The 71,334-nt window shown below is 38.1% G+C and overlaps 7 protein-coding genes across 8 annotated transcripts in view; 4 read left to right on the top strand and 3 right to left on the bottom strand.

Annotated features, from left to right (window-relative positions):
* The window catches only part of cers5 (ceramide synthase 5), a 57,785-nt gene extending 55,114 nt beyond the window's left edge, over positions 1-2,671 (top strand). Inside the window, exon 10 of one of the 2 annotated variants that reach the window (XM_067415387.1) lies at positions 1,980-2,671. In XM_067415387.1, coding sequence (XP_067271488.1) covers positions 1,980-2,138 — 159 coding nt within the window. In that variant the 3' untranslated portion in view covers positions 2,139-2,671. The remainder of the gene's footprint in view (positions 1-1,979) is intronic. The other variant, XM_067415388.1, reaches the window with a different exon arrangement.
* A 1,615-nt stretch (positions 2,672-4,286) lies between these two features.
* cox14 (cytochrome c oxidase assembly factor COX14) lies at positions 4,287-7,351 on the bottom strand. The gene is made up of 2 exons (XM_067414715.1): positions 7,248-7,351; positions 4,287-4,684 (listed from the first exon to the last, which is right to left on the bottom strand). Exon 2 carries the CDS (start codon positions 4,675-4,677, stop codon positions 4,495-4,497), a length of 183 nt encoding a protein of 60 aa, XP_067270816.1. The 5' UTR covers positions 4,678-4,684; positions 7,248-7,351; the 3' UTR covers positions 4,287-4,494.
* A 163-nt stretch (positions 7,352-7,514) lies between these two features.
* Positions 7,515-10,441, top strand: bcdin3d (BCDIN3 domain containing). Its single transcript, XM_067415391.1, has 2 exons — positions 7,515-7,786; positions 9,140-10,441. Exons 1-2 carry the CDS (start codon positions 7,583-7,585, stop codon positions 9,698-9,700), a joined length of 765 nt encoding a protein of 254 aa, XP_067271492.1. The 5' UTR covers positions 7,515-7,582; the 3' UTR covers positions 9,701-10,441.
* A 6,598-nt stretch (positions 10,442-17,039) lies between these two features.
* On the bottom strand, positions 17,040-25,975 carry si:dkey-222f2.1 (keratin, type II cytoskeletal 8). Its single transcript, XM_067415386.1, has 10 exons — positions 25,865-25,975; positions 23,002-23,429; positions 21,896-22,104; positions 21,604-21,664; positions 20,890-20,985; positions 19,922-20,086; positions 18,948-19,073; positions 18,646-18,866; positions 17,564-17,610; positions 17,040-17,330 (listed from the first exon to the last, which is right to left on the bottom strand). Exons 2-10 carry the CDS (start codon positions 23,287-23,289, stop codon positions 17,227-17,229), a joined length of 1,317 nt encoding a protein of 438 aa, XP_067271487.1. The 5' UTR covers positions 23,290-23,429; positions 25,865-25,975; the 3' UTR covers positions 17,040-17,226.
* An 86-nt stretch (positions 25,976-26,061) lies between these two features.
* On the top strand, positions 26,062-30,026 carry LOC137039988 (piggyBac transposable element-derived protein 4-like). Its single transcript, XM_067415385.1, has 3 exons — positions 26,062-26,391; positions 28,004-29,281; positions 29,359-30,026. Exons 1-3 carry the CDS (start codon positions 26,189-26,191, stop codon positions 29,801-29,803), a joined length of 1,926 nt encoding a protein of 641 aa, XP_067271486.1. The 5' UTR covers positions 26,062-26,188; the 3' UTR covers positions 29,804-30,026.
* An 8,056-nt stretch (positions 30,027-38,082) lies between these two features.
* Positions 38,083-45,983, top strand: LOC137039394 (piggyBac transposable element-derived protein 4-like). Its single transcript, XM_067414714.1, has 3 exons — positions 38,083-38,355; positions 43,875-45,170; positions 45,248-45,983. Exons 1-3 carry the CDS (start codon positions 38,168-38,170, stop codon positions 45,687-45,689), a joined length of 1,926 nt encoding a protein of 641 aa, XP_067270815.1. The 5' UTR covers positions 38,083-38,167; the 3' UTR covers positions 45,690-45,983.
* Positions 45,984-59,856: 13,873 nt separating this feature from the next.
* dnase1l4.2 (deoxyribonuclease 1 like 4, tandem duplicate 2) lies at positions 59,857-68,658 on the bottom strand. The gene is made up of 9 exons (XM_067415394.1): positions 68,326-68,658; positions 67,738-67,827; positions 67,559-67,657; positions 67,398-67,474; positions 67,137-67,249; positions 62,753-62,865; positions 62,367-62,524; positions 61,621-61,717; positions 59,857-60,124 (listed from the first exon to the last, which is right to left on the bottom strand). Exons 2-9 carry the CDS (start codon positions 67,816-67,818, stop codon positions 60,005-60,007), a joined length of 858 nt encoding a protein of 285 aa, XP_067271495.1. The 5' UTR covers positions 67,819-67,827; positions 68,326-68,658; the 3' UTR covers positions 59,857-60,004.
* Between the last annotated feature and the right edge of the window lie 2,676 nt (positions 68,659-71,334).

Raw genomic sequence — 71,334 nt, 5'->3', positions numbered from 1 at the left:
TCGGGCAAACATTCCTCCTATGATGCAAATATCGTCAATTTGCGTCATAGGAGGAATTTTTCCAGAAATAAAATGCATAAATCTCTTGTCTCAGGGGGATATGAGGGGGGAAAGCACAATCATTTGAATATACTCCAGGGTTTCTACTGATACAAAGCCATATGCTAATCGCTGAAGTAACCCTTTAAACTATGTTATTCCCTTAACTTAAACGAGTTGATACATCCCTCTCTCGTCTCAGTGTGTGCTCTTAATCTCTCTGACGCGCGGTGACGATCTGATAGCATTTAGCTTAGCCCACTAAGCCCAGTTCATTCACTATGGTACCAAACAGAGATCAAGTTAGAAGCGACCAAACACCTCCACGTTTCCCCTATTTAAATACAGTTACACTAATAGTTGAACAGCCTAGTATGGTGACAAAATAAAACGTGGCGCTTTTCTAATCGGATTAAAAAGGAGAACTATAATGTATGGCGGAATAGCACTTCTGAGAGTACTTCGGCTCGGCGCAGTAAAAACTCCCGGCCGAAACATCTTCCCTCACATCTCCCCCTATTGACAGAAATGAGAGAGTGAGGGGGAGGTGTGAGGAAAGATGTTTCGGCCGGGACTTTTTACTGCGCTGAGCCGAAGTACTCTCAGAAGTGCTATTCCGCCATACATTATAGTTCTCCTTTTTAATCCGATTAGAAAAGCGCCACGTTTTATTTTGTCACCATACTAGGCTGTTCAACTATTAGTGTAACTGTATTTAAATAGGGGAAACGTGGAGGTGTTTGGTACTTCTAACTTGATCTCTGTTTGGTACCATAGTGAATGAACTGGGCTTAGTGGGCTAAGCTAAATGCTATCAGATCGTCACCGCGCGTCAGAGAGATTAAGAGCAAGCACTGAGACGAGAGAGGGATGTATCAACTCGTTTTAGTTAAGGGAATAACATAGTTTAATATGAAAAAGTGGTGAAGTAGCCCTTTAAGGCTAACCATGTTTTATGAATAACTTTGTTTTTGCAAGAATATTTGCTGATTCGAAGCATTTTCGAAATATGATTAAGTAAAATCACTGCAAATAATTAATAATGAACTATGCCATTTTCAATTACGTATGACTAACAAATAAGCATCACATTATGTTTATTAGTTTAATGTTTCAATCGTGTAATCCAAAAGGGCGTACTTTTCATATGCAATTCAAATTTGAAATTTAGGCCTAAATGTTTTTGGAGTGAATTTTAGACAAAATGTTTGTTTTTTGGCTTCAGCCGAATGGTAAGAAGTGCATTTTGGGCACTTGCTGTATAACACACTTAAAGGGACAGTACACCTAAAACGTACAATTCTGTCATCCTTTCCTCACCCTCAAGATCAAAACCTCTACGAGTTTTTTTTTCTGTTGACCAGACAGTTGATGGACCCCATTGACTCCCATAGTAGGAAAAAAGTACCATCCAATGGGTGCTTTCAACTGCTGGGCACCAACATTTTTCTAAATATCATGTTTGTTTAGCAGAAAAAAGAAACTCGTACAGAACTTGAGGGTCACTTTTGAGTGAACCATCCCTTTAAAAAAAATCATGGACATCATTATAAAAGGTGAAATGCTCTTGAACAAAATAATTGCACTTGTGATCGTCGCAGTCCCAAAAATGTTGCCGTAGTAAATGAATGGAAAATATGAAATTACCAAACCTGAAAGTACAACCTACAAAAAAACAGTCTTTTATTATATCTTAAGAATACCAAATGGTTAAAGAAATGATTTGGACTCAAGTAGGATAAAAACATTAATATTTGAGTGCAAATTTGGAGGACTTCTAAGGCTTTTAAAGCACCAAAGCGCCCCCTTGAGGAAGGACGCCAAGAGTGTATTGAACCTAAATAACAGTACAGTTATTTAAATCAAACCCGCCCATGATTGGCCACAGTACATCTAAACCCTTAAAAGAGCCACAGCTAACAACCCAAATGTCATTCCAGGTGTCCAAAGACGACCGCAGCGACATCGAGAGCAGCTCGGAGGAAGAATCTGACACAACCTCCAAAGAGCGGCTCAAAACGACTGCTCGCAAAGGAGAAAATGGCACAAACGGCCATTTTGGCTCCAAATCCTGGAGCCAGAACCACAGCGACTGGTGACACTCCCTCCATGTGGCCTTCGCGCGCAAAGAACTCGCGTCCCAGAAATATCACAACGGGACTGTTTCTCGTCCCGGTACCTCACTCCAACACCAAAAACCAAAAAACACCAACAAAACCATCCTGCTGTGGGACTTTATGAGACTGGACGACGAGTTTGGGACGTTATTCCAGTGATGATGGGACCGTAATGACAATATGGCCACTATAAGAAGCTTGTGAAAGAGAAAATGATTAAATTAGTCATATCTGCATTCCCCGGTTTCCTTGTTTCGGGAGCTGGGAAGACGTTTCTTCTCCGCGCTTCGCGTTTTACTGAAGTCAGGGAAGAACGTCGTCTTCAGATTTTAATGGTCAGATGTACTTGAGTTTCTATATTCAGTTGTTTCTCTCTTCTTCTTTTCCGTTGTTTGTGTTGGTTACTGATGTGTTTGTAATTTGTTTCCTGTGCTGCTTTTTCATGTGGCTTTTTTATTTTTGGAAACCAAATAAGGTTATTAAAATGAAAGATTGGGCTTTTTGTCCTGTAATGAGATGCTTTTCACCTTGCATTGATGATCGGGGTAGATTTCATGAAATAAATATTCTAATAAATATAATTTATAATATTATCAGTCAGCCTAGAAATGTAAGCGGATCTTGAAAGGGTGATTTCAAGGCTTGGGTTTTATTTCCTGTAGCGTACGATAGTTCTCAACTGGAGGAAAATGGGTCTCGATCACTAAGGGAATGGGGAAGAAAAACAACGCTGAATGCAAATTATAATTCATAATTACACTGTGCAACTATGTAGGTTATCCGAATTAATATCTATAACCTGAAGCAAAACCAGCTGAGATCTACTGGTACGGTGAATATAACCGTTTGTGTTTCTAGATTTTAATTTTTTAATTTTAGTAATTTTTTGGTGTACTTCCGTAATTTTATTTGTTTTTTTTTTAGATATCTAATATATTATATATCTATTTTTCCAGGCTTCATTTTAGTTTTAGTAATTTTGTTGGGTACTTAAGTCATTTTTAGTAGTTTTCTATATATCTAATGTGTTATATATCTATATTTCCCATTTTTAATTTTAGTAATTTTTGTGTTTTGACTATTTTATTCAATTTTATATATATATATAATTTATACTATACATACTTCCCGTTTTTAATTTAAAAATCCATAATCATTTTGTTGTGAACTTTTTGTGAACAGTCATTTTAATTCTCATTTAAATTATATTTCTGTTTATTATGCTGATTTCCCTTTTAGCGTTACGTTTTTGTAATATGTTGTGTACTTTTATCATTGTTTTCTTTTTCTTTTCTTAAATTATTTTATTTCAGCTTTCATTTTAGATTTTTTAATTCAGTTACTTGTAGATGCAACATTTCAAATGTTTTAAGGTTTTTAAAAAATCTAATATTTTATTTCAGCTTTAATTCAGTTAACGAAAAATACTTTTTAATTGCTTGTATGTTTACACGACAACAATGAGCTAAGGCGACAATATTGTTCACTAGGGATGTAACGATTCGTTTTAACAACCATTCGATTCGGTTGAAATAAAAGTCACACTGATTTACATTTTTGGCTAAAAAGTTACTGAATTGATTTCAAGTCACTGAATCGTTTTGGATCATATCGTTCTAAATGAACCAATATCGTCCTTAAATCGTATCGACAACCTCAAATCGTGATACGAATCGAATCATTGTTAAACGAATCGTTACACCCCTATTGTTCACACACCGATCCGTGAAAACGACTAAAAACGGCATATTCTTCTGCCAGGCCAGTAGATGGCGATGATACTTTGTAAAGAGACGCCGCGCCTATAGACTGAACAGGTAATACTCTTGCGCTTGACGTCACCGGTTTCACCAATTCACGTTTTTGTAGTTTACACGGAGACGATAATATCGTTTTTTAACAATCGCAGTTTGCATTTTCAGGAACCAAAAATGCCACTTTTGTGTAAATGTACGGCCAAAAAGTTTGTCATTGAAAACAGTGTTGTGTATACGGCTCCTTAGTTAACAAAACAACGCTGGAATATAATCATTTCAAAGTTTCAGCTCGAAAATATCATGTGAACCATTTGAAATCATTTTTATAAGTAAAAAAAAAACAATGCAAATTGAATAGGACATGCACAAACACTCATGATAGTAGGAATATTTAATATATTACAACACATAAATCACTGTTTCCACCTCATCCAGAGCCATTGAACTAGACCAACGAACCCTTTGAGGGTCATTAAACGCAGGTGTTTTCTGTTGACACGCCACACACTGCAGGGTCACATCCCGTCCCACCCGTGTGACATTATCAGTGTCCGGTTTAGTGATTATTTTAGCCCGTGTCTTCAGTCTTTAATGGTCTCCGGAGCCGTGCTCTCGCTCTGTTCCGCCAGCTTGAGCTGTTTCTGTTTCTGCATGTAGCGTTGAGCCCGCAGGACACACAGGTATCCGCCGTACACCGTCAGCAGCATCATGGAGCCCGAAAAGAGCTTATAACCTGCATCTGCAATGCGCTTCCCGATGAGCATGACGGATCTGGGAAAACAGGCCACAAACTCAGGTGAGTTCAATTACCAGCAGACGCTGAGCGTTCCTCTCACGCTCCCATATTTTGGTTATTTTAGGAGAATGCTCTGCAAACCTAAACATAACCTATTTATGTAAAGAAATCTTTACTGGGTAACCAAAAAAACAAACCTTAATATGAATGTTTTGTATGGCAAGCCATTTTAACATTCATTCTCTTGAAATTATTTTTGATATCAACTAGTTAAAATGTTAATTCTTGATAACAATGACAATTAAATATGAATTCTTGATATCAGGAATGAAATTTTAACTACAAAAACATTCTGTAATTGTAGAGAACGGCCATTTAAATTCAATTGTTGCTATCAAGAATTTCTTACTAGTCTCACATATCGGAAATACAATTCTTATTTGTAAAAAACAATTTTTAGTTACTTGGTTATATAAATTCCTAGTATCAATAATTCAGTTGTCACTAGTTGTAATAGGGGTGTAACTGTACAAGTATTCGTACCCAACCGTTTCGGTACAGGGCTTTCGGTTCGGTGCTCGTGTCTACTGAACGTTACGAATGCAAACTTTAACAGATAACTGTCGGCTTCACACTTCAATCAGAGATCCCTCATGAACATAACATAGACTGAATACTTAATATCATGAAATTCAAATGATAAATGCCGTTTTTACACTTTAATGTGACGTGACTGATCATTATATGCGCGTCAGTTTAAACGGCGGCACGCAAGTAAACGTGGTCATCTCTTCCTAAAGAATAAACATGAATTAATATCTGTTAAGGTAGGCTATGTTGAGGGTACATTACAACTTACTGAAATGTATCATATGTGGTGTAATCGCTCAATCTGTGTTTCAACCGTGGAAAGACAAAACAGTTTGCAATGTCCCGTAGCATCACATTTACCTCAGGCAAGTCATTTAGTGTGCACATCTGTGTTAGTTCACTAGAGAAACAAACTCTTTCGCTAAATATATGCACTATATATTAGCCTATATATTCATTATATTCTACTTAACCTGTTATTGATATCTTGTTTGTTTAAATAAATCTGTCATGATTTGACAGCCATTTATAAATAATTATATTTCAGCAACGAACTGGAGAAGAAAAAATATTTAATTAGATTTAGAAGTTAATACAAAAACGGCCTTATGTGAAGCTTATGAGTGTTGATTATTATATCTAAAAATAACTAAATTGAGGCATATTTGGGCTCTGTTGTTAAACTTTAATATTACAATGTGTAGCCTAAGTAAGGACTCCCAGCATTATCTTTAAGAAATGTTTATTTATAATTGAATTAATTTAGACATATTTTTTTTCAGTAAACCACTTGAATAAAAATAAATAAAAAGCAATTTTGTTAAACTGTTGTACCAAAATCATACCGACACATGACTTCAAAACCGAGGTACGTACCGAACCGTCAGATTTGTGTACACCCCTATTACCTCTTGATATCTGTAAATGTATGTCCACACATTACATTTGTTATATCTGATATCTGAACATATTCCTTATATCTAATATGACTTTTTACTAGTAACAATCACATTTTACTAGAAGCAATTAAATTCTTGATATCAAGAATATGCATTTGCACTAGTAACCAAATAATTATTGATATTAAAAAAAGGATTTTACTAGTGAAAATTGTATTTCTGATTTGTGAAATTGGAATTTCGACTAGTAAGAAATTATTGATATCAACAACTGAATTTGAAAGAGAGCCTATGGTGAGATTTAACTAGTGAAAATACAATTACAGATATCAAAATTGCCATTGTTATTAGTGGAAATCTAATTCTTGATATCAAATAGAAGCACTTTAACTAGCGAAAGTGTAATTCTTGATCTCACATTAATTTCCTGCGAGTGATTAAAAGTCAACCTGGCTTGCCATAGTTTCGGGAACATGGGAATTGTTAGCTAGGAATATGTCAAAGATAATCATAATATCAGCCCTTATGAAAATATGCCACAGTTTTAATATAGAAGATCTTGTACTATTTATAGTATTGTGTATTTGTGGCAGTAAATTCAACATTTAGGCTTAGATGGTCTATTTTTATCATAACAAACATGAGTTACATCTATCTAAACAACGTGATTCAGATTTCACTTTCCACAACTACTAGAAGACCTACAACTTTCTATCCATCTATCTACATCTATCTAGACATAATAAAGAGGAGTAATTCATAGTTTCACTAGTGTTTACATGGTTTTACTAAACTATGATGCAGCAAGAATGGAAAAAAAATGATTACTATTTTCACATATCATAGTATTTACATGATCTTAGGTATTGTCATGTTACACAGCCAAAAACATGGTAATACCATGAAAAATCAATAACGAATACGAATTGTAGTTCTCTAGTTTTAAAACACATCAGTATGTGTTGCATCTCATCCATCTAAACTATTACGTTACTCGATTCTCTACGCTAAATAGGTCAGCAAACAGTCGTTTAACATTGTCTTCAACATAAATAACAACTTTAATGTTACTGCGGTTACATAAAATATCCTAAATGTAGAGTCTTACCTGATTAATTTCCAATTTTAAGTATAAGGAAATGCAGTTCGTTCTCAATGTCAGAGGCATATGTTTGTGCGCATGCGCAGTTACATTTCGTAACTCTATGGCAAATCAGAAGGGACAATTGTAGAAAATGCGTTTTTCTCTTGAAGTTCTAGTCTGGGTTTTATATAAACGATATATTTTTATATTTTTCAACACATAATAAAATATGCGTGTGTTAATTAACTGCATTCTTGTTTTTAACGTTGTAGATATATGTGTTCACCGAATTCAATCTATGAGGAACTGGTTTCTATGGCACCGCGAGCCTTCAGGAATTATTTTGTAGTTGGACAAAGATGGAGACTCACGTTCCCCACGTGAGCTCAGGGGAAAATGAAGATCCAGGAGCTGCTCCTTATGGAAACTTCATCAACTATTACAGCTTCAATCCACCGGAGAATCGTCTGGGTTTGATACCGGAAGCGCTGCTTGAAAACATCGGATTCGGTTCTGACAGCAGTGAACGTGTTTTAATGCTGGATGTGGGATGTAACTCTGGGGTACGAAAGATGTAGCTCATTTTGTGTTTATATCAACGTATACTCTTTACTATTAGATGTTCAGCATGTTAAATTAATTTTAATGGCTTGTGGTTTACAAAATCCGTCTCTCTAAATCCAAAGGATAAATCTTAAAGAGACAGTTCATCCAAAAAAATTGTCATTCATTTTATTATCATTCGTTCCAAACCATTAACACTGACTTTCATTCATTTTCAGAAAACAAACGAAGATCTTTTTAATGAAATCTGAGAGATTTCTGTCCTTTCATTGACAATCTACGCAATTACCGTTTTCAAGACCCAGAACGCTAGTGAAGACATTACAGTAATGTGACTTAATTTAATGAAGCGACATGAGTGCTTGTTTGCGACATAAAAACATAATTTGTCTTATACTACCTATATAGCAAGGATCAGTTTTCTGTCGATGAATGTCTCCAAAAAGGTGTAATCAAACTTTGATACCAAGGTCCCCAAAATATGAGGGACCCCCTTCCTCAAATCTACATATATATTTTAATGTATGAAAAAACATTAAAAAACACTATAAATACAACATTTGGTTTCCAAACTTAAATAGGCTATACTTAATGTTGGACATTCTTAAATTAATTGAAATGCCTTACAATGCCAGTGAGTGAGATAAAGGGGAGGATAGTGAGAGTGATACAAAACAAACATACAATTCTGGAAAGTATGTATATGGCAAGAAAGGAGAGAAACATTTAGAAATGAAATGGTTAGAATGTTCGGTAGACTTTATCCCTTTTTGCTTTGTCTTTTTATTCCCTGAAATCTTCTGGAGGACACCTGGGGGTCCCCGGATCTCAGTTTTAAACCCCCTGTATTATATTATATATTAAAGTATCTTTGGTGTGTCCATGGTTTCTATTAAATAAAACCAGCAATCGAGGGTAACGCAGGTATGATGTCATTGATAGGCGAGGTACAGACGCGGTCCGTGTCCAGGTTAAAATTAAAATGGACACATTTGGTATAATGCAGGTACACAAGACAACAAAATATATAACACTGTTCTAGTGGTTTTTGGATATTTTAATCCAAAAAAATCTTACATACTGTGCTTTTAAGTGTAAATTCACTACAAATAATAAGGAAATTAGATCATTAATTAAGCAGTATTAGATTTTAATGTAGTTTTTTTGTTGTTGTTGAAGAAGTTTTATTGTGTAGAAGTTGCCAAATTGCTCTTTATTATTTTATAATTTTGATTTTTCACATAGATATGTGTGTTACAGCACATGTTCCCCAGATTGGTTATATTCAACTTATATAAATGTGTGGTTTTAATCACCAGTATGTGTTTTGTATTATTCCCTCTGTTTGTCAGGACTTGTCGGTGGCTCTGTTCAAGCATTTACAGCGTGAGGAGGCGTCTGGAAGTCACTCTCCTAAAAGAGATCTGTATCTGCTTGGATTTGACCTGGACCAAGATTTAATCCTTCGGGCTCAAAACTCCAACCCCTTTCCCCAGAATATCCAGTTCATCCCCCTGGATATCACGGATGATCAAGAGAGCCGGGCAGCGCTAGACTCCTATTTGGGGAGGTTCGGCCGCCCCCGTTTCCACCTGTGCACCTGTTTTGCGGTGACGATGTGGGTGCATCTGAATCACGGAGACGCTGCGTTTCTGTCTCTCCTCTCCAGACTGGCGTCTCTCTGTGAGTATCTGCTGCTGGAGGCTCAGCCGTGGAAGTGTTATCGCTCCGCTGCGCGAAGGCTACGTAAATTGGGGCGCAGCGACTTTGAACACTTCAAGGCTCTTGAGATTCGTGGGGACATGGCTGCGCACGCTAGAGAACATTTGGAAAAGCAGTGCAGCATGGAGCTGGTGCAGAGTTTCGGTAATACAACATGGGACAGAAATCTTCAGCTCTTCAGAAGACGATAATAAAGAGCAACACAGTCAGACAGATATTTTAATTAATCCACAGTCATCTGTGTATATGGACTGACACTTGGTACTCAGAACCATAGACAGTAAAAGAAATGGACGGAGCGTTCCCATTGACTTGAACGGCGGAAAATTAGGCCAATCAGAGGCACTCACTTCCTGATGGCTGAGCGAACTGCGCAGGCTCAGACTGAGCTTGAGGACGTAGATGTGACGTGAGCCTCCTGTCTGACAGCTGTAGGTCTTCTAGTAGATGTGGAAAGTGAAATCTGAATCACGTTGTTTAAATGTTTTCTCCCGTTGCTTTTGGCTCACTATGGGCTTCTCCCCATTCTTCTCCCTTGACTTTATCAGACTTTATGTCTCCACGTCCCCCCGACTGTCTCATAGACAGTTAAAGATTGCTTCTGAGCGTCTCCTCATGTCTATACGGTAATTTCTCAACTGTGCGACAGAGTCGCGTTGGTTATGACGCAATCGCCTGCCTATTTTTATAAAAACAGCTTCTACGGGGCGATAGTGTAAGATACAAGGTAACGGAGCCTTTTATACATTGTCGTGTTTCTTTATAAATAAACAATGGACAAATGGAGTCTTTAAACGTCTCAGATGTAAAGTTATTCACTGTCAAAGTGACTCAAAAATGAATGGGAGTCAATGAGATGCTAACAGCAGGTGATGGCTTGGTTAGCAATGGCCGCCCCTAGGGGTGGAACGCTTTCCGAGCGCTAGATTACCCCCTTGGTCAGAGCCACTACAATTCTTGGTAATTCTAGTTACCAAACACAAGGGGGCAGTAGTGATGTTTGCATTTGCCATGAGTTTGATGGTTTTTGTCTATTTTTTTGGTAACACTTTACAATAAGGTTCATTAGTTAACATGAACTAATAATGAACTGCACTTATAAAGAATTTATCTATCTTCATGTTAATTTCAACATTTACTAATACATTATCAAGTTTTGTTATGCACTGTGAACTAACATGAAACCATGAACAGCTGTATTTGTATTAACTAAAGTTAACAAAGATTAACTAATGCTGAACAGAGGTGTTGTTCATGGTTAGTTCATGTTAACTAATGCATTAACTAATGTTAACTAATACAACCTTATTGTGTTACCATTTTTTATATATATCTGTACACTTTATATTGTTGTTATTATGGAGATGGATGTTTGTCCAATAATCTCTTTAATTTTAAATTGTTGTTGCAGTGCATAAAAGATGATTTTTTTTTTGACAAGTTTGGTATAACTTAGCTTAACCCTCATTGTGGTGTTCAACCCTATAACACCTCAGGTGTTCCCAGTCAAAAATGACCGGCCCATAAAAAATAGCTTATAAATCACTCATTATACCATATTTTCACCCAATCTTGGATTCCACCCTTGTCAAAAAATCCTATTGGAATTTCACTTTGTCCTATAGGATCTTATTGGATTCTTAGAATCCTATAGGACATTCTGATTTATTTTAATGGAATTTCACTTTGTCCTATAGGATCTTATTGGATTCTTAGAATCCTAAAGGACATTCTGATTTATTTTATTGGAATTTCACTTTGTCCTATAGGGTCTTATTAGATTCTTAGAATCCTGTAGGACAATCTGATTTATTTTAATGGAATTTCACTTTGTCCTGTAGGATCTTCTTGGATTGTTAGAATCCTAGGACATTCTGATTTATTTTAATGGAATTTCACTTTGTCCTATTGGATCTTATTGGATTCTTAGAATCCTAAAGGACATTCTGATTTATTTTAATGTAATTTCACTTTTCAATGAAAAAACACAGAGAATGGCTTAATATTGTTATATAACCAAAGCAAAGCGTTTGCATAGAAAAACAATCACACTTTCAAATTAAATAATTAGGTTGAGTGTTCCTATAATAATACAAAATACATTAATATAAAATATATATAAAAGTGCCATTTTGTCTCACTATCTAGTTCAGGGGTGGCATTTTGCACCTATGAATGGCTCATATGACTAAATTAATTTTAAATTCATGATTTAATATCAATGAGATATTTATTTATGTAATGTTTTAAATCTAGATGGTTATTTATCATGTAAATAATGTGTGACTGTGGCGTTTTAATGCGCATGCGCGTTGGATATTCGAATCGCGTTCTTCAAACCACACTGGAGCAGAGTTGCCATGGAAACGGGGACTCGGAGTCAAACGAGCAGCACTTCCTCAGACGCTGTTTTCACTAGTTTCAGGTGAGTTTAGTCCCTAAAACCACACAAATAATACACACAACTGTTCCTGACACCTTTCTTACGTTAACTGACACACTTCTGTTGAATATTTACTTGATAGAAATGGTTTAGTGTCTTCGGGAAAAGTCAGCATCTCAACCGTTTTCACAAGAGGGTAACTTAAGCTAACTCTATCGATTTGATCGATTGAGCCCTTGTTTATGAAAGATTAAGCTTTTAAATAAATCTTTATGTGAAACTTAAATGTTTTGATAGTTTTGTTAAGGTTTTGCTGCTAATTTGTCAATGGTACGTATCAAAAATCTAAAAGTATACACTGTAACATTGCTGTTCATCGATGATGTCAGTTACATGGAGCGCGAAAATTAGCTACAAACTGGCAAACAAATATTGTAAAAATGTTCTGTGATTTCAGGAGGGACAAAATAACCCATCTACAACAGAGGGGAAAATTCCAACATTTCTGGAGAAAGCTGCTGAAAGAACTGTAAGAAACGGGTGAACTGAGGAAGGTAATTTTAATGCATGTATTTCACATAATATTTGACATAATATCAGCATGATTTTAGTTATTTTCTTTAGCAAAATTATACATATTAAGAAGGCTTTGACATTCAAAACATAAGTGACAGTGAGCAATATTAAATTAGCAAGTAAACCTAAAAACACAAACCCTGTTTATATTAAAACAGGTCATAAAACTATTGAGTTTTATTGACTATAGTGGAGATGAGTGTGATGAGGTTCAGGTGTGAGTAATCAGTATTCGGGAGAGGGAGTGCGCTGTGATTGGCTGGTGTGAGAACCTGGCAGATTTATAACAAATAGAAATTGAATTTGAATCTAAAATCGTGTTCTGTATTGTTAAAGAATTAGTTCACCCCAAAATTAAAATCTCCTGATAATTTCCATTGGTCATATTCTAAAAAAAAAAAAAAGCATACCTTTTACCTCAAATGCACGACTTTGATGTTGTTTTCCCACTGCGTATTAAGCCGGAAAGGTCAGTGCTGACCAAGTGCCGAAAAACTCCATCTCATGTTCTCCTCTAACTTTAAAATTGTCAGACATTGTTGTTTTACCTTTTATTTTTGTAAAGGGTGTTTGATTTAGTCTTTGCACTTTTGTTTTAACACTGGGACGGTACTTCCACATACGTCACACGCGTGACCTTTCCAACGTAATGACGCCACAAAGCCTTACATCAAAGTCGAGCATTTGAGGTAAAAAAGTATATAAGTTACATGTTTATTTATTTTCTACTGAAGAATGAAAGACATGAACGTCTTGGATGGCATTGGGGTGAGTAAAAGAATAGGAATTATCATTTTGGGGTGAACTAATCCTTTAATGTACATTCTTTCTGCTTTGCTTTTGGAGCCATAATAATTTATGGGTTGTGAAAACACTGAATGAATAGACATCATGGTACTTGGACATTATTAAATGGCAAGTCGATAGTAAAGTTAAGAATTCCAGCAAGCTGTGTGTTAATGTGGTGTGTATTCTTCTCATTTTAGCTCCTACATCCTTTTGGGCTGAAGGTCAAGACAGAACCAAACCAAAGCTGGCCTGTAACCTGCCGGCCTATACGACAGACTTCACACTGACAGCTGCTGGCATGGATGCTGCATCACATGCTTTTGAACACTTTTCCACCTAGAATGTATTCGTCCCCCACCAGGAGACTTCATGTCTTCATCTATTGTGAGTGGATATCATTTTAAACATTATTTAAAAAAAACACTAATTTCTTCTAATTTTTATTGTGTAGTATATGTATTTTTCCGTAAAAATAAAACAAAATTTTAGTAATGTTTTTAAGTAATAAAGTAATTCATTGTTAAGTAATGTTGTTATAATATAATCCTGTTAATTTATGTACAGTATAAATTGCAAACGTATGCTTGTTTTGGGCACATGTTTACAGCTTATAGACATTTTAGAGGAGGAAGATGCTGTGTATTTAAAGGTGCTTTAAGTCATTTTTATTTGTACAATGTTATTTTTGTATATAAATCATTATTACAGTGGATCAAATTGCTATTTTTTTATTTGTAAATTAGCAACTGAATTTTTTAACCATTGCACAGCACCACTTTATCACCAATAATTTACAACTTTGTAGTTTATTATTTTATGTCACATGAGAACACATGCAAGTTTATATTTTTGTTCAGATTATGTAATTTCTGTAATAAAGTTTGTATCATAGAATGGTAACTTCTTTCTGTTGTTATTTTGTAGATGTTTGTTGTAACTTAATTACTTAAATGTACTTCAAGATAATTTAGTAAAACCGTGGTTACACTGTGGTAATACAACCAATTTATGGTACATAATCCATGTTTTTTAAAACCATGTTTACTGCAAAAAAACATGGTTGCTGCAGTCATAGTTACAATGGTTTTACTGTAGTATTACTACAATATAACTGTAGTAAAACCATGGTATTAAAACCATGGTTGTTAAAAATACCAGTTACTACAGTAATTAAAACTACAGTTTTACTATAGTATTACTACAATATAACTGTAGTAAAACCATGTTTTTTAAGTAATTTTAATATTTTTTAGTTAACCTAACTATAACGACTTCCGCTCTGAGAAACCCGGAAATGTGAAAAGGGTCTAATTCTACTTTTTTTTCATTCTTACAGTGAACCAAGTATCCAGACATAGTAGCCTTGGTACACTTTGCTATCTTTGCTTTGTCCGAATATGCCTTCCCTACCATGTAGAAAGTAAAGATAGCAAAACCGTGTGTGTGCGTGCGTGTGTGTGTGAGAGAGAGAGAGAGAGAGAGAAAGACCCAATTGGATCCAATAAAATCCTGTTAAAATTATCCTAGAATATGTATGTATTGTCTTATAAGACAATTCTCAAAGAATCCTATAGGAATCAAATAAGAATCTTAAAGGACAAGACATAAATTATCCTATAAGATTATTTCTAACGGAATCCTATAGGAATCAGATAACATTTGGAATCTTATTGGAATCCTTTAGGATTTATCCTATGGGATATTTATGTATTATCTTATAAGACAATTCCCAAAGAATCCTATAGGAATCAGATAAGAATCTTAAAGGACAAGACATAAATTATCCTATAAGATTATTTCTAACGGAATCCTATAGGAATGGTTCCAAAATATGATAGAAATTTTTAATGGAATCCTGTACAGATTTCCATTAAAAATCCTTAAGGATTTTTTGACAAGGGCATCTTTTTGTAAAAGGCATCTCCATAGCCTACTGTATTTTTGTCTCGTGTATTTACGTTTTTCTCAGTTCGCTGCATAAAGCTTATACACAATATTTCAACAGCTTTTACAGAATAAAGTTAAAATGTTTATGTGCTTAACCACATTAAATCGCCATACGACGTGAGCAATATTTATAGCGCATTATGCTTAATTGTAATTAATCCTAGGTTCGTTATTAATCCAAAATAAGAAATCGTCTCGCGCTTCCCGCCCTCACGCAACAGTATTCTTCTGCGCTCTCCGAAATTCAAAAACGAACTGACGAACCAGTCGCATTCTTCCTAAATGTGTAAATAGTTTCATTAGCTGGGCACTTTAATTTTAACAAACCACGTGAAAGTACGTGAAACAGAAGTTCTGAACGTCTATGATGCAGAGATGCATCTTCGCGGTAAGTTACAGCTGATATAATTAAGAGAAGTGTAGTGTAAAATGGAGGCCAGCTACTAAGAGTGGAGGTAATCTAATGTTCAAATGTCAACTATGTGGAGCAATTTAGGAAAGAACAGCAGCATCTTTCATAGTGACATTCCTCTTCAAAGGGCATTGTGTGTCTCCAATCCTGCAGCTTTTCATCACCCCAAACTTCAGGATGTAATTTTGAGAAAATCTGAGTTTTTGTTAAACCCATTGACCATAATGAGCTGAAGACATTGTACTGTTCCTCTCTTCCTCTAAAATGACTCATTGTTAGGAGTCTGAGATGGTTTTATTTGATATACTCGAACATAATTTACTCCCAAAGCTATAATTATATGTCAGTTTCGGAAGCCTCAAGCCATTGGCATCAGGGAACATGAAATACCTATCATATGTTTTACTGTCATGGAGTGCACATTGCCTGGAGCAAAATTATTTGAGCAGGTTTTACAGGAAGAAATACTCCAACTGTCCTATTGAGAATATTTGGTGTTATTTTTCAGACCTTCTCCTTTCTTTCCTTTTCACGAAGGGGTTGTTTTCTAATGTATGTTGGTTGATTGATTTTATTTTAGGTCTTTTTTTAGCCTTTGTTTACACTGCACATGATTATGATTTGTTTTTAAATTCATTTTGTAAGACTAATAATATGCGGTAATATGACTAATATTAATATGCAGTGACTGGCTCCATGACCTGTCCATAAACAATCAGTGTTAAGATCTGAGAACATATTTTAACATCATAAATATTTATATTATGTATAGTCTACTTTTGAATAAAATAAAATTTTATGCAAGGCAGAACTTTACATCACGCAAAAAGACCAATGCAACACTTGTGCAGGAGACTCACCTCGTAATATATACAGCACAATTTTGAATTTATAGATAAGATAAAATCTACACAAACCTGTATTTTACTGAAGGCATGCACCAATTAGATGGAGATGTACTGCAATGCGTAACACAACCCGAATACTGTAAAACTAGCCAAACTACCCATACAGTTAAACCATCCAAATACTGAAAAAATAACCCAGATGATCCAAACCTGAATGATCTAAACCTGGCTCAACCTGGGATTTGGGTAGAAATATCTGGGTATTTTTTAGTGTACTGTACATGAAAGCTGATTTTAACCAAAACAATAAGTAAACAGTCAATGTTTGTACCAGTTTGATTCAGGTTTTCTGCTGTTAAACAAATAAACTGAACTGAATCATATATATATATATATATATATATATATATATATATATATATATATATATATATATATATATATATATATATATATATAAACTTGTGTTCGGCTGATTGTATTGCAAGAGGAATTGACAACATGTTCATCCTTTCTCATTGAATAATAAAATCATTTAATTCTTAAGAATAAATCATTACACAATTTCTGTTACATAGTCATTTAATATTTTGTATTTGAATGTTGAATATATTTGTTTATATATAGTATTTAAATCAAGTCTTTATTTAAGAAAAAAATTCATTGCAGATTCCTCCCATTGATTCACAAAAAGATGAAATAAAACTACTTTTATATGGTTAGCTGTCTTAGGTATAGTATTTTTTGATTATGGTCAACACTTCAGTGAGTGCTGAATCTGGTGCTGTTTCTGGTTTCAGTAGTCTTGATCAGGATTTTAGGTGATGGAGAGTTGTTCTGCTGAAAACCATTCACCCCTTTGGAACCTGTGAAACAAAAATAATACTATTGAGCTCTCAGATTGTGTATGAAGGGCACATTTTATGTTTTTTGTGCTGGTAATGAACTGGTAATGATTTTCTTCCTGGATAATTGGTGTAAAGTAGGTGTTTCATTCAAGAATGGGCCGGCAAACACCATTAAGGGGCCTATTGTAGAAGTCAAATGTTTTATGTATATACAGTGGCCATTGTTGTAATGAATGTCCATTTAGACTTACTGTAGTTGGGAACAGCCTGGATGTTCACAATGGACTGCTGCCCAATTCTGTGTGAGGAAAAAATAATGAGACGGTCAATATTTATTTATGTAAACACTCTAGTTTCACTTCTCTTAGGTACAGAACGGCCCCGTCCACACAGAGACGCATTTAGCTGTATACGTATACATTTTGTTTCGTCTAGCCTGACAAGCCAGACTCACATCAAGATGTTTGGTCTGGAAACTCACCATTGACAGCTCAATCCGAGGGGCGGGATAAACGGTTGTCTTTCAAACTCCCTCTGCATGCGATAGGATAGCGCTACACCAACCAGAGCAACGAAGGTGAAGCAGAGCTAGTTGATCGATTAAACTTTCGCCGCATCAGGTTGGCAAAACTCAGAACACATCTTCCCTTTTTAAGAATGACTTCAGTGCCGCTCTTTGTTCTTTTCTCAGAGAACTCCAGGTCTTCCAGAGTCGCGTTTAAAGCTGATTCGAAAGACCGCCGTTCACCAGTTTCTGTGTTTACTAGTAGCATGCAAGGGCAACTTGGCCGCCATTGTTAAGCTCCGCCCATCGACTCTATACATGATGTGATTGGCCTGACCAGAGTTTGGCGTTTACAGCTCAGAAGGGTATTGAGAGGTGCTAGACGATACGCGCGGCAGATTACATTTGCTGCTGCTAGGGTGTGTCTAGATTTCTAGGCTACGTTTCGTCCACACGGATCCGCCGTTTTGGAAGCATGAATCCGATATTTTCTGAGACCGGGTCCCAGAGTGGATAAATCTCAAAACTAAATTTTTAAGTTTTGTGTGTACAATCCGTATATATTTTGTGAAACAGTTATGTCATCACACAACGTCCAGCACTGTGAAAGATACAACTATGGGCACTGGGCATGCGCACATCAATATCGCGTCATTTAATTACAGTATTTGCATTATTGTAAGGGTAGGTGTAGGCGTTAATGAAACACATCTGTTAAGTAGCAAATATTTTATCGTGAGATAAATCGGATTGGGAAAGCTCTGGGGTCGGATTGGGAAAGCTCTGGCTTCGTGTGGACGAGGCCTTACATAGAACTCGACATGTTACCTGTCCTCCTCGCCTTCCAGCAGCTTCCTGTACGTGGCGATCTCGATGTCCAGTGCCAACTTTACATTCATGAGCTCCTGGTACTCGCGGAGCTGGCGGGCCATGTCCTGCTTGGCTCTCTGGAGCGCCTCCTCCAAGTCCTTAATACGACCTTTGGCCTCCTTCACGGTCATCTCGCCACGATCCTCTGCCTCCGCTATTTGGTTCTCCAGGTTCGCACGCTAAAATGATTATAGCCTCAAGAGTTAGCCACCACCATGGGGTTTAGGTTAAAGTAAAGGTTAATGTAGCACATTTCTCACCTGAGATTTAATAACCTCGATCTCGCTCTGCAGACGGCTGATCATGCGGTTGATATCTCCGATCTCTCCTTTAGTGTTTCGCAGTTCATCATTGTACTGGCTGGCCTGAGAGGACATCTGATCGAACTGACCAGAACGAGATGTTAAAACACAAGATGTACACAAGTTACTTTAGCCCTGTCTCAAGCTACTCCGCAAAGAACAAAGAAAACAGTTCTCGCTCCCAGGGCTGCAAGATGTAGGCTAATTTTGTTCTCGCAGGCCTGGTTTGGGATTTCTCACAGCTTGTTCTCGACAAATCTGAGCAGAACTTTTTTCCTGTGGGTGTCGGAGAACTATTGTGTGATTGGTCAGAAATTTAATGTGGGCGTGGTTAATGCTGAGAAACGGATTTGTTCAGCACTTGCTTTTCTCGTGAAGTATGAAATGTCCTGGCCAAAACGAACTTTGTTCTTGTTCTTGCCACCTCGAGGAAAACCAAACACATTTCTTTGTTCTTGCAGAGTATGTACGAAGCTTAAGGGTTGCAAACTTTCTAGGATTTTTGGAAACTTTCCAGTATTTTGGGGGGAAATTTTCTGAAACTTTGAGACGTTTCTACAAATTTACAGTTCAACGTTCAGCCCTTTTGCAATCCTAGTCCTGTCCTATAATAAAAGATGTTTTAACTAAACAATTTTATTCCTAGACGTTTAAGAAGCTCTGTGAAGAAAAACACCTAGAGTCAACATGAAAAGTTTACTTTTCTAATCCATCTTCCTGGTCACATTGTGAATGTAATGACTTGCCTCTGAAACGACTTTCCCCAACCAATCAATTCCCAATGTATAAATTCTATCCCGCCCCAAATATATGTATGACACCGAGTTTACTTTTTCAATCAGAAATGCAAGGTACTTCATGTTGACTTTAAGAGAGAAATCTCTTGGAAGCGAATGCATTTATAAAAGGAAGAAGTCGCCTTTTGTGTCTACCTTGGACTTGTACCAGGATTCAGCTTCTTCACGGCTCTTGGCTGCGATATCCTCATATTGAGCCTTGACTTCGGCCACAATATGATCCATGTTGAGGTTTCGTGAGTTGTCCATCTGCACGACGACGGACGTGTCTTTAATGCTGGCCTGTAGCTCACGCAATTCCTGATCCAAATAGACAAGGCATATGTATGTATTTTGAAAGCCAAATTGGTCTTGCTATTTGATTTGACCAATATTTGCCCATATGACAATGCATACTTCAAGATTTAAAGACAATACATTACAATTACATACTTTGACTTAGTATGTACTGTATGTTTCAGAATCTTCATCTGAAATACGTCAAGCATTGCAAACATGCACACACTTGGATTAATGCTGAATGAATAAGATTCATGACGTTATTTGTATAGCACATTTCCTACACTTGTTTCACAAAAAGGTTTTGGTTTGGCATTTATATCAAAATGTTGCTTTATAATGAATGCCACTATACTTTAAACATTTGTATGTTTTTTTTCTCTGAAAGCAATTTTGACCTGGTGCGACAGAGTCAGGTGTGAGTAGTTTTGTATGTGTGTGTGTGTGTGTGTGTGTGTGTGTGTGTGTGTGTGTGTGTGTGTACAACTGTCTTTGTGAGGACCAATTTGTGTATTAGACCAGCGGAGTGAGGACAAAGACAGTAAAGTGAGGACATTTTGGCTGCTCCTTACTTTCTGAGACACATTTATATTCCTGTTTGAGGGTCAAGACTTGCTTTTAGGGATTAGGTTAAAAATATGTCAAGGGTAGGTTTAGGGAAAGGGTTCAGTTAGGCACTTAATTGTGATGGGTAGGGTTAGGGTGAAGTGCTAGAGAGATTGCATTATGTCAATGAATGTCCTCACAAAGATTGTGTGTGTGTGTGTGTGTGTGTGTGTGTGTGTGTGTGTGTGTGTGTGTGTGTGTGTGTGTGTGTGTGTCACCTCATCATAGATGGTCCTCAGGAAGTTGATCTCATCAGTCAGGGCACCAACTTTATCCTCCAAATCAGCTTTCACCAGATACGCAGAGTCTACATCCTATGGGACACAGTACAGTTTTTCCTCTTCTCAATTGCAACCTTGAATAACTTGTATGTCTTCCTTGGGCATTGAATGCTCATATCGATATTCAATTGAGATACATCTTGTTAGACATTAAGTATGCAACTTTGACTTCTTGCTAGTCTCTGTAGGCCATTGAAAACAGATCTCCTCTGGTGTATAAATAATGACGCATCCCCACCCCGGCTTTTGTCAGTGGTGATTTGATCCCTCCAGTCTTAACTTTAGCAGCTCAGAGCTCTTTACCCCTCCCAAACATCTCATTGTTCTCTCGCCTGGGCTGCTTTTATTAAACGTGTTGTGAAAGTTTAACTTTCACTGGTCCTAAAAGTTCATCTTTTTACCTGGTAACCTCCCCTAACCCCACATCATGAGGTCATACTTCTTGGTTTGTGTTTCATAAAGTTTAATAAAGAAAACTATTTTTGACTCCTGACCTCGAAAGGCAAAAGTGATCAGTTTACCAAACCTATTGCCTTAATTGAAAAAAATTATGTGAACTTGACAATTCCACATAACGTAATTTTTCCAATTACGCTTGTCATCTCTTTACTAAATTAAGTCAACTGATCACTTTTTACAGTGGTAACAAACCTTTTTCAGAATCACAAAGTCGTTCTCCAGGTTGTTCCTTTTGTTGATCTCATCTTCATATCTAAGTCAAAGAAAATACAAAGTGCACATTTAAGTTTCTGATGTCTGTGAATGAAGACCAAGATTAAGTTTAGGAAAGTGTTCAAGATATTAGAAAAACAGTGATATGTTGTTTTTTAATGATAGATAATGAACTGTGTCAGATCAAATCTCTTGCAGGTTGGGCTCCATATTCGGTTTCTCAAAGAAATACAAGAGAGTCTCTCGTCTAGCGTCGATCTGAAGACTTTACTTGTGCTTGAAGTCCTCCACCAGACCCTGCATGTTCCTCAGCTCTCCGTCCAGCTTGGTCCTGTCGTTGTTGACCACGTCCATTTGTCTGCGCAGATTGGCCATGTACGCCTCAAACATGGGCTCAACGTTGGACCGGCCCGGGGCTTGGTTATGCAGCAGCTCCCACTTGGTCTCCAGCATCTTGTTCTGCTGCTCCAGGAAGCGCACCTGTAGAGGTACAATACATATAGTTCGGTATGGATGCACAATCTCAGTATTCAATGTTATACGAAGACAATTTTTATGCAGCACTATTTGTAATCAAAGTAAATATGACCATATCTGATGGTGATGTAGATGTTTTTCAACCTAAATGTAAATCCTCCTTGAGGAGCATGATAAGCTAAGTCAATTAAAGTGTTTGACTGTAGCTCTGTTACCAGTTATTCTCTACACATTTTTCTGTCATGTTTCTTCGAGCGCTGAGAAGTCAACTTCTGTGGAATTTTAGCTTTCTTTTTTTTAAGCAAAAGCTCTTCCTTGAAAGTTCATCAGTTCACTGCACATCCTGAAAGCTTGTCCGCTTTAATAGATGCCCACCCTGCCAGGATGGACTCATTAACAGAGCAACATGACTCCCCATTAGCTGAACTCTAACACTCCGGAGAGTAGTGGCTGACCTAGATGGGTTCTGGGTAAATCCTTAATTTCGAGCACTTTAAAAGCCGACCTGAGTCCCGTGTTGGAAGACCCAGCCCTGCCCCGACCCACAACAGTGACTTGGTTGTACTGCAGTGCGATTGAAGTGTCGATTTCAGTCCGGCAGGCTCCTGGGATTTGGTTGCATTGTACTCAAGCACACAAAAGCCTCCTTCATACTCTCTGGGATAGTGCCGTCTTCAGTGGCTCAGTCAAATATGACCTGCTTTTTATCAGGTTTCAGGCTTCAGAGAAATGGGTCACGCTACAGAACTATCGTTTACCATACCAAATCACCCTTCGCTCGGAGGTTTGCGCTGCAAGAGATGTTGATTGTATAAAAGACTAGCCATCAACACTTGTTTTAACCTCTACTTTTTTGACTGAAACTATACCGTTCTCAGGGAACAAAAGAGCCAACTGTACCTTATCGATGAAAGTTGCGAAGCGGTTGTTCAGCGATTTTATCTGGTCCTTTTCCTTAGTGCGCACCATCTGGATGTTGGGGTCGATCTCCAGGTTTAGGGGTGCCAGCAGGCTCTTGTTAACAGAGACGCTGGTGATTGGAGGACCCAAATAAGCCGAGCTGGTGCTGAAGCTTGGAGCAGATGCGCCCAATGAGACCCCACTCAAACTGCTGTAGCCAAAACCTCCCATCTTCACACTGCTCCTCACGGAGCTACTGGAGCTGATGCGTTTGTTTCTCAGACTCATAGTTGGATAGTAGCGAGAGAAACTGAACTGCAATGGCAGATGTTTCAGATGAGAACAGGTGGGCAGACCTGAGCACAACGGGAGTCTCTCTGTGGAGAGGCTGGGCTTTTAAAGTCCAACCAGGATGGGGTGGAGAGTTCCTATTGTGGGAAAACCTGTTTCAGATTGGACACACGCACACACTATCTGCTTTATCTGAGCTCCTGGGTCGACAGTGAGCACAGGCTCACTCTCTCTCTCAGTCTTCTTACTGTTTCACCATGCTCATATAGCATCTAAATGTTTAATGTGGCCCATGTCAACAACATTCCCGAATTAACTGCATGCCCTAGTAAAAAGCAGTCATACTATAATGTACTTCATCTATGCATTCTATTAAAAAACTTATATTTAATGGCCACATTAACCATGAATTATGTGTGCATCAGTTACACCAAGATGACAAACATTAAGAAAACAATGTGATTTTATGATTTGCTTTAACAAAATATATTAATATAGAGTAAAATCAACCTTTTGTGCGTTTTAAATAAAAGCAATGTATTTCTATGGGAGCAAAACCAAGTTATTCTTTCATCAATCGTCGGCTATAGTTAAACTAAGATATATTGAGAGCTTACTCTACATGGTAAGACCTTTTTTGCCTGCTTTGTTGTCCATGTAAATTATCTGAAAACTAGGATAGATCTTTTGCTCTCTTTATAGATCTCAATTGTTAAAACAACGTTGCTATGGCTTTAAATGTTGTAAATGGTCATATTAACATTTAACTGTCTAAATGTGCTAGTTATCAGATGCTATTGCATTTTGTTTCATTTTGCTAAGAAATACATTTTCCACCTAAAATACATTTTCTTTTTTTATAGAAAGACATTTGGTAATATTGCATTTAATAACTGTTGCCATTTTATATTTATGTATATTATGTAACTTATTTCTATGCAAACAAAACCATGCTATTCTTCCCTCAAACAGTAGTAGTGTAGTTGAAGACATGTTGAGTGCTCCACCTACTGGTAAACTGGTAAGCTCTTTTGCTTGCTTTGTATTATAATTAAGGCTATCAGAGAAATCGTTTTTACGAGGTGGGAAGTGTTTTTGCGGATGGATGGATGGATGGATGGATGGATGGATGGATGGATGGATGGATGGATGGATGGATGGATGGATGGATAGATAGATAGATAGATAGATAGATAGATAGATAGATAGATAGATAGATAGATAGATAGATAGATAGATAGATAGATAGATAGATAGATAGATAGATAGATAGATGTGTGTTTAAGTCACATTCGTCGGACCTAATTCATGAAAATACAGAAAGATTTTAAACTCTACTTCCAGCAATTGAAGAACAAAGAATGTGCATCAGGTTCTTCTTTTTAATGTTTTTAATTATTTTATGAAGCCACTGTAGATATACTTTATCGTTTATCATATATTGAACAATATAAAGGCTATTACCTATTACACTGTCGTTATTATGCGCATGGGAATTATCTAATTTTCTTGCTTTATGCTTTTTATGCTTATGCCTTCACGTGCTAAGGTAAAAAATTGCACATGAACGCCCTCTGATGTCGTGTTTGCCACTGGGAAGTTCAGAAATATTTTTGATACCCAAATTCCAAAGAAGGGCGTGCCATAGGCTACACTTTAACACGGTGAGATCTGCCTGCTGTGGCAGATGTGATTTTATTTGTTTCCCCCCAAAACAGCGAGGTCGTCTTGTCTTGTCATTAATGTATTTACGAGTGCTAATTATTTAAAGCATGCGTTTACATATAACAATGTACACATATCAGTGTGCGGGACAGGTTTGGTTTTAATATGATTTATCCAATAAATAGGAAAGATTAACCATATGGTGCACTCCATGATTCCTGTTCATTCCGACAACAAAGCAATGGAATGCAACAAGTTTGTAATCACGATTTCTAAAACAGACTTCCGATAGGTGAAGGCATAGTCACAATAAATTCCCTACAAATAAATATTTGTGCATGCTCCCATCTCGCAAAGATCGGGGCTAATCCAGAGTTTATTCCCTCTCGTCCATCTTGTATACGATATTTTCGACATGACATCATTAGCATCACCTAGCTATTAGCAAGCCAGTTAGAATCAGCTAGCAATATTTTTCAAGAAGGTTGATTTTTGTTTTGATTGATATGGTTTATTAATAAATATTCATATATAGGATACTGTTATTTTGGCTTGTCTTTTTAATTTTAAGCAAAAACATGCTTGTACTGATTTGTCTGTATATTGCTTTGTCGGAGTGGGGGCATTTTACCTCACTCTGGGGGGCATTTTACCCATACGGTGGAGTAAACGCCCCATTTGGTACAAATTTGATTTGTGTTAAAAATGTAGTAACATGAAAACTGTACATTTTTCACACTTGATTACCAATGTCATTTTCACTGAAAACTAGGATAATTATTCTAGACATTATAACCTTTGTTCCACAGAAAAAGTTACACAGCCCTAAGGGGGGGCGTTTCCCCCCACTCTGCAAACATTCCTTGCTTTGCCGTGCCTGCCGCTCAAATTACACCTTTAATAATACCAATTGTTAGTTATATGCACCCCACCGCCGCTCCTATGCATGCGAAGACCGCCCGCTGACTTGTTCTTAGTTTGATTTAGCTAATTATAATTAACAGATAAGAGATGACCCGCACATGTAGCGTCCACCTTGAGGGAGGGACACCGTTTGCCTCTTTAGTTCCCGCTGTCTGTCGTTTAACCAATGATACACCAGCATATCATGACGGACAAGAAAAGTAGCCAATGAGAGTGCGGCTACTTTCAGCCAGCGGGAACGCCCTCTTTCTGCACGAGATTTGTTTTTCTGCAGCCAAGAATTGCGTTTTGCGGTGAGTGCCTGCTTATGACAATGGAGATAACAGGTAAAGACGAGTGTGTAAACGGCATCAGAGATGAATGCGACGATACCGCCGAAAATGAGAAATCGTCCGGCATCAATGAGGAACTCAACGAGACGATTGATTTGGGAGAATTGTCCGACGAGAGTGAGGCTTCCAGCGTGGACTCCAAAGAGGATCTCGATGATCTGGATTACGTTTTGGACCAGTGAGTTTACACACGTTTTAATATGCTGTTTATGTTTATATAAAGAGGAGATGTGTGTGTGTGTGACATTAATCACATTTTAGGCAAAATTCTAATTATTTGGAGCTAAATAATATGGCTTGAGGGCAGATTATACATTTAAATCTATATAATGGCCACCTTTAAATGTTTCGATTATTACAAACCATGTGCTATATGCCTGAAGTAGTAAAGGAAAACATGAATGATCGGTGTGTTTTTAATTTTTATGCAGTGACAAAATATTGTAATGCCCCCAGACTGCAGTGCATTTTTTTATATTGCACATACAATGCATTTTTTCCCCATCTTGCGCTATTAATGTAATAACTTTAAGAATTACAGGTAGGCCTACGTACATGTTTTACGTTTCTCCACAAATATAATAATTTTAGATGTGCGTGTAACTATATTACAGCTATTTATTTTGTATTTCTTTAGGGATTAGAATATGGACATAAATACACATCATGCATGTGCGCCACAAGCAACAACAAAAAATGTGGATGGGTCCCTCCAAAATTTTTACTGGAGTAAATGCAATTTACATTAAGTGCAAATTGTTTGCATTGTTAACCAAATGTCTGGCTGGGGCCACCAGACATTTTGAGAAACCTAATTTGTAGGAGTAAGGCACACGGCAGAAACTTTTGGCACAAATAAGTGAAAAGTTTTTAATAATAAAGTGTTTATTGATTAGGTTTTAGGTGAACAGAATTATAGATGGTAAAAGTGAGTGGGTCCAATATCATTGGTTTTGACGCCCATGTACAATTGTAAAGACTGCCTTTAGCTGTATAGGTATAAAAATTAATACAAAAAAATCTGGAGTTTCATAGTATTAGGTAATTTTTCTTTTCTAAATCTTGGATTTTTGTCTTGGAAGGTTTTATCTGCATTCTGAGCTGTTTTAAGATTTTGAACTTTAAAGATTTTGCATTTCACATGGAAACAATGATGAGGGGAACAAGTCTTTTTCATACAAGAAAATGACAGAGCCCCTAAATGTATTTCAAATGAACAATATCAATATCATTAACTTTATAAACAGGTTTTTTTGCTTTATTTTTTGGAACAGGTCAAATGCATAGAACTTTTTCTTTTTCTAAAAAAACAAAACCAATAATAATAATCACTTTCTTCTTGGAATTATAAGGTTCTACCTGGGAAAACATCAATTGAAGTAATATTTTTCAAGAAACACAAACAGTTTCCTTATTGGTTTCTGGTTCAAGTTAAGCATAAAAGGCAGTGCAAAATATTTTGTTCGGTGCAGATGCTAATTAGGTAGGGAATATGTTGGGTAGTTTAACACATTATGTCAGGAAGCACTAGTTATGTGTTTTTTGTTTTTATGAGGGGGGTTGGTTTGGTTTGGTTTGATTTGATTTAGACAGAAAGCAGTACTGTAATACATCTGACCATGAAAGTGGGACAGGTAAAATGGCTTCCTTTCTTGAAGTTGGCTTGAGAAAACCTAACCCGGAAGTTTTAAGTAGTTTTAACAGCTTTGATAGATAGATGGATAGACATATATGGATGGATCAATAAATGTGGCACCTTTAATGCTGTTTTGTATTGCCTCATGCAACAGGTTTTCAGAACCTTCTGATGATGTTTCTGATGGTGATGGTGACTGGAATCCTGAAGTTACTCCAAGAAAGAGGAAAAGATCTGGTCTGTCTTCCATATCACCATCTCCAGCAAAGCCTGCTTCGCCTGCCTCTGCACAAAGGGGTAAACGAAAAGTTAAAAAAAGCAGTGCAAGTCGATCCCTACCTTTTTCCATCTTAGAAAACAAGTGGAAAAGTGTAGATGAGCCTGATATTGAGCCGACTCGGCCAATCTTCAGACCTAGAAACACGCCCGGCCCACAGTTGATGTCCAATTCATCATGTAGTCCTCTACAGTATTTTGACTTGTTCTTTTCAAAATCAGTGATGAAAACAATTGTATCAAACTCAAATGCATATGGGGCCAAACGTCAGGAAGGAAAGAAGGAGGAGGAATGGCGGGACATTTCTGTGAAAGACTTCAAGTCGTTTCTAGCACTGGTGATTTACATGGGCTTGCTGAAATGCTTCAAACTGACGGACTACTGGAGGAAGTCAGAGATCTACAGTCTGCCGTTTCCTGCTCAAATCATGTCAGGTAGAAAATTTCTTTGGATATGTGCGGCTCTCCATCTTAGTGACCCCAAAGTAGATGCAGAGAATGACGAGAAGAAGGGAACGCCTGAATATGACCGCCTGTGTAGGATCAAACCGCTGTACCAGGACATTAGGGACGCCTGCAGAGCCTCTTTCCATCCCTTTCAGAACATCTCCATTGATGAACGAATGGTTGCATCAAAGGCAAGACATGGACTCAAACAGTACATGAAAAACAAACCTACAAAATGGGGGTACAAACTCTTTGTACTGGCAGATTCCCTCTGTGGCTACACATGGGACTTCTTCATTTATGAGGGAAAGGTGAATGCAGTGGAGAGCAAAGGCATTAGCTATGATTCTGTCATGCATCTGGCAGATGAAAGGTTGTTGGGTTATGGCTACAAGCTGTTTGTTGACAACTTTTACACCAGTCCCAAGCTCTTCAGAGACTTGCTCGCTAAGAAGATCTGGGCCTGTGGCACTGTTCGAGCAAACCGCATTGGTCACTCAAAGAAACAGGCTCCTCGTGGCAATATTCGCTGGTTCCGGGAAGACAACCTGCTGTTTGTTGAGTGGAAGGACAAGAGGGACGTGCTGATGTGCTCCACCATTCATAAAGCCTTTAATGGTGAAACCATAAAGAGGAATGTGAAAGGAGCCGATGGAGTTTGGGCCATTCAGGATTTCCCCGTTCCATCTGCAGTGTTGGACTACAACAAGTTAGTAGACTTTATTCAATGGCATAAAGTTTGTGATTGTGCCTTTTTAACTAAAAATCTTGTTCTTTTCATTCCAGGAACATGGGAGGCGTGGATCTGTCTGATGCTCTGATTGGATATTACACAGTTCTACATAAAACAAAAAAGTGGTATCGGTCCTTTTTTTACCACTTTGTGGACATTGCTATAGTAAACGCCTTTATTTTGCACAAGCAGACGGCCCAGATGAACAACCAGAAGCCTTTGACCCAGAAGGCATTCCGAGAGGTTCTTGTTAGAGAGCTTGCAGGACTAGGCCCTGAAAAGGTCTCTAGACGAGCACCAGTTCGTTCTACTGACCCCCACCTGCCCAAGTACATCAAAGGACACAGCACATATGGCAGGCGGAACTGCAAATTATGTTCAAACAAAACTCCAGTCATGTGTGAAACTTGTCAGGTGAATTTGTGCTTTCTTCCGAAGCGTGACTGCTTCGGTAAATGGCATGGACAAGGTCAGGGTGATGAGTCTGCCACAGAGTAAAACTTAAAGTTCAGTTCATCTGTAGACCAAACTGCCAACCAAAACCAATCAAGGTGTTTGGCTGGAAGCTTACGCTGCTATAGTACCTATATTGTACATTAGGATACTTTAATATCTCTATTAAGTTCTCCCCCATTCAGATCAGTTTATAAGGTGTCAGATGACACCAAACACGACATAGTTACATGAACATAGAACACATTAGTGGATAAATAGTATATATATATATATATATATATATATATATATATATATATATATATATATATATATTAGGGATGGGACGAAATATCGTTTGACAAAATATCGCGATACAAAACGTGACGAAACGCATCGAGGTCGAAAAAAATGTATCGCGAAATAAAGATAGATGGCACTGCTGCATGATTTGCGTAGAATGAGGTTGGGGTGCAGCAGCAAACATTAATAGGGAAAGAAAAGGGTTGACATTAGCATTAATATTCTAAACCAAAAATGCAGTTATTGCCTACATAAACTACCACATTTTCTGTTTAACTTTTATTAGACTCCAGAAAGAAAAGGGCATTTTTTCACTGAGCCCATTCTCTGCAGTCTGAGCGCGATGCACTGAATCTCACTCTCGCTCATGTCTGAGGTAAATCATTAACACCAGCACCGCTTACCGTACACCTGTTTTATTGAACTAAATACATTACAATCGGCTAAAACGAATGCACAGGTTACTTTCCTGAACAAGCGCGCTCCCGAGTCCGTGTTCTTCACACTGTCCACGTGAATCGCGGCCCAGTTCGGCGCGCACGCGCAAAATACCGGCAGTTCAACAGGAAATGCGGATCTCTTAAAGGGGCCGCACTATATTCCTACTCGTGTAATATGGACCTCCTCCAGGTATGGTGTGGTTCTGGTTCGCTCACTGGTACACATTAACAATTTTTCATACGAACTTTGCCCTGTTCTGAATTAAACTGCCAGTGTAAAAACTCCCTTTATATTCTTAAATTGAGAGAAATCACTAACAGTTACTTACTCATTATTTTTAAGTTTAGGCTTAAGAGAACAATTTCTTAGATAAACATATCTATGACCTTTGATATGTCTAGTCTTCATACTGTATTGATTATTATTGAATAAGTATGGTTTCACTAATAATAAATGTACATTTGCATAAAGCATGCATATTTGTCCATACCTATGTTGATTAGAGTATTAAAAACTTAATTTAAACTTAATTTAAGATACATTTACAATTGCTAAAAAGGTGCGATTTAAAATCGAGTTAACTCATGACAATCATGCAGTTAATCGCGATTCAATATTTTAATCGATTGACAGCCCTACAGTGCCCTCCACAATTATTGGCACCCCTGTTTAAGATGTGGTCGCGGACTTCTAAAAATTCTCCTTTTTTTTTAAACAACATAGAACCAAAATGCAAAAAAAGAGAAAAATCCTACCTTTCGTTTAAGTACATTACTTTGGTGGTAAAAAAAAAAAAAAAAATCACAGATTTGAAAAAAATAAACATAAAATTTGATATCGTATCGTGACGTATCGTATCGTAACCCTGGCATATCGAGGTGCATCGTATCGTGAGTTTAAGTGTATCGTCCCATCCCTAATATATATATATATATATTTGAAAGCATGTCCTGTAAAGCAAAGGTTACAGATGTGTCTTTGAGATGCAAACGACTGCCCCCCAGACAGAACCATCCTATTGTCTGAAATGTCCCAACAGTGCTCAATCAGCATATTGATGAATCGCTGACTCTAGATACGCATTAGCATACTAATGTGATGATAAAGACAATTGTACCTTGTTTAATTCACATGTATTCCTTTTAAAGGGATTTCTGAAGTTCTAGAGCAGTAAAGAGTTCGCTCAGCCCTACAAAGGTAAGAGCGTTATCAAACCCCAGGAATACAAAGACATGCAACGTGAAAGTATCAAGCCGTTGACAATGACTTGAGGCATTTGAGGCTTATAAATACTGATGAACTGTAAATATCATATAAAAGAAAATTAACTTTTAGTAGTAGGTTTATGAGTTTTTTCATTGCAAGTAGTTGAAGTAGTGAAAACTGACACTTTCTTTTTCTCCAAGTGTTATTTTTAGGGCTTTTTCGATGTTTTAACACTGCTGAATTGTGCCATTTACTACTGATCCGGGATTATTGACAGTTATTGTGTGTTTGTTCATTGTGGTGCTGCAAAATCAGTATTACAATATATGTGGCCAATTGTGAGACATGTATAATATTCTAAAGTAGTCTGATTGGAGTGAACTGTTTGTAAGCTGTTGCATGTCATTAAAAATGTTCATTATTAATTGCCATTTCAGAATCATTTTTGGATGTGTGAAAATATATTGGTAAGTAAGTTAGAAATCGGTGGTATCAGCCATGAAAATAAGCCTTTTTTCATAATTGCATATTTTATATATTTTTCATGACTGAATTGGTTAAAGCTGGGACAGAAATTTCAGCTGTCCCAACTATGGGAAAAAGATTCAGTAAAAAATACATACACTGCAAATGTGCGTAATTATTATTTTCTTTAATGCATTTATCCATAATTGCCACTAGAGGTATTGTTTGATTTTGCTTTTCTTCTTTGGACTTAAAAATTATCTGATACAAATGGCAACAAAAAATGCCTTTGGGATATAAAACAAGTGTTTTTTTTTTTTATGGCCAATCAGGACAATCAATCCCAGTGATGTCCAGGTACGGGATACCTATAGCCAATAGAAGAGCGATCTTGGTGGTTATTGAATTAATTCTGCGAGAAATCAGCGCATGGTGTTTTTGCTTAATTCGCTAGAGCGACCTGGTGTACAATCCGCAACTTTATTTGTCTCTGCATTTTGTGTTGGACGCGTCCAATGAGGAGAAGGTCGACAACGTTCTGGACAGCTCAGAGGAATGTGTCAACAGGAATGATTCGCCCACAGGGCTCGCAAAATGTCTTTATCAAACAACTATCATCCACCCGCAATTAATTGGAAGGATATTTTTTAGCTAAAAATTGTTTTAATTCTAATTAATTGCGGGTGGATGATAGTTGTTTGATAAAGACATTTTGCGAGCCCTGTGGGCGAATCATTCCGGTTGCCATTTCTCTATATTGGAAGTTTTCAGAACAATTGTGTAAGGGAGCTGAAGCTCATTATAATAATGTTATCTAGTCATAGCCTTGGGCATTTACTACAAAGTCTTCATTGCGCAACACCCATAAAAACCAAGTGTTCCAGGAGCTAGGCTCGTAACCAGGGAAGAAAATGTTTTCGAATGTAAAAACCACGCAAATGTTGACCTCATATAACAGTATGTATGTATACACTTTAAAAACTAATACTATGATTTACTCAATTTTTTTGGTGAAACATTTTTACACAAAAAAAATTGAGTAAATTTTAAAGCAGTGAAATCAATTATAGACACTATAAGAACAGAGTAAATGTAAGTAAAAAAATTAAGTAGATCTGAGTAACTGCATTTGTTACATTAACAAATTCAATTGAGTAGAAAAAATTGGGTAAAAAGCATTTAAAAACCAATATTTATGACTAATATGAACTGTTTTTATTTATGAGTATTACTAACTTGTATAGTATAACTTTAATTTCCTCTAAACCTTTGTAAAATACTCCACAGTCCACACAAACACACTTATACATGACATGGCCTTTATTGTCGATGAGTACAGCAATAACGTTACAGCATATATTACTGTTTTGACATGTAAAGAATAACAGTTATTTTACAACATTTAAACTCATGTAACAAACATTTTAGAAATAAAAATTAAACATTTAAAAGTAATTCAAGTGTAATCAACCGGTCTGTTATGCCATTTCCACCGTATCAGCGCTGTTTCCCGAGCCTGAGATGGACTAACTCGGTCTGCGGGTGGACTTTGAACTTGAGACCGCTGTCCTGCATTTCATTTTTAGGCGCCAGACTCCATAACCTGACAATAAACAAACAGTGGCCAGTTTTAATAAGATTTTATCATCCAAATTCATTATCTTTCCGAATAAAGTTGTGTTTTGAGCAACACAGCAGGCGTTTCAAAGACCAACGCCACACGTTAACTTAAGGTGACTCACACTGTCCCTGTATGTTGTTTTGAATTAAATAAAATGCCTTTTAGCACAGTAATGATTATATAGATTTAAAAAAAAAAAAAACATACAAACCTGAATTTAACAGAGGAAATGCCCCAATTCTGCGACGCTGAGAAGAAGAAACTGCTCTGGTGACTGAGGAGAATTCAAATATCCGCACTCACTCAACCGTCGAGCTGTAGTCACGGCAGAGGGTGGGGGAGGGGTGCATTGTTTTAATCGAGTAAACTTACTCAATTTCCTCAGTGTGTGTTAAATATTAATAATCTTGATTTTAATTAAGTAATATTTGTGGTTCTTGAAACAGATCGGTTTAATTCTCCATTCTCAAATATTTTGAAATAAATTTCACAAATGTATTAAGTATATTTAAAATAAATAATTGGTTATTTGAATACTAAATTATTTTAGTGAAAAAAACTTAAATATAACTATACATTTTAGACAAAATTAACTGTTGGATTTTTAGTCAATTATTTTGGTATCTTTAACTAAAACCATCAAGTAAATGATATTGAGAGATTTTATTAAGTTAATAAAGTTAATTATTACTGTGATATTTACTAAGCCACTGAATTATTTTTTAGAGTGTATATATATTTGTTTTTAAACAGTTTGACCCCTTTAAATACATTATCTGTTACATAAAAATACTGTGTGTTTGTTCAAATTTACTACCATTGTTTTAAACAAGTTAAACTGCGCAGCATAACGACGACAAAATAGTGTGATCAAACGTATAGGTAATTCCAAAACGAATGAATTACCTCATCTGTGAACATGATTTGAGAATTTGTGATGAAATGGCATCTCCCATCGTTCCACTCTCCTTCATAGCATAACTAAGCTTCACCTTTGTTGTTGTTTTGTAAAAATGTGAACTCTGGTGACGAAACCTTGCAGCATTTATAACATTATCGGTACAATTCAGATGAATTACCAAACAGCATTCAAGAAAAGACAATGGACAGTGTTGGGAAAAGTTACTTTTAAAAGTAATGTGTTACTCTACAAAAAAAGTAACTAATCGTGTTACTAAAAAATTATATATATGTTTTATTATTAAGTGCCTTTCAGAATCACTTTATGGATGTGTGATTAGGCGTAGTTTGTTGAAAAATATTGTTTGTAAGTCAGAAATGATCTTTTTTTAAAGGGGGGGTGAAATGCTGTTTCATGCATACTGATCTTTTTTCACTGTTAAAGACTTGGATTCCCATCCTAAACATAGACAAAGTTTCAAAAACTAATGTTGGACGTTTGATGGAGTATTTCTGTGTCAAAAATACTACTTCCGGTTAGTCATAAGTTTCGGCCAGTTTTTTGAGATCATGCGTCCCCTTTGACGTTAATGGGGGCGGAATTTCCTTGTATGGGCCTGAGAGAGAGAGAGAGAGAGAGAGCGAAAGTAACAGCCTACCCCCATCAAAGCGCTGGCTTGTAGGATGCGCTGAACAGGTGATGTGCACATAACAATGTCACCAAAAAAGTGCGTTTTTGGTTGCCAGACCAAGACAGTCCTGCACAGATTCCCCAAAACCCCGCGTTAAGGCAACAGTGGATGGAATTTGCTAAGTCTTGTAAGTCAGAAATGATCTTTTTTTAAATAATTCATGACTGAATTTGTTAAAGGTGGAACTGCAATTAAACTTAATTTTAATATTGATATAATATTTAGGGGAGAGTGGGGTAAGATAAGATAGTGGATAAGTTGACCCGCCCCCTTTATCTTGGGGGGTACACTTTGTCATGTGACCATACATTTTGGAACAACCCATTATTTCTGCCAGACTGAAAATGAGAAGCACATGGGAGGAGTGGAAGGCACCCTTTTACTTTAAAAACTGTTTTTGGCTGGTCAAAGTAAAATGTTAGCATAATAGATGTAATTGGCTGTTATATCAAAGCAACATTTTCCATGTCTAAAAATATTATTGGTCCATATTGGTGATTTAGCAATGCGTAAAACCATGCAAATCATTTAGCCAAATATTAGCCTGAAATGATAAGCTAGCTAGTTGTGTCCAAAATGGTAGCTACGGGACAAATTGAGCCAAATGCTATGGGGTAAATTGAGCCAGCATTACAGTAACCATCATAGGGCACTGTAGTTAAGTTAAAACGCCTCTGGTTTAGTGTAACCTTTTTTTTATACTCAAGTTTACACCAAATTGACAGGGTGGCCAGGTTTTCACAACAAAACCTGTCCAATTGCAACTGAAAACTGTGTTAAAGTAGCCCAATTCTGCATGAAAACCGCAGACTTTGCAACACTGGCCCTTGATCGCAGTTTGTGTCCACCTGAGTTGATGTCATTCGCCTCCGTCCTTTTTTCAATGACGTACGACTCGCATTTACTTAATTGTAAATTGTTATTTAATTGTCTGCGCGTGCTTCTCCCGAAATTAGTTTGCGAAACTTCAATTTTTGTTCTCGGGTTACTACCCGAAACCCAAAGTTTAAAAGTACGATTAACAACGATACAGACCCCGTCAGGCTATGGCAGACGTGTTATTCAACCTATTGTAAGTCGATTTATCATCACAAGAGTCTTGAAAATATATTATGAAGGTTGAAGTTACCTAGTGCTGCTTTAATAAATCTGCAAAAATGTCAACAATTCTGTTTTTTTCCTGTCAATATAGGGTGCTGTTAGCCTGACAAGCCAGACCCACATCAAGATGTTTGGTCTGGAGACTCACCATTGACAGCTCAATCAGAGGGGCGGGATAAACGGTTGTCTTTCAAACTCCCTCTGCACGCGATAGGATAGCGCTACACCAACCGGAGCAACGACGGTGAATTTTATTCACCGTCGTGTGTAAATATAAGAGCGAAATATATACCGTGAATCGTGAATATAAGAAACCGTGAATATAAGAGCGAAAAATTTAAGAGGGTATGAATACTTTATGTACCCACTGTATGTGGCCAGTCGTGAAGTGAATAAAGCCAATTGACCATTGTGGTTCTCCTGTTCTGAGCACTTTAACTGTGCTGTAAAATGTGTGTGTGGAACCTTTTTTAACCAAAACAAGCTCTCATAGAAATGCCATTGGTCATCACCTGCTGTAGGCTGAACGATTTGATCTAATTGTATTACAGATGTAAACGCATCCAAAACATGTTTTATATCATTGTGTATAATATTCTAAAGTAGTCTGATTTGAGTGATATTTGAACTGTTTGTACGTTTTTGCATGTTATTATATGTTTACTATTAATTGCCATTTCAGAATCATTTTTGGATGTGTGAAAATATTGGTAGAAAAATAAGCCACTTTTTTTTAAATGATTTTTTCATGATCTAATTAAAAGCGGGAGAAAAAAATATACATGCACATCAAATGTGCGATGTGCACAGCGAAGTAGCTTTATAAGTATATCAGTAAACATATATAACAATTATTTTTAAAGGGCTATTTCAACCAAAAAATGAAAATTGTTGTACCATTTCATTAAAAATATCTTCATTAATGCTTAGAAGATAAACGGGAATCTGATGGACAGTGAAGGTGAGTGATGACTTTCTGAGGGAGTGATCCTAATAGAAATGAACCATGATTTTACTACAGAAAACAACAACATGGGTATTGTAATCAAACCATGGTAACCACAAATTAACCGTGGTTTTGCTACTCTAACCATAGTTTAATCATGGTATTTGTGGTAAAACTGGTTAAATAAACGATAATCAATTAGCAAAAAAAAAAAAAAAAAACATGGTTAATACACTTCTACTATAATTAAAACATGCTAATTTTTCATAAAGGGAACTTAAAATATTTTATTGTTTACACGTGTGTGTGTGTGTGTGTGTGTGTGTGTGTGTGTGTGTGTGTGTGTGTGTGTGTGTGTGTGTGTGTGTGTGTGTGTGTGTGTGTGTGTGTGTGTGTGTGTGTGTGTGTGTGTGTAGGCTATATAAAAATTATTATTACTATTTTCTTAGTCTTAGTTCTTAGTACTGAGACCAATACCCCACTAGAAATATTTGCAGATTTTGCTTTTCTCCCGTAGACAAAAAAAAAAAAAAATGCCTTCGGGCTATAAAATAAGCGCTTTTTTCAAAATAGCCAATCAGGACGACCAATCTCAGTGACGTCCAGGTACGGGATACCTATAGCGAATAGAAGAGCGATCTCGGTGGTTAAAGGGTTCATCCTAAAAAGAAATCACCGCATGGTGTTTTTGCTCCATTCGGTGGAGCGACTTTCCGTGCAATCTGTGACTTTATTCGGCTCTGCATTTAGCGATGGACGCGTGCCGTGAGGAGAAGCTCGACAGCCTCCTGGACCGTTTGGAGGAATGTATCAACGGCGATAAAGAACACGACGAGACGGAGGAATGGGATTCCTCATCGGATAAAGAGAGTGTCGCTTCTTGCGTGGACTCTGCGGTGGAGGAGATGTCCGACGATTGTCTGGACACAGTCCTGGACGAGTAAGTCCATGCATGTTGCCCTGCATATGTAAATACCACAAATGCATGCAAAATATAAGCCCTTTTTTTGAAAATATTTCTTTACAATCTCCTTGCGTGCAACACAATTCTCCCGTGCATACTGAACAGATACCTATCTATACTTGTTTTGTTTCCGTAAAAAAGATTTTTTTAAGGGACTGGGTTGTTAGCCCAGTGCCCAACCCCCAACCTGGGGCCACTGGCATAATAAAAACCCCTAAAGAAAAGTAATGACCCATTATTAGAGGACTGAGATAAGTTGCATAGCTCCACAATAAAATTGGCTTAGTTTGACATTATAAAGGTTCTGTATGTATTTTTTTTTACTACTAAAACATAAAAATACCATAGTATGTATGGCCATGTTTTGAAATGTGCGTTCCGTGCCGGAATGTCTGTTTTTGTTTTCGTCTGTGTGTTAACCATGCTGCCAGTTTACCTGAATCATATTTTGATACCCGGGATTGCCAGTTAGAGGAAAAAACACCGCCACCAAAGCAAACAAACAGAATCCGCTTGATCAAAACGCTGAATGAATTTTAGTTTGTTTTACGTTTAGATAAATCTTCTCATTATCTACAAATCCTCTCATTATAATAAACAAAGCAGAGACACAATTTAAATAAATATTTATTTGTTAAGGGTTTTATTTTTATGAGATTTTGTGATGTTGTTTCCTTGCAATTAGCCTATGTAACACTTCAGTACAAATAAAGTGACCAAAATGTTTTAATAGTACTTTGATAATCTATAAAAAATTAATTTAACTGCAAAACATGAAAAAAAATGTTAGGGAGTGGAAATGGCTAATGAGCCAATAAATGTTCCTCATCTGCTATCTACTTGTTATAATGGTAATTTATCATTTTAATGTTGTTAGCGTCCTAATGTTGTTTTATGATACTTACATAAGCGCAACTGAATACATGAATGATGCAGGGCAACCAATTTAATTTAACTCTTTATATCCAGGCGCTAGACGATATTCCTTGAATGGGCATAGAAACTCATACGACATAAAGATCTCAGCAAGACTAAAAACTTTTGAAATATAACAGATAGCGAAACACGTGTTTGTGTGAAATATATTAGTATTCAGCTTCCTATCCTGGTGATGGATAACAGAGACAGAGACTCCGAGACCTGAAATGGGTGTGTTGGACTCGGAATATCCAAAAGTACTAGACACAAGGTCCAGGTTTTTATACTTACAGTGTCACCCTATTGCTTTAAAGTATGCGTAGGCAGCCTTTTATGTGTAATTAAATCACTACATTGTATCATTTATATTTTAATGCACATGGCCGTAAAGTATAGAAACTTGTTTCTGCGACTTAATAAAAATAATAAAGGTAAATACTAAAATGCCTAACTTTACACCAGAAAAACCTGTTTACAGCCTGGTACAAAAAGTCGTTTTGGTCTATACAGCTAATTTTGCCGTTGTGACAACTGTTAAAGGGGGGGGGGGGACGTTTTAATAAGTAATTTGTTTAAATTATATTAAGCCTTAAGGCCTGTTCACACGGGACGATTTTCGCATACATTTATCGCCGGACGTTTAATGCCTTGTGACTAAACAAAGGGCGCCAATGTGCACACCAACCAAGCGGCAACCTCCACCATCGACTGGCCACTAGAGACAGGCTCCAGAAGCAGAATCTCATTGAGCTCATGTTAAAATGCCCAACTTTACAGCAGAAAAAAACATCTTTACAGCCCGGTACAAATTGTGGTTTAGGTCTATACAGCTAAATTTTCCCTTCATGACATCTGACGGGGGTGATTTATTTATTTATTTTTATAACTCATTCATTTACATCATATTAAGCCTTAAAGTTTTGCATAATTAAGAGTGCGATGACTTACAGACAGCAGATGAATGGCTATCCACCTGTCACTCCAAGTGGCCACGCCCTTAATTATGTTGTACTGTAAGTCTTTATAACAGGTGCTGGTCATAAGTAGAATATCATCAAAAAGTTGATTTATTTCACTATTTCCAATCAAAAAGTGAAACTTGTATATTATATTTATTCTTTACACACAAATTGATACATTTCAAATGTTTATTTATTTTAATTTTGAGGATTATAATTATAATCAGATAATTAACTCAAAACACCTGCAAAGGCCTTTAAATGGTCTCAGTGTAGTTCTGTAGGCTACACACTCATGGGGAAGACTGATGACTTGACAGTTGTCCAAAAGACGACCATTGACACCTTGCACAAGGAGGGCAAGACACAAAAGGTCATCGCAAAAGAGGCTGGCTGTTCCCAGAGCTCTGTGTCCAATAGGGCTGTCAAAATTGCTCAAAAATGACATGCACGTTTTGTCAATTGCATTACATCAATTACTGGACAAATGAATACAAAGAGACATACCTACTTGTATAGGTAGTCTATTTAAGTTTAAACATATTTGAAAATGTATTACTTACACAAAAACAAGTAAATCAACTAGATGAAGCTGTTATCTGCGGGTACATGAGCGATGAACACCGCAGACAGTCTGGACGCTCACATCATAATGGCCAACACCGCAGACCTCACTCTCTCTCGCCCTCACGCTCACCCTCACCCTCTCTGCGCATAACGGTTTAAATGAACAAACTTTGAGTGCTGATCAAGAGTTTTGTGCAAGCAATTTAAGGTCGTGACTCAGGCTATATCACTGAATATAGCAGGCTTCATTCAGTGATTGAAACAAATATTATTAATGTTAATTGAAGTTTTACAGCATTCTAGCTTTGCTAAACATGGAACTTTTCCTTGACATGAAACGGTAAATAATCAAACCAGTGCATTTATCCTTTATTCTTGCAATATCTTAGCCTAGAAATCTAGACACACCCTAGTGGCAGCAAATTTAATCTGCCCGCGAGTGTCGTCTAGTAACTCTCAATACCCTTCTGAGCTGTATTCCCCTAACTCTTGCTGGGCCAATCACATCGTGTATAGAGTCGGTGGGCGGGGCCATAATGACGACGGCCGAGTTGCGTTTGCGTGCTTCTAGTAAACACAGACACTGGTGAATGGCTGTCTTTCGAATCAGCTTTGACCGCGACTCTGGAAGACTTGGAGTTAAGCTTTTCTCTGAGAAAAGAACAAAGAGCGGCACTGAAGTCATTCTTAAAAAGGGAAGATGTGTTCGGAGTTTAGCTGACCAGATACGGCGAATGTTTAATCTATCAACAAGCTCTGTTTCACCTTCGTTGCTCTGGTTGGTTGTAGCGCTATCCTATCGCGTGCAGAGGGAGTTTGAAAGACATCCGTTTATCCGACCCCTCGGATTGAGCTGTCAATCGTGAGTTTCCAGACCAAACATCTTAATGTGGGTCTGGCTTGTCAGGCTAGCAATATCTATAAAGTCAATACAGTAGCCTACACTTTAGTAATGCTTCTGTTTAACATTAAATAAAATGAGGCATGGTATGCTAACTGTATCTTACATGACCTTAGCTTGCATTCAACTTTATCTCGCGGCTCAACAATTTTACCTCCTACCGACCAAAATCCGAAGTACTTCCAGACACACCTTCGAAATTAGTTTTTTAAAAACTATTCAAATATATATTCGAAATTAGAATATTCGTTGACAGCCCTAGTGTCCAAGCACATTAACAGAGAGGTGAAGGGAAGGAAAAGATGTGGTAGAAAAAAAAGTGTACATGCAGTAGGGATAACCTCACCCTGGAGAGGATTGTGAAACAAAACCCATTCAAAAATGAGGGGGAAATTCACAAAGAGTGGACTGCAGCTGGAGTCAGCGCTTTAAGAACCACTACGCACAGACATATGCAAGACATGGGCTTCAGCTGTCGCATCCCTTGTGTCAAGCTACTCTTGAACAACAGACAGCGTCAGAAGCGTCTCGCCTTGGCTAAAGAAAAAAAGGACAGGATTGCTGCTGAGTTGTCCAAAGTTATGTTCTCTGATGAAAGTTAATTTTGCATTTCCTTTGGAAATCAGGGTCCCAGAGTCTGGAGGAAGAGAGGAGATGCACACAATCCTTATTGCTTGAGAGTAAAGTTTCCACAGTCAGTAATGGTTTGGGGTGCCATGTCATCTGCTGGTGTTAGTCCACTGTGTTTTCTGAGGTCCAAGGTCAGTGCAGCCCTATACCAGGAAGTTTTAGAGCACTTCATAATTCCTGCTGCTGACCAACTTTATGGAGTTGCTGATTTCATTTTCCAACAGGACTTGGTACCTGCACACAGTGCCAAAGCAACCAGTACCTGGTTTAAGGACCATGGTATCCCTGTTCTTAATTGGCCAGTAAACTCACCTGACTCACCAGAAAATCTATGGGGTATTGTGAAGGGAAGGATGCAATATACCAGACCCAACAATGCAGAAGAGCTGAAGGCCACTATCAGATCAACCTAGGCTCTCAAAACACCTGAGCAGAGCCACAGACTGATCGACTCCATGCCACGCCGCATTGCTGCAGTAATTCAGGCAAAAGGAGCCCCAACTAAGTATTGAGTGCTGTATATGCTCATACTTTTCATGTTCGTACTTTTCAGTTGGCCAAGATTTCTAGAAATCCTTTCTTTGTATTGGTCCTAAGTAATATTCTAATTTTCTAAAATGCTTAATTTGGGATTTTCCTTAGTTGTCAGTTATAATCATCAAAATTAAAAGAAATAAACATTTGAAATATATCAGACTGTGTGTAATGAATGAATATAATATAAAAGTTACACTTTTTGAATGGAATTAGTGACATAAATCAGGTTTTTGATGATATTCTAATTATACATGACCAGTACCTGTAATGTAAACTAATGAGTTCACCCCCCTCGCAGTTGCCATGAAGGTCAAAATTAGCCGTATAGACCAAAACCACAATTTGTACCAGGCTTTAAACATGTTTTTTTTCTGCTGCAAAGTTGGGCATTTTAACATGGGACTCAATTAAATTCTGCTCCCTTGTGGAGCCTGTCCCTAGTGGCCAGTCAAGGAATTGCAGTTTAAGTGACTTCCATATTGGCCTCAGCAAAAACTAGGGGAGGTTGCCGCTTGGTCAGAAGCTTAAAGTGCCGCAGCACCACCATGTTTACTGGGAGCGCTGTCTAATGAATTTGCACATTCACTCGGTGCATCGCAAGTGAAAATTGCTTGGGTGTGAACACTCAAGACGGTATTCGTCCCAGGGTGTCGAGGCCTTTAAAATGTTGCAAATTGCTGCTGGTTTCTGCAACCAGGCACCTCAGCCCAACCCACGTCCTACATATAAGCCTATTTTCTGTTATCTGGCAGTGGCATGCTGCCAAGATGGTACTGTCCGGCTCTGCCCACTTTTGAGCTTAAAAAATGCTCCTCAGAAATTTAAAGGTGACATGAACACTATGTCCATATTCCTTTTAAATATAAACTATGTTTTCCTCCCATCTAATATTTTTTCAATAACTGTGTTTCTTTCAGGTCTCTCTTTAGTAATGAAGCTCATTTGTAATGATTTTTTTCTTTTTTTCTTGTCTCATGCAACAGGTTTTCTGATTATGATCCTGCTGATGATGCTTCTGATGGTGGGGATGATGATGACTGGTATCCTGAGGTTACTCCAAAAAAGAAGAAGAGATCCAGTCTGTCTTCCATTTCTCCATCTCCAGCAAAGTCTCACATATCTGCTTCACCTGGCTCTGTACAAAGTAGGAAAGGGAAAGTTAGGAAAAGCAGTGTGAGTCGATCCCTACCTTTTTCCATTACAGAAAACAAGTGGAAAAGTGTAGATGAGCCTGATATTGAGCCGACTCAGCCAAAGTTCAGACCTAAACACACGCCCGGCCCACAGTTAGTCTCCAATACATCATGCAGTCCTCTACAGTATTTCGAGTTGTTCTTTTCTAAATCTGTCATGCGGACAATTTTATCAAACACAAATGAATACGGGGCCAAGCGTCAGGAAGGAAAGAAGGAGGAATGGCAGGAAATTTCTGTGAAAGAATTCAAGTCCTTTCTAGCACTGGTGATTTACATGGGTTTGCTGAAATGCTTCTCACTGACGGACTACTGGAGGAAGTCTCACATCTACAGTCTGCCATATCCTGCTCAAATCATGACTGGTAAAAAATTTCGCCGAATATGTGCGGCTCTCCATCTTAGTGACCCCAAATTAGATGCAGAGAATGACAAGAAGAAGGGAACGCCTGAATATGACCGCCTGTGTAGGATCAAACCGCTGTACCAGGACATTAGGGACGCCTGCAGAGCCTCTTTCCATCCCTTTCAGAACATCTCCATTGATGAACGAATGGTTGCATCAAAGGCAAGACATGGACTCAAACAGTACATGAAAAACAAACCTACAAGATGGGGGTACAAACTCTTTGTACTGGCAGATTCCCTCTGTGGCTACACATGGGACTTCTTCATTTATGAGGGAAAGGTGAATGCAGTGGAGAGCAAAGGCATTAGCTATGATTCTGTCATGCATCTGGCAGATGAAAGGTTGTTGGGTTATGGCTACAAGCTGTTTGTTGACAACTTTTACACCAGTCCCAAGCTCTTCAGAGACTTGCTCGCTAAGAAGATCTGGGCCTGTGGCACTGTTCGAGCAAACCGCATTGGTCACTCAAAGAAACAGGCTCCTCGTGGCAATATTCGCTGGTTTCGGGAAGACAACCTGCTGTTTGTTGAGTGGAAGGACAAGAGGGACGTGCTGATGTGCTCCACCATTCATAAAGCCTTTAATGGTGAAACCATAAAGAGGAATGTGAAAGGAGCCGATGGAGTTTGGGCCATTCAGGATTTCCCCGTTCCAGCTGCAGTGTTGGACTACAACAAGTTAGTAGACTTTATTCAATGGTGTAAAGTTTGTGATTGTGCCTCTTAAATGACAAATCTTGTTCTTTTCATTCCAGGAACATGGGAGGCGTGGATCTGTCTGATGCTCTGATTGGATATTACACAGTTCTACATAAAACGCAAAAGTGGTATCGGTCCTTTTTTTACCACTTTGTGGACATTGCTATAGTAAACGCCTTCATTTTGCACAAGCAGACGGCCCAGATGAACAACCAGAAGCCTTTGACCCAGAAGGCATTCCGAGAGGCTCTTGTTGCAGAGCTTGCAGGAACCGGCCCTGTATCTGCTCCTGCAAAAATACGCCCGATTTCTTCTACCAAACCCCACCTTCCCAAGTACATCAGCGGAGACGGCACACTGGGACGGCGGAGATGCAAAATTTGTAGCGCTAAAACTCCAATGATTTGTGTAACTTGTGACGTGGCATTGTGCCTTGTTGCAAACCGTAACTGTTACATTACATGGCATGATTCAGACCGCAAAGATGATGCGGAGTAAACCTCTGAGTCTCTAAATGTTAAGGTGGCCCAAGGCAGTGTTATTTGGAATTACAAAAATTCCTAGGGAATGCACAAAAATGTGAATTAACATTTTTTTTAACAATAATAATCCTGGCCCATGGTTATTCATTGATGCAAAACTGCCAAACAAAACTCAAATACCAAGAAACAGAAAAAAAAGAAATCAACATAAAACTAGCTGACAATTACTAATGGTGCTTTCACACCAGACGCAAATGAATTATTAAGCGTGAGTGATTTACAGTCTTGTTCAAAATAATAGCAGTACAATGTGACTAACCAGAATAATCAAGGTTTTTAGTATATTTTTTATTGCTACGTGGCAAACAAGTTACCAGTAGGTTCAGTAGATTCTCAGAAAACAAATGAGACCCAGCATTCATGATATGCACGCTCTTAAGGCTGTGCAATTGGGCAATTAGTTGAAAGGGGTGTGTTCAAAAAAATAGCAGTGTCTACCTTTGACTGTACAAACTCAAAACTATTTTGTACAAAATTTTTTTTTTCCTGGGATTTAGCAATCCTGTGAATCACTAAACTAATATTTAGTTGTATGACCACAGTTTTTTAAAACTGCTTGACATCTGTGTGGCATGGAGTCAACCAACTTGTGGCACCTCTCAGCTGTTATTCCACTCCATGATTCTTTAACAACATTCCACAATTCATTCACATTTCTTGGTTTTGCTTCAGAAACAGCATTTTTGATATCACCCCACAAGTTCTCAATTAGATTAAGGTCTGGAGATTGTGCTGGCCACTCCATAACATTAATTTTGTTGGTTTGGAACCAAGACTTTGCCCGTTTACTAGTGTGTTTTGGGTCATTGTCTTGTTGAAACACCCGTTTCAAGGGCATGTCCTCTTCAGCATAGGGCAACATGACCTCTTCAAGTATTTTAACATATGCAAACTGATCCATGATCCCTGGTATGCGATAAATAGGCCCAACACCATAGTAGGAGAAACATGCCCATATCATGATGCTTGCACCTCCATGCTTCACTGTCTTCACTGTGTACTGTGGCTTGAATTCAGAGTTTGGGGGTCGTCTCACAAACTGCCTGTGGCCCTTGGACCCAAAAAGAACAATTTTACTCTCATCAGTCCACAAAATGTTCCTCCATTTCTCTTTAGGCCAGTTGATGTTCTTTGGCAAATTGTAACCTCTTCTGCACATGCCTTTTTTTTAACAGAGGGACTTTGCGGGGGATTCTTGAAAATAGATTAGCTTCACACAGACGTCTTCTAACTGTCACAGTACTTACAGGTAACTCCAGACTGTCTTTGATCATCCTGGAGGTGATCATTGGCTGAGCCTTTGCCATTCTGGTTATTCTTCTATCCATTTTGATGGTTGTCTTCCGTTTTCTTCCACGTCTCTCTGGTTTTGCTCTCCATTTTAAGGCATTGGAGATCATTTTAGCTGAACAGCCTATCATTTTTTGCACCTCTTTATAGGTTTTCCCCTCTCTAATCAACTTTTTAATCAAAGTACGCTGTTCTTCTGAACAATGTCTTGAACGACCCATTTTCCTCAGCTTTCAAATGCATGTTCAACAAGTGTTGGCTTCATCCTTAAATAGGGGCCACCTGATTCACACCTGTTTCTTCACAAAATTGATGACCTCAGTGATTGAATGCCACACTGCTATTTTTTTGAACACACCCCTTTCAACTAATTCAACTAATTGCCCAATTGCACAGCCTTAAGAGCGTGCATATCATGAATGCTGGGTCTCATTTGTTTTCTGAGAATCTACTGAACCTACTGGTAACTTGTTTGCCACGTAGCAATAAAAAAATATACGAAAAACCTTGATTATTCTGGTTAGTCACATTGTACTGCTATTATTTTGAACAAGACTGTACATGTTACGTCAATGCAAAGATACAAATAGACATTCTGCGGCGCGAATTGAGCGCTTGACGTGTGTGAGTTGAAAAATCTGAACTTTGAGGATATGCGCTCCGCGGTAACCAATCAGGAGCTTGCACTAGTAGTGACAATATTGAGGACAAAATCATATGTTGATACCCGGAGCTATATAAATCTTCGTATTTTATAGAAACCGGAATTAAAAGGGTCTTGCTTGGAAGAAAGTGAGTGAGGAGGTCGGACAGTCTGGTAAGTTGTAAAAAAATTCTCTTTACTCAGTTTGTGCTATACATATTGAGACTACAAGCTAGCTAAAGCTGGCAAATTGAGCTTATTCGCCATATTTTTAAACAATTCCATGTCAGCCATTTCACAACGAGACGAGCCGCCTGGCAGAAGCCCCTTCCATGACGCGAATTTGCGTCTGTTTGTGTAGTAAACGTCACGCGCGAAGGATGCGAGTAAACTCAAAATGTTCAAGTGTTCAACTACAGCCAAAAACGCAATTTATTTGCGCAAGTCGCTTCAGGTGTAAATGCAGAGTAAATGGCATTTGAAGCCTATTATAAAACTGATTAAATGGAAGGTTAAAGTTCTGGTGGTAGGTTTATAAGTACTAACACTGTAAGTAATTGCGAAAAAAAATATTTTATTCTGATGCACCCTAACCACACTGGAACTAAACATTTACGGTAATGCTTTTTTAACATGTTCTGTAACAGTTCTTTTGATGATTATGTTTTTTATTTTATTTTTTTACTATTGTGGTGCTGTGAAATCAAGAATTGAATGTATGTTTTTCTTAATGTGTTTTGCTATATTGTATTCTGACAAAAATAAAAAGAGGTGCGCAAAAAAACCTGATTCAGCTTCTGATTCACTAAAGTTTTTTTTTTTTTTTTGCTGAAGAACTTTGATTCTTCATTGTACAGCTTTATTCTCATAACATTAATTGTAATATTATTCTCAGTCTTAGATTAATTTATGGTAACATGGCACTAACAGTTGAAGGATATTTTCATTTATTTCAAGGATATGTTCATTATTTTCATGTAGTCGCATATTAGGATATGAAGTATTAGTCATATGGCATATTATGATTCACAGTATTAAGTATTGGGTATACAGTATTAATTGTGTTTTTCACCACAAAGTATTAATGATTGAGTGATGTTCATTATGAATTGAGTTGTTCTTCAATTTGCTTATGATGATTTAACTTGCAAATGTACAGAAGATTTGGGGAAGGTGCTGAGATTTTTGCAGGACGCTATAAAGAGTGTGAAACGAAACTAAGGATAAGGATAGGTGGTAGTACGACGTGGTACGAGGTCAAGCAAGGGTTAGACAGAGGGGGTAGGGGATCTCTAAGATGGAAAAATACCAGAGCTGTACTTTCTTTGTGTGTGTGTGTATGTGTGTGTGTGAGTGTGTGTTAACCTATAGAAATACTGCCAGGAGACTGATGACGCAGGACACCCCAATTGGAGGAGACTGTACAGAAGGAGAAGGGGATGAAGAACAAGAATATAAAATATGCATGATAGAGTTGTGAAATTCATTCAAGAGCAGCCATAGAAGTCATCAGGATTTTCCTGATGCGGGTCTTTGCTGGTCTGGATCCTGAGCTCAGAAACCTTTTTTACTCGCTGTTACTTTAATAAATGTATACTTTTGATTGATAACTCGACTCCTGGCCGATCATTGAACTTGGGGAGGACTTTGGGGGAAAAAAGTCCAACACAGTCTGTTTTCAACGCCATTCACCTCAACATTTTATACTATAGTACGTTAAACATAATTAAAACATAAGGGAAACGTGTTTACAATAAGGATGTTTGGATACAATTCAGATGAATTAGCAAACACCATTTATGAGAAGACAGTGTTGGGGTAAGTTATTTAATTAACTTAGTTAATTTTGTTACTTTTCATAGAAGTAATGTTGAGTTACATTTTTTTAACCTGGGGTTGGCTTACTTGCTTTTTTTTTTATTAATAAAATAAATTTTATTTTTGGCAAATTTTTATGCTCTTTAACACCAAAATTAAACTGAATAATACATGCAAATTCATACCTGTACAGTAGAGGACGCAGCTTAAACTTTTCAGCTGTGCTGCCATTCTGGCTTGCAGAAGAAGAGGATGAAGAAGAAATAAACACAAATGAGAAGTTTATCTAAAATAATGTTTTGCTTATTCCAATGGTCGAATTCACATTTCCCGGGTAGTTTGATTGACAGATGGTCGACCTTGTACGCTTTCCGCCATTTTGTCCCACGAAGCAGTCAGGAAAGTTACGTCGGTGGACCTGAACATGATAATGGCGTGTTTTCGCGGTTGTAAAAACATTCCTTCTGATGTTCATTCATGTTTATGTGGCTATAAATTAACTAGAAGAGATGAACGACCAGCTTTACCTGAGGCTCACATCGACCTGTCATGACACAAAATGGTATTGTTTACATTTCTTTTTAAAATGACTATTAGGAAGTTGAGACTGTCTGTGGTCAGACCGTTTAAACATAGCGAGAGACCATTTGCTTGTCGTAACATAGCAACAGTAATTAAGGGGGCGGGTCTTTGCGAACGGTCAAATTTGCCTCTCAACAGCAAGACTTTGGTTAATACAGCCATATTAAATATCAATCAACTTTATTTGTATAGCTCTTTTACAATGACGATTATTTCAAAGCAGATTCACAGTGTTAAACAGGACAATATTGCAACAAAATTGGATTCGGATCGGCTGTGTTCTGGAGAAAACATGCAACTTATTTCAATTTACCATATAGCAACAATGTTGGCAGATCAGTATTATAGTTTATATAATTAAACAAGACCTAATAAAATAATTGTATTTGTATATTTGGTTGAATAACTTAGATCATTGTTTTAGTGTCCCCAAAGTAGGCTATATTTGTGTAATTTAATTGCATTCCACTGTTTTTATTCATTTTTGAGGGTTATTGAATGCTTTTGTGTCAGTGAGATAAGTAAATTCATGCTCACATTTAGTTTATAATTACAATTATAACATGTTTACTCTGGATTTCTCTCATCATGACGACAGGAGAGCTGTCAGTCAATGTATGGGAAAACAAGTAACTTTCGTTACTTATTTGAAGGTATTTTGTTGTATATTTAATGTTACTTTACTAGTTAGTAATCTGATTACTTAACTCATATTACTACATTACCCCCAGCATTGACAATCGGCTTTATTGTAAGAAAAAAAAAATGTTTGCTGTTTTTTTTATTCTTTTGCACTGGAACTATATATTTTTAGGGCCTTTAAATGATCCGTCCTAATATTTAGTTTTGCAAAATTGTATCATTCAGTAAGGATCCAGGCTCATTGAGTCTTTCTTCATTGTGGTGCTGCAAAATCAGGATTAGAATAGATGTGGCCAACCATGAGTGAATAAAGCCAATTGACCATTGTGGTTCTCCTGTCCTGAGCACGGTTAACTAACTTTGCAAACTAAGTTTACCAAAACGAGCTGTCATGGAAATGCTACTGGTACACTACCTAGACTGAACTATTATTAAACGGTATTACAACTACATTCAAAACAGTCTTTATATCATTGTGTGTAATATTCTTAAGTAGTCTGATTTGAGTGATTTCTTTACTGTTTTGCAAATCGTTGAATGTCATTAACCTCCTGGGTGCCACAGTTTTCATTATATTTTAGTGAATTTCTCTGAGACCGTAGATGTCACAGGATGTCCTGTTTTAAGTCAGGATGTCCTTTAAAGAGCACAATCAGGGCTTTCCAGAGATAACATTTGTTTTGTTGTTTCACCAGGTCAACAACTTCTCCTTGGTTTTTTATGAATGATTGAATAATGTAATGTAGCATTCTTATGAAAAAGTATTTTGTAATTATCATTTAAATCTAATTTTCAAATGGTTAGTTATAAATCAACATCTCAGGGAAATGTAATAGGGTTTTTAATCAAAATGTGTCTTTCTGTACACAAAATAGATGACAACGGGACAAAACAAGTGAATAGGGAAAGAAATTACACATCAATGTTCCTATAAAATATTAGACATTATTATGAAAATGTTGCCAACTATTACTCTCAATTATTAAAATGAATTTTTTATTACATGTTGTTCCAAGAACACATTAATATACAAATTAGAGACAATTTATAGATGCATTGCATTGAATGGGAAAACCCCATTTTACCTGTATATTGCATAAAGTAAAATGCTATATCAAATCATACTGTTATATCTTTCATAAAGTTGATAATCATCTTTAAACAAAGTTTGTTTATTTAAAAAAAATTGGTGAATGAAAAGGGGAAAAAAACATTGTTTTTGCCTATTCATGTAATTTCATCTCTCTTTTTTTTAAATAAACAATGTCCACTACAGAGGGCATAGCATTACATATGATTATATATATATATATATATATATATATATATATATATATATATATATATATATATATATATATATATATATATATATATATATATATATATATATATATAAACAAATATTATGCTATAAACAATTAATGACATGAAAATTACTAAATTGAAAGACTGTTTTTCTGGGTCTTATGAGGTTAAATGTTAATTATTAAACTGCCTTTGAGAATCACTTTTGGATATGTAATAATTTTATATTGATGTATTTGCTGTAGCCCAATTTATAAGATACAAAGTACAAACTTTTTTTCTTTTTTTTCTTCTTCATTGTTGATCTTCCCCCCGAGGTATTGGCAGATTCTTTCCTTCAGTAGGTAGGCATGTTCATTTCACAAAGTCCTCACATGAATCGTAAAACATGCCTTCGGGATATAAAACATAGCGCTTAATTTCAAAATATCCAATCAGGATGAATAATCAAATTGACGTCCAGTCAAGGTATACCTGTTGTTTTATCTGGAGGCAGCTGTCCAATAACATGATGATAAAATCATGATAGACAAGAACAATAGCGAATCGAAGAGCGCTCTCGGTGGTTAAAGAGTTAACTGCATTCTGCGAGAAATCTCCGCAGGGTGCATTTGCTCCATCCGCTGAAGCGACTTTCCGTGCAATCTGCGACTTTATTCGGCTCTGCATTTAGAGATGGACGCGTGCAGTGAGGAGAAGGTGGACAGCGTCCTGGACAGCTCGGAGGAATGTGCCAACAGCGATAAAGAACACGACGAGACGGCCGAATGGGATTCCTCATCGGATAAAGAGAGTGTCGCTTCTTGCGTGGACTCTGCGGTGGAGGAGATGCCCGACGATTGTCTGGACACAGTCCTGGACGAGTAAGTCCATGCATATTTTCATAAGATCATCATAATACGAAAATAAGCCATGCTTGTCATCACAGGTGTACCAATTAACAAATCAATGCGAAATAAATTAAACCCTACTTTGATTTATTTTAAAGTAGCCTTTTACACTAGTTTGCACTAGGCTACTAACAGATTTGACCCAATATCCACAGTTGTCTTTGAACATTTATATTCAATTGGTGTGTCAGTGTACAATTTTGTTTAATAAAATGTTTCAGTAGCCTACTGAAATTGTTTAGTGCATGTTGTTATTAGGCCTATTTTATATTGTCACGCAGCGTTGTTGCTATGCAACCCGTGATTTTATACACAGAAATTAGCTAAGCTGGATGTTTTTATATATAAACACCCAATTTAGTTAATTTCTGTGAAAAAAATCGCGGGTTGCAACGCTGCGTGACAATATAAAATAATAATATTGTCAGTTAAACATTGTGCAAGTCTAATGTAAGAGAATTGACAACAGTTCTTAACGGGACCTAAGGCCTTTGGTCCGGTTATGAACTGATGTAAAAATCTTCTTACATTAGACTTGCACAAACATGTTTAAAACTGTGAATGTTCTTGCTAACAGGGAAACGTGTAGTTTTTACCACTTCAAAAAATCCAAAGGAAAAAGAAAAGAAAACCGTGTAAACGTTCTCCCTATCCCTTGTGCTGGACCTTTAACACATCAAATCAATAGATCTCATTCACAGCAGCACCATCTTTAAATTTCCAAGCGGAATGAAAAAAAGTCGAGGCTTTGAGATAGACATCTCTTCAGTGGGTTGTACCAAGTCCCTTTCAAGGAAACATCTATTCAGTGGGTTGTACTAAGTCCCTTTCAAGGAAACATCTGGGATGTACCAAGCCCCATTCAAGGAAAGTGTTCACTTGGAGGCCATATATGCAACGCCTCCGGGCAGCTATCCAAGACTAAGCCCTATATATATGAATGGGGGAAAACTTGAAATCTCAAACTGCTTGTTGAACTCACAATTGAATAAAAAAAAAAATAAGAAGAAAAATATGACATGATCTGTCCCATAAAGTATGTTTCTTATATCCAAAAGTGTATTTTTCAGGGTAGACCTGGGCTCCTAAGCTCGAGTCTCAGTTTTCCAGTGACACAATGACTTTAATGATCAGCAATTGGCTTTTTAATTTGGAAGGTGTGATGTATTCGGCCATTTTGCACATTGCAGAGAGTCTTTCTAGATAGCATTTGGTTGTACTGTTATTTAAAGGTGCTGTATGTTAGTTTTTTACTTTATTAAAAGCCTAAAAAATACCACAATATGCTTGCAGATATGTAGGAAACATGCTAAGTTCACATACTTGTTTGTCTGAAGACCAATGTTATTCACAGTTATTCTACTTTGAAATGTGCGTTCCATGTAGGAATGTCTGTTTTTGTTTTGGTCTGTGTGATCCCGCACGCCGCCAGTTTACCCAATTGTATTTCGACACCACAGGTTGTCAGTTGGGGAAAAACAAGGTGTATTGCAGCACCACAATCCTACATACCGCAACTCCTGTTGGATTGTTCTGCTGACAAAGCACTGCAAAAACATTTTCCCAACAAGTTTTACTAAACAAAAAGACAACATAGACTGTGTTAAATTATATGAAAATCTTCAAAAGAAATTGAGACTCATCAGACCAGGCAACATTTTTCCAGTCTTCAACTGTACAATTTTGGTGAACTTGTGCAGATTGTAGCCTCTTTTTCCTAATTGTAGTGGAGATGAGTGGTACCCGGTGGGGTCTTCTGCTGTTGTAACCCATCCGCCTCAAGGTTGTGTGTCTTGTGGCTTCACTAATGCTTTTCTGCATACCTCGGTTGTAATGAGTGGTTATTTCAGTCAAAGTTGCTCTTCTATCAGCTTGAATCAGTCGGCCCATTCTCCTCTGACCTCGAGCATCAACAAGGCATTTTCGCTTACAGGACTGCTGCATACTGGGTGTTTTTCCCTTTTCACACCATTCTGTGTAAACCCTAGAAATGGTTGTGTGTGAAAATCCCAGTAACTGAGCAGATTGTGAAATACTGAGACTGACCCGGTTGGCACCAACAACCATTCCATAGTCTGACATTCAGTTTGGAGTTCAGGAGATTGTCTTGACCAGGACCACACCCCTAAATGCATTGAAGCAACTGCCATGTGATTGGTTGATAATTGCATTAATGAGAAATTAAACCGGTGTTCCTAATAATCCTTTAGGTGACTGTAAACTTTCGCTGTATCCGGTCGGCACAACTCCGAACACATCTTCCCTTCTTAAGAATGATTTCAGTTACGTTCTTTGTTCTTTTCTCAAATAAAAGCTTAACTCCAAGTCTTCCAGAGTCGATTCGAAAGACCGCCGTTCGCCAGCTTCTTTGTTAATAAGTAGCACGCAACTCTGCCGTCATTATGTTAAGCCTGCCACTGACTCTGCACACGATGTGATTGGCCTGACCAGAGTTTGGTTTTTCCAGCTCACAAATCTATGGAAAGTTGCTAGACTACACTCAAGGCTAATTAGATTTGCTGCCGCTAGGGTGCGTCTAGATTTCTAGGCTGTAAAGCCTGTAGTCCAAATTGTACTAGTCAATATTACTTTGTATTAGTATTCATAATCAGTTATCATTTTGTATTATTATTATTTTTTACATTCATTTATAACCATTGTATGCTTGAATATATGTATGTTAGAGAAGGCATGAGAGAGCTAGACACTGTGTGTACATGTGTGTTCGGTTCCATGTGTGAGAGTGGTGGCCGGGTGCATGTACACAGGGGAGTTATGGATGTGTGTGTGTAAGTTTCAGTGCATATGTTAACATAACATTTCGCTATACATTCCATATAATGGAAACCATATGTTCTTTGGGGTTGCACAAAGGCTTTTTGTATGAAGAGCAGAAATTTTTAAATATGTATAGGTGGTATTTTTATTTGTAATTAAATCTCTCTTATACTAAAAAAAGATCTTGTGTAAAAAAACATACAAAAGTTACATTTATTCATTTAGCAGACGCTTTTATCTAAAGTGACTTACATCTGATGCGACAATTTAAGTGGTAGAAAATAAAATATGAATTCAGCTAGACTATTTTTTTGATTGTTGGACATTTGTTCCTGCATGTGAAGTATGTTGTAATGTTTTTCTCTCCTTCTTGCCTCATGCAACAGGTTTTCTGATTATGATCCCTCTAATGATGCTTCTGAGGGTGACTGGAATCCAGAAAAAACTCCACAAAAGAGGAAAAGATCTGGTCTGTCTTCCATATCACCATCCCCAGCAAAGTCTTGCAGATCTGCTTCACCTGCCTCTGTACAAAGTAAAAAAGGGAAAGATAGGAAAAGCAGTGTGAGTCGATCCCTACCTTTTTCCATCTTAGAAAACAAGTGGAAGAGTGTAGATGAGCCTGATATTGAGCCGACTCAGCCAATGTTCAGACCTAGACAAAGGCCCGGCCCACAGTTGGTCTCCAATACATCATGCAGTCCTCTACAGTATTTCGAGTTGTTCTTTTCGAAATCAGTCATGCGAACAATTCTAGCAAACTCAAATGCATATGGGGCCATGCGTCAGGATGGAACAAAGAAGCCTTGGCAGGACATTTCTATGAAAGACTTCAAGACATTCCTGGCACTGGTGATTTACATGGGTTTGCTGAAATGCTTCAGACTGACAGACTATTGGAGGAAGTCTCATATGTACAGTCTGCCGTTTCCTGCTCAAATCATGTCAGGTAGAACATTTATGACCATCTCTAAAGCTCTCCATCTTAGTGACCCCAAAGTGGATGCAGAGAATGACAAGAAGAAGGGAACGCCTGAATATGACCGCCTGTGTAGGATCAAACCGCTGTACCAGGACATTAGGGACGCCTGCAGAGCCTCTTTCCATCCCTTTCAGAACATCTCCATTGATGAACGAATGGTTGCATCAAAGGCAAGACATGGACTCAAACAGTACATGAAAAACAAACCTACAAGATGGGGGTACAAACTCTTTGTACTGGCAGATTCCCTCTGTGGCTACACATGGGACTTCTTCATTTATGAGGGAAAGGTGAATTCAGAGGAGAGCAAAGGCATTAGCTATGATTCTGTCATGATTCTAGCCGATGAAAGGTTGTTGGGTAATGGCTACAAGCTGTTTGTTGACAACTTTTACACCAGTCCCAAGCTCTTCAGAGACTTGCTCGCTAAGAAGATCTGGGCCTGTGGCACTGTTCGAGCAAACCGCATTGGTCACTCAAAGAAACAGGCTCCTCGTGGCAATATTCGCTGGTTCCGGGAAGACAACCTGCTGTTTGTAGAGTGGAAGGACAAGAGGGACGTGCTGATGTGCTCCACTTTTCATAAAGCCTTTAATGGTGAAACCATAAAGAGAAATGTGAAAGGAGCCGATGGAGTTTGGGCCATTCAGGATTTCCCCGTTCCAGCTGCAGTGTTGGACTACAACAAGTTAGTTGACTTTATTCAATGGTGTAAAGTTTGTGATTGTGCCTTTTAAATGACAAATCTTGTTCTTTTCATTTTAGGCACATGGGAGGAGTGGATCTGTCTGATGCACTTATTTCATTTTACACAGTTCTACATAAAACAAGAAGATGGTACCGGTCCTTTTTTTACCACTTTGTGGACATCGCCGTAGTAAACGCCTTTATTCTGCACCAGCAGATGGCTAAGATGAAGAACCAGAAGCCTTTGACCCAGAAGGCCTTCCGAGAGGCTCTTGTTGCAGAGCTCGCAGGAACAGGACCTCCATCTGCTCCTGCACAAATACGCCCGATTCCTTCTACCGACTCCCACCTGCCCAAGTACATGAGTGGAGACCGCAGTATCGGAAGGCGAAAATGCAAAATGTGTACCTTTAAAACTCCAATCAAGTGTGCGACCTGCGACGTGCCATTGTGCTTCGTCCCCAAACGCGATTGTTTCGCTAGCTGGCATGAACAAGGTAGTTGTAGCGAGAGTGAGGAAGAGTAAAGCTCTGTGTAGTTTAGAATAGGGTCAATATGCTAAGTCCAAGTCACTTTCCAAAACTGATAGACGAGAACAAAATCAAACAATACTCAGTGCAGTAGTGAATGAAGTGTGATGAGAGAGAAAAATGAGAGGAATAATTCACAGTCGATCATTCATTGCATTGCACGCAGCACCAAACATACAGTATCATGGCCAATAAATTGGGAACTGTTACTGATTTATCTATACTGAGACTTACATCAGTTTAGTGACTAACTCTTAGTTTTACATGGCAATTTGCTAGAAAAGTCCAAATATTTGATCAAATGTACTAAAAAAATTGTATTACTTTTTGGTAAGTAGTTAGGATTAATCTTTATCCAAGTAATAGAAGAATCGGTTCTAGGCTAGCAATCCAGGACCGTTAAATAGGTCCTTAAATTTTTTACGATTGAATTTGCTATACTAATTTTCTAAATGTTTTGAAATAGAAGCAACATTTAAAAGGATAGTCGACTCAAAAATGAGTCAACTATTCATTTGACTCAAAAATGAAAACTACCCCATGATTTACTCATCCTCAGGTCATCCTAGGTGTATATGACATTCTTCTTCCGATGAATACAATCAGAGTTAAAGTAAAAATGTCCTGACTCTTCCAAGCTTTATAAATGCAGTGAATGGGGTCTGAGATTTTGAAGCCCAAAGGAGTGCATCTATCCATCATATAACTGCTCCACACGGCTCCAGGGGTTTAATACAGGCCTTATGAAGTGAATCGATTGTGTTCGTCTTAAAGAAGAATATCATATACACCAAGGATGACTTGAGGATGAGTAAATCATGGGCTAATTTAAATTTTTGGGTGAACTGTCCCTTTAAGCCCCCCTTTTTTTAATCATGCCTTTTCTTGTAGCAGCTCTTTTTTCACCCATAACGTTTCTGTTTGACTCGCGCAACTTTAATCTCCTTAATCTTCTTGTTACATTAATCTTATGTTATTCTCAATCTTAGCTGTAGTAAATAGTAGTGACTCCTGCTTAAATTTCTCCATCAGTAAATTAAACATACAAATGTATGTATTATTGATAGAAATGAAGGATAGGGAAAATTAGTGACAATTCAGAAGAGCTTGTAAGCAGCACTGATGAAGAAACAGATGTTCATCGATGGACTTGATCCCCTCCTAGATCAGTGAGTTTATATACATTTTACTATCCTTCATTAATACAAAGAGAGGATCAATTTGCATGCCAAATTAATGTTCATTTTCTCTTTTGTGTTTCATCTCTCAGGCATCTTCCTGATACTAAGACAACTTCAGACCCGGCCTCCGCTGCATCATGAAGTTCCCTGCAGTTTTTTTAATTCCTGCATCCAAAATCAATTTAATAAACAACTGTAGCATGTTAACATGGGGCCAGTTGTCCGGATGGAAAGAAGAAGACATGTCAGTTTTTTGAAAGACTTGAAGCCTTTCCTGTCGCTGGTGATGAACAATTGGAGGATGTCACACATTTACACACTTTACTTTTTGACCACCTATAGTGCGGTCTACAAAATGATTCCTGGTTACTAAATTAATGCTTTCTTGCCCATTTGTTCTCATTTGTGAATGCTTAGGTTGCTTGATTTCTTGCTTGAGGGTAAGTGGATTTAGTAATTGAACTTAATTTGGTAATGCAGACATTGTGCTGAAGCTGATATCACTAACTGATGTTGCCACAAGCCTTGTTAAACATATTTAACATATATGTTAAACATATTTCCCTAGAGGCACACAAGGCATAATTATTACACAATAGATATGGTCTGGTATTTGCTATCGCATGTCTGCTTGCCAAGTCATTGCTTGAGCATGAGTTGTCGCTTAAAAGTTTTGTTGACCTTCATCTGCTTTTTAATAGTTTTACAGCTGTGCAAACATGTTTACTAACACATTTATTTACGCTTTAGACATGAAATTATAAGCTTTTGTGTGAAAAAAATGTCATTAAATAAAAAAGTGAAAAGTTTATTTCGAAAAGCATTAATTATTGTGAACTACAAAAAAACGTGTTGTTTTGACATGTGTTATTTTTAGCACTGGTTTTCTTAATGACGTTTCAGATCCCATAGGCTGTGTAGAGGCATCCCATCATGCTTTTCATTTCTTTGTTTTGGCTTTGCTTGTTTGTTTCTTTGCTTTGGTTGTGCTGCCAGCCTTTGCCGCAGACTTCTTCTTCAGACTCACTTCCACTGGATAATGATCGCTGATCTCCAGGGCCTGACATGGAGCAATCATATTATCAACATATTATTAGTGTTCACATGATACTAGGATTTCTAAATCCGATATGATACCTTGAAAAATATCGATTTTCAATTAGGGATGTCAACCGATGACCATTTGACCGATGGTTGACCGTATCAACGTTAACCGATCAAAGTTGTTGATTAAAAAAAGAAGTGATCTCTATAGGCTATTACAGACAGTGGACTAAACGCTACTACAGTTAGCCGTCTCATTACAAAATCTTTTTGTGTGAAGTGAACATATCCCTCACACTCAATTTTTCATAACTTGCCTGTTTGTACTTAATAAACCAATAAAAGAATTGGCACGAGGTCACGGCGCTTGGGTTTGCGCGCTCACAAGGTTTGCAAACCAGCTAAAACACTCGAGGTTAGAGCCGGGGCAGACGACAGTATGAAGCGTGCATTTCGCTTAAGATGGGCTTACATTTGGAAATATATTACATCTACATTTAATAGAACTAAAGCGGCGTCTCTTCGGAGCTGTCATTTTCTTAAATGAGCCGCGGCAATGTTTCAAATGAGCTTCTAACGCTGGACAAATGGCTTTATTTTCAACGCGATCCCCTTGCCTAAACCATTTCGAAACTAAGGAGCCATTTGTCCTCCGATTAGTCCTCCATCCGCGTTTGTGGGACTAGAAATCTATACGCACCCTAGTGGCAGCAAATCTAATCTGCCACGAGTGTCGTCTAGTAACTCTCAATACCCTTCTGAGCTGAATTCCCCAAACTCTTGCCGGGCCAATCACATCGTGTATAGAGTCGGCAGATGGGGCCATAATGACGACGGCCGAGTTGCTTTTGCGTGCTTCTAGTAAACACAGAAACTGGCGAACGGTGGTCTTTCGAATCAGCTTTGACTGCGACTCTGGAAGACTTGGAGTTCAGCTTTTCTCTGAGAAAAGAACAAAGAACGGCACTAAAGTCATTCTTAAAAAGGGAAGATGTGTTCGGAGTTTAGCCGACCGATACGGCGAATGTTTAACTGTCAACTAGCTCTGCTTCACCTTCGTTGCTCTGGTTGGTTGTAGCGCTATCCTATCGCGTGCAGAGGGAGTTTGAAAGACGGTGAGTTTCCAGACCAAACATCTTGATGTGGGTCTGGCTTGTCTGGCTAGTTTCGCGCTGTAGAGGATTTTAAAAAAGTGACGTGAGTGGAAGGGCGGCGGCGCCAGGACAATGTGTGTGTGAGAGTGGGAGCGCGGCTTGCGGCTGTTATTTTAAATAGCGCAGCATATTTTAAACTAATCGGTTAACCGGTTTTAACCGGCTAATGAGGCTCGGTAGTCGGTCAAGAAAATGTTTCGTTTTCGCCATCCCTATTTTCAAAACCATCTTGCAATATATTACAGCACCGGGTTGGTTTATTTAAAACTGGAATCGATTCAGATATTTCAGTATAAGACAACATTACTTTATACCTAGTTTAAATAAATCAGACATGCATTGTGATGAATATACTCACCATTTCCTCTGAAAGTTTGTAGGCTTCCTGGAAGTTAAAAGGCTTCGCAGATTTCGGCACAACAGCTTGTAACATGTCCTCTTTATACACCACAATTCTAGAAGAAAACATGCCATCAATACTTTCCAAAGCTTGACATTGCCTGTCCTTTTATGCATTTAGTCTTCTAGTTGGAACCAAGCTATGATTTGCTCATATTTTAATTAATAGTAATAATTTAACATTCATACTCTAAAGGTGTGTGCACATTGTTCAGTGAGTTTTTGCAGGCAAAATCCAGTCATTTTAAATGGAGTCCATTGGGAATTTGGAGCGAGGGCGATGTGTTTTCACCACACAGGTTTCTCTCATGTTCATGTCTGCCATACAAATTCACCGCGCTGACCAAATGAAAGTTGCTTGGTTTGAAAGTGATTTCTGTGTGAGCTGTGCTTTAACTATACTACTGACATTATACAACAGTACCTTCACACCATGTCTAAACTGGGAGCGACCGTTGACTTGCTGCAAGTAAAAAAATGCACGTTCTGAATCTGTTTGTACTTGTCATGAGTAAGCTCAAGCATGTGGAGTACATCAGAAATTGAGTGGGCTATCTGTTATAATTGGCTCTATTTGCTTTAGTCGCATTGTGATGCCCCACTAGCGTCCAGTGTAGACGAGGTGCACTGAGGTTAAGATTTCTTTATTTTTAAACAGGATTGCAGATGAAAGATGAGTAAATTATTGCTGTTTCTCCGCCTCACCTGTCGTAGGTGTGGTCGTTGGACGTTATGACTGTGGTGTCAACATCATCTCCGATCAGCCAATGGAAATCAGGATCGCTGCGGATTCTGATGGCCTTCATCTTCTTCTTGGAGACGTAGGCACCGTCTGCATTGAAGTCTCCAAGGATCATTACGTTCTGTAGGATAACATGTGAGTTCCCTCTCAAACTCGAATCAATAGTTAAACTAGAGTTCACTTGTGTGTGTTATTTAGTCAAGGATTGATCAGATACATTTCTTTGAAATGTGTACATTAAAGCATTTGGCGTTTATCCAAAAACAACTTGCAGGACAGTCAGCTATACATTTTATCAGTACATGCATTACTTTTGGAATTTGTTATGGGTCTATAGTGCTAAACTCACGTCAGTTTTCCATTTATCTTTGACGTGCTGAAACACGTCATAAAGTTCATCCAGTTCCTTCTGTGAGTCTTTGGGCTTTGTGTGAACAGGAATCAGCACCAAATCTTCCAGCACTAAAAAACACAAACAAAATTGACTAGCAATGGCAGTGCAGGTTGTTCATACGATCCTACTTATGAAACATTTGCAGTCATGTAGGAATATGCAATTATAATGAAGGGATGAATAACTTGAATTTTGGTCTGTTTCTCAAATGAGTTGCATGGACCACTTTTACAATGGTTTTACGTTTGATGTTGTAGTTTAAAAGCGCCAGTTCCCATTCATTTCCACATGAGTGTATATGAGTAAATGATGGCAGAAATTCTATTTTGGATGAATTATTAATTCAAATCTCACTATCAGTGAAAATGCATGCAATTTTAGATTCTCGCTGAATCTCAAACGTGCTGCGTAACACGAGAATGAACCTCATTGGTTCTCACTGAAGCTCAAACGTGCTGCGTAACACAAGAATGAACCTCATTGGTTCTCGCTGAAGCGCAAACGTGCTGTGTAACACGAGAATGAACCTCATTGGTTCCTGCTGAAGCTCAAACGTGCTGCGTAACACGAGAATGAACCTCATTGGTTCTCGCTGAAGCTCAAACGTGCTGAGTAACACGAGAATGAACCTCATTGGTTCTCGCTGAAGCTCAAACGTGCTGCGTAACATGAGAATAAACATCATTGGTTCTCGCTGAAGCTCAAACGTGCTGAGTAACACGAGAATGAACCTCATTGGTTCTCGCTGAAGCTCAAACGTGCTGAGTAACACGAGAATGAACCTCATTGGTTCTCGCTAAAACTCAAACGTGCTGCGTAACATGAGAATAAACATCATTGGTTCCTGCTGAAGCTCAAACGTGCTGCGTAACACGAGAATGACCCTCATTGGTTCTCGCTGAAGCTCAAACGTGCTGAGTAACACGAGAATGAACCTCATTGGTTCTCGCTGAAGCTCAAACGTGCTGCGTAACACGAGAATGAACCTCATTGGTTCTCGCTGAAGCTCAAACGTGCTGCGTAACACGAGAATGAACCTCATTGGTTCTCGCTGAAGCTCAAACGTGCTGCGTAACACAAGAATGAACCTCATTGGTTCTCGCTGAAGCTCAAACGTGCTGCGTAACACGAGAATGACCCTCATTGGTTCTCGCTGAAGCTCAAACGTGCTGAGTAACACAAGAATGAACCTCATTGGTTCTCGCTGAAGCTCAAACGTGCTGCGTAACACGAGAATGAACCTCATTGGTTCTCGCTGAAGCTCAAACGTGCTGCGTAACACGAGAATGAACCTCATTGGTTCTCACTGAAGCTCAAACGTGCTGCGTAACACGAGAATGAACCTCATTGGTTCTCGCTGAAGCTCAAACGTGCTGCGTAACACAAGAATGAACCTCATTGGTTCTCGCTGAAGCTCAAACGTGCTGCGTAACACGAGAATGACCCTCATTGGTTCTTGCTGAAGCTCAAACGAGCTGCGTATCACGAGAATGAACCTCATTGGTTCTCGCTGAAGCTCAAACGTGCTGCGTAACACAAGAATGAACCTCATTGGTTCTCGCTGAAGCTCAAACGTGCTGCGTAACACAAGAATGAACCTCTTTGGTTCTCGCTGAAGCTCAAACGTGCTGCGTAACACGAGAATGACCCTCATTGGTTCTTGCTGAAGCTCAAACGAGCTGCGTATCACGAGAATGACCCTCATTGGTTCTTGCTGAAGCTCAAACGAGCTGCGTAACACGAGAATGAACCTCATTGGTTCTCGCTGAAGCTCAAACGTGCTGCGTAACACAAGAATGAACCTCATTGGTTCTCGCTGAAGCTCAAACGTGCTGCGTAACACGAGAATGACCCTCATTGGTTTTTGCTGAAGCTCAAACGAGCTGCGTATCACGAGAATGAACCTCATTGGTTCCTGCTGAAGCTCAAACGTGCTGCGTAACACGAGAATGAACCTCATTGGTTCTTGCTGAAGCTCAAACGTGCTGCGTAACACGAGAATGAACCTCATTGGTTCTCGCTGAAGCTCAAACGTGCTGCGTAACACGAGAATGAACCTCATTGGTTCTCGCTGAAGCTCAAACGTGCTGCGTAACACGAGAATGAACCTCATTGGTTCTCGCTGAAGCTCAAACGTGCTGCGTAACACGAGAATAAACATCATTGGTTCCTGCTGAAGCTCAAACGTGCTGCGTAACACGAGAATGAACCTCATTGGTTCTCGCTGAAGCTCAAACGTGCTGCGTAACACAAGAATGAACCTCATTGGTTCTCGCTGAAGCTCAAACGTGCTGCGTAACACGAGAATGACCCTCATTGGTTCTCGCTGAAGCTCAAACGAGCTGCGTATCACAAGAATGAACCTCATTGGTTCTCGCTGAAGCTCAAACGTGCTGAGTAACACGAGAACGAACCTCATTGGTTCTCGCTGAAGCTCAAACGTGCTGCGTAACACGAGAACGAACCTCATTGGTTCTCGCTGAAGCTCAAACGTGCTGCGTAACACGAGAACGAACCTCATTGGTTCTCGCTGAAGCTCAAACGTGCTGCGTAACACGAGAACGAACCTCATTGGTTCTCGCTGAAGCTCAAACGTGCAGCATAACATGAGAATAAACCTCATTGGTTCTTGCTGAAGCTCAAACGAGCTGCGTATCACGAGAATGAACCTCATTGGTTCTCGCTGAAGCTCAAACGTGCTGCGTAACACAAGAATGAACCTCATTGGTTCTCGCTGAAGCTCAAACGTGCTGCGTAACACAAGAATGAACCTCTTTGGTTCTCGCTGAAGCTCAAACGTGCTGCGTAACACGAGAATGACCCTCATTGGTTCTTGCTGAAGCTCAAACGAGCTGCGTATCACGAGAATGACCCTCATTGGTTCTTGCTGAAGCTCAAACGAGCTGCGTAACACGAGAATGAACCTCATTGGTTCTCGCTGAAGCTCAAACGTGCTGCGTAACACAAGAATGAACCTCATTGGTTCTCGCTGAAGCTCAAACGTGCTGCGTAACACGAGAATGACCCTCATTGGTTTTTGCTGAAGCTCAAACGAGCTGCGTAACATGAGAATGAACCTCATTGGTTCTCGCTGAAGCTCAAACGTGCTGCGTAACACGAGAATGAACCTCATTGGTTCTCGCTGAAGCTCAAACGTGCTGCGTAACACAAGAATGAACCTCATTGGTTCCTGCTGAAGCTCAAACGTGCTGCGTAACACGAGAATGAACCTCATTGGTTCTTGCTGAAGCTCAAACGTGCTGCGTAACACGAGAATGAACCTCATTGGTTCTCGCTGAAGCTCAAACGTGCTGCGTAACATGAGAATAAACATCATTGGTTCCTGCTGAAGCTCAAACGTGCTGCGTAACACGAGAATGAACCTCATTGGTTCTCGCTGAAGCTCAAACGTGCTGCGTAACACAAGAATGAACCTCATTGGTTCTCGCTGAAGCTCAAACGTGCTGCGTAACACGAGAATGACCCTCATTGGTTCTCGCTGAAGCTCAAACGAGCTGCGTATCACAAGAATGAACCTCATTGGTTCTCGCTGAAGCTCAAACGTGCTGCGTAACACGAGAATGACCCTCATTGGTTCTCGCTGAAGCTCAAACGAGCTGCGTATCACAAGAATGAACCTCATTGGTTCTCGCTGAAGCTCAAACGTGCTGAGTAACACGAGAACGAACCTCATTGGTTCTCGCTGAAGCTCAAACGTGCTGCGTAACACGAGAACGAACCTCATTGGTTCTCGCTGAAGCTCAAACGTGCTGCGTAACACGAGAACGAACCTCATTGGTTCTCGCTGAAGCTCAAACGTGCTGAGTAACACGAGAACGAACCTCATTGGTTCTCGCTGAAGCTCAAACGTGCTGCGTAACACGAGAACGAACCTCATTGGTTCTCGCTGAAGCTCAAACGTGCTGCGTAACACGAGAACGAACCTCATTGGTTCTCGCTGAAGCTCAAACGTGCTGCATAACATGAGAATAAACCTCATTGGTTCTCGCACATCAAGCGAACATGCTTGAGCTTCTGTTTATCCTCACTGTTGTGTGCATTGATGAATGTGAATAAAAGGCTAAATTCAATCTGTTCATTGTATAATGTGATAGTGTCTCTTCAGAAAATTTTGATTAAACCGCTTAATTCACATGGATTAGTTTTACGATCTCTATGAATAAAGTGGTAGTTGCGCAGCTATCAATGGAGAAATCTCACAGATTTCATTAAATATCTTAATTTGTGTCCTTAAGATGAACGAAAGTCGTACGGGTTTGGAACAAACATGAGATTGAGAAGTTTTGGATGAACTAACCCTCTCACAGAATCTGATTACCTGTGTGTTTACACCTGAAGCGCAGAATGAAAGGCTCTCGGGAGAAAGCGTCCTCATCACCCTCTTGATTGTCTTCATATTGGTACGTGTCGACCAGTTCAGCCTCATCTTTTCTAATTGATATGAACAAAATAGTTTACTTAACGATTGTTCATAGTTAAACATCTCATTTCAAAGGCGAGACGCTGCAAAATTCTAATTCAATTTAGCTTTTTACCCGCCCCATAATGTTTTATTCTGATAATTTCCCATACACCATACCTGTAGAAACAGACAAACTGCTCCTTATAAAGAGTCCGTCCCAGCCTGGAGCTTCCTACCATAGTGAAGGGACGTTTCTTATTGGCGCTGTGGGAGAAACGGAGAGTTTAATTCAGGCTTTTGAGTTTGTGATGATGACGAGAATCTCTGAAGGTTCACACAGACCCAGTGCTGTTGAGCTCCTCCAGAAATGTGGCTATAGCTTTGCCTGATTTATCCACCACCTCCAGCACAATGATGACACTGTATCGAGAGAAGATCTACAGGGAAAGAGTTAAGGCCTGTTTGATTAAAAACATCTGAGGTTTGATCTCATCGAACAGTCGGATTATAAACTCACCTTAATGAGATATTTTACAATGTTCTTGTCTGAGAGTTTGCTTGGGCCCATCCGTCTGATGTTAAAAGATGCGATCTTCATGGTGCAAACCTACAGAAGACCAGCAAAACAACTTACGGGGAAGTTGAGCTTCACAAATGAGTTTTATGACCACAAACACTTCGCGCCGGTTTTCAAGTCTGTTCGGTCCTTTGTGCAAGCTCTTAATCAGAAGAATTTCTATATGGTTTTCCTGTTGTAAATCGCCAAAGGAAGCTTAAAAGACAATTCAAGGATGCGTTGCTGGCACACAGGAAAGACTTCTGGTTTGTAAAGAGCTGACATGTCAGAGCCGAAACATACAGACAGGAAAACCACAGCGAGTTTCATTTTAAAGAGTTTGAAAACAAAACGCTCTCCAAACAACTCAAAGTTTCATAGTTTCCAATGAATGTGAAATTAAAAATACCATATTAACATAATATTTTATATTCTTCAGCTCAACTCGTTTATTTCTTTAAATCTGTTAGATATCTATTATTAAATACAAGTAAAGTTTGCTATATATTGACATTTATTTTAATTTATAAACTGATAATAAGCTCTTACCAAAGCTGCTTTGTTTACTATGACGCCTCGACTTGTGTTGACTTCCCGTGTTGTCCGTTAGACAGCTAGTGAATAATAAATGACTGCTCTGATCATTTAAAAACAGACCCTGCCTACTTCCTGTTTTAAATCAGATAGAGTTTCTGTCGCACAGATGTCTCGTAAAATGGAGAATTTAGACAGGCCTCACTAATTGTTTCCAGCACTTTCATTACGTCTATAATGATTTATAGCAGGCTTGCCTGGAGGTAACGGATAGGCTCTTGTTTCTGACAGTCAAGTCGAGCGCCCTTTGAACATAATTTACATATCTGAAACCTCCCCCCATCAAGATAATAATGCAGTCCTGACTCAAACTGGCTTATCTACCACTTCTTGAGAATATGTGGTTCACAACTTTGATGCATTTTTTGGTAACACTTCATGGTTGCTCTTTATTTTAAGGAGTCTTATTATATATTTATATAATTAACTACATGTACTTTGGTTTGGTTGCTTGTAATTATACATAATTCATAGTTATTACTATAGTAAACACATGTCGCATATGTAACAATGACACTGTAAAATAGTGTTACCAACTTTAATTCGGTGTCCTTGTTACCCGTTACATTACTGTAGTTATTCTGTATATTTACATGCAACTAACCCCAAAATCAAGCCCCAATCCTGACCCTAACTCTATAGTAAGAACATGTAGATCATTATTATTACTCAATACTTAAATGTATAATTACACTGTAACATGGACTCCTTAAAATAGAGTGTATATGAATAAAATGTTTTTTAAGGCAGCGGGTTTTAGATTTGCACTGAGTTTTAATAGCAACTAGATTCTATTTACACTCAGTGAGCGATAGATGATATTTACACTAAGTGAGCGATAGATGATATTTACACTAAGTGAGCGATAGATGATATTTACACTCAGTGAGCGATAGAGGATATTTACACTCAGTGAGCGATAGATGATATTTACACTCAGTGAGCGATAGATGATATTTACACTCAGTGAGCGATAGATGATATTTACACTCAGTGAGCGATAGATGATATTTACACTCAGTGAGCGATAGATGATATTTACACTCAGTGAGCGATAGATGATATTTACACTCAGTGAGCGATAGATGATATTTACACTCAGTGAGCGATAGATGATATTTACACTCAGTGAGCGATAGATGATATTTACACTCAGTGAGCGATAGATGATATTTACACTCAGTGAGCGATAGATGATATTTACACTAAGTGAGCGATAGATGATATTTACACTCAGTGAGCGATAGAGGATATTTACACTAAGTGAGCGATAGATGATATTTACACTCAGTGAGCGATAGAGGATATTTACACTAAGTGAGCGATAGAGGATATTTACACTAAGTGAGCGATAGAGGATATTTACACTAAGTGAGCGATAGAGGATATTTACACTAAGTGAGCGATAGAGGATATTTACACTAAGTGCAAATGCTGTAGTTTCTATTTACTAAGTGGAAATAGTGATATATTCTATTTACACCACAAAAAAGTTGCAGTTCTTTGCAATATAAACAGTAATTACATGTAATTTATACTTTAATTTGACAGATACATACTATTTGCACCTCAGTAGTGTTGTACATTAACAGGATGCAATAATAACAGTGTGAATTATTATTTTAATTTAAATTATTAAATGGATGCCGCCTTAAAGGGACAATAAAAGCCCTCCTTACAACTACTCCTAACCCTACACAATAAATGCTTTTATTATTATTTTAAAAAATCTAGGAAATGTTTTCCACATTTAGAACATTTTCTTAATTGTTATTGAAAATAAAAGCCTTTCCGATGTGATTTGTGATGAGAAAAGAGAGAAGAGAAACTCTGCAAAAGGCAGATTCGAAACTATTTATCTCAGCAAAACAGTGATCTATTAGCCATACGCTTTACTGATAACTGAAGGCGTTGAATTATGGGTATTTTTTAACTTGTTTGGCACAGGCAGGCATAGTTAGGTGGAGCTAGTGCGAATAGCACTTGGACTTGGTGTGAATACACTCCGTTTTTAGCAACATGATGTAAAATGTCACTGGCTCTGTCCTCAGAACCATTTGATTTCCCTACATGCTTTGCAAATAACATTTTCCCACTTCACGATTAATTAAACCTTGATTTGCTAGAATGCAACATTTTGGTGGCATTGGATTTAAGGAATAAAATGTTAAATTATTTCATGTGAAAAATCTATCTATCTATCTATCTATCTATCTATCTATCTGTCTATCTGTCTATCTGTCTGTCTGTCTGTCTGTCTGTCTATCTATCTATCTATCTATCTATCTATCTATCTATCTATCTATCTATCTATCTACACTGTGTAAAAAAATGGTTTCCGTTAACCCTTAAACCATAAACTAATGCAATGTGTAATTCAAAATACAGGTAAAATACACTCTACACTCTTCTGAGTAAAAAACAACCCAATGCTGGGTCAAATATGGACTAACCCAGCAGTTGGGTTGTCTTAAGCAAATATTTACCCCAACCACATGATTAAAACAACCCAATTGCTGGGTTAGTCCATATTTGACCCAACATTGGGTTAAAACAACCCAGCATTTTTAGAGTGTACCTGTAAAAAACCAACATGGAAAATTCCTTCATATTTATACAGTAGGCCTACATTTTGCCCTATTTTTACGGACTTTTTTTAAAATACAATGTATCTATCAGTCAACAAATCTGAATAAACAACATTTCCCGCCATTTTCCAGGCATCATTCTTTAACAGTAAACCGACATTTTGAAAACCTGTTGTAGTGTAAATATTGTTTTTGGCTCACTGATCTTTATGGTAGTCATATTTCACTTCGCTATGGAGACACTGACTGCTTCTCAACCGTAGAAGAGAGCACAGTGCCTGGATTGTCTAGACATGAACTCCTCCCGACCACCGTTATAAACACAAAGAACCCGTCAAGTTGAAAGTAACATCTACGGTATGTAGAGAAATGTTTA

The sequence above is a fragment of the Pseudorasbora parva genome, chromosome 14 (assembly GCF_024679245.1).
Source record: "Pseudorasbora parva isolate DD20220531a chromosome 14, ASM2467924v1, whole genome shotgun sequence".
NCBI classification, from domain to species: Eukaryota; Metazoa; Chordata; class Actinopteri; order Cypriniformes; family Gobionidae; genus Pseudorasbora; species Pseudorasbora parva.
The sequence above is the reverse complement of the archived record's forward strand: the minus strand, read 5'-3'. Positions and strand labels throughout refer to the sequence as shown.

Bases quoted from the DNA above. Each gene is read 5' to 3' on its own strand.
- cox14 (XM_067414715.1), bottom strand. From the start codon at position 4,677: ATGCTCATCGGGAAGCGCATTGCAGATGCAGGTTATAAGCTCTTTTCG.
- bcdin3d (XM_067415391.1), top strand. From the start codon at position 7,583: ATGGAGACTCACGTTCCCCACGTGAGCTCAGGGGAAAATGAAGATCCA. The intron at 7,787-9,139 runs GTACGAAAGATG...TCTGTTTGTCAG, and splicing joins ATGTGGGATGTAACTCTGGG to GACTTGTCGGTGGCTCTGTT.
- si:dkey-222f2.1 (XM_067415386.1), bottom strand. From the start codon at position 23,289: ATGAGTCTGAGAAACAAACGCATCAGCTCCAGTAGCTCCGTGAGGAGC. The intron at 18,867-18,947 runs GTGAGAAATGTG...TAATCATTTTAG, and splicing joins TCGAGGTTATTAAATCTCAG to CGTGCGAACCTGGAGAACCA. The intron at 17,331-17,563 runs GTAAGTCTAAAT...TTTGTTTCACAG, and splicing joins CCAGGCTGTTCCCAACTACA to GTTCCAAAGGGGTGAATGGT.
- LOC137039988 (XM_067415385.1), top strand. From the start codon at position 26,189: ATGACAATGGAGATAACAGGTAAAGACGAGTGTGTAAACGGCATCAGA. The intron at 26,392-28,003 runs GTGAGTTTACAC...CTCATGCAACAG, and splicing joins CTGGATTACGTTTTGGACCA to GTTTTCAGAACCTTCTGATG. The intron at 29,282-29,358 runs GTTAGTAGACTT...TTTTCATTCCAG, and splicing joins GCAGTGTTGGACTACAACAA to GAACATGGGAGGCGTGGATC.
- LOC137039394 (XM_067414714.1), top strand. From the start codon at position 38,168: ATGGACGCGTGCCGTGAGGAGAAGCTCGACAGCCTCCTGGACCGTTTG. The intron at 38,356-43,874 runs GTAAGTCCATGC...CTCATGCAACAG, and splicing joins CTGGACACAGTCCTGGACGA to GTTTTCTGATTATGATCCTG. The intron at 45,171-45,247 runs GTTAGTAGACTT...TTTTCATTCCAG, and splicing joins GCAGTGTTGGACTACAACAA to GAACATGGGAGGCGTGGATC.
- dnase1l4.2 (XM_067415394.1), bottom strand. From the start codon at position 67,818: ATGAAGATCGCATCTTTTAACATCAGACGGATGGGCCCAAGCAAACTC. The intron at 67,250-67,397 runs GTATGGTGTATG...CATATCAATTAG, and splicing joins CAGTTTGTCTGTTTCTACAG to AAAAGATGAGGCTGAACTGG. The intron at 62,525-62,752 runs GTGAGTTTAGCA...GTTATCCTACAG, and splicing joins AAGATAAATGGAAAACTGAC to AACGTAATGATCCTTGGAGA.